Raw genomic sequence first — 72,089 nt, 5'->3', positions numbered from 1 at the left:
AATATATATAATACAAAAAAATAATAAAATATACATTCAAAAACAAATGTGGTCCCTATATTTAGGGCTTGGGATCCGACACTGATGATGGAAGCTATAAACTGAAATCATTATTTCCTAAATAACACAAAACACGTGTCACGAGTTATTGTATGGATAGTAGACACATAGAAATGGTTAACTCTTTTTGGTACTGCGCATCCAAAAAGAGGTGGCTATGATTCTGGTAACCGAGTTTTGATCCAAACATTAGCCACTTTTGCTATGTCGCATATCGATGCTGCACACTTTCTTCGGCTTTTTGCAGGCTCTAGCGCTGCAGACTCGTATCATTTTGACATTACAAGTCAGTTTTTATTACTTCTACGGCGTCACTGTTTCTATTTGATCTAGATTTGATTTTGATTGAATCACACGCACAAAAAAAATGCAACTTTTTGAGCCTCTGCTTTATAATCTTAAGCTGCGAAATACAACCATGAAAGCTTTGATGAGTAGGCCTATAGACGAGTTTTCTGTTGTTGTCTTTGTTGTTATAATGTTGGTCAAACTATCCGAAGGAGCGTCTCACATTTCATTGGTAATGGACCCCGAAAGTATGCAACAATAAACCAACCAAACTTGATTTATTGTCACACAGTAAGTAAAAAGTTATACTGATATACAAACTGCGAAATATTTATATCAAAGGAGCGACGAGGTTGTGACTGTTTTAGAAAATGAAATAAAAGAAATACAGCAATTAAGCAATCCCGCACAATGTAATAAAGTTACTGATATATAATCGAGATCACTTTGAGTACACTGGTTTAAGCTTGGCCCAGAATTGTTCACAATCTATGTAAACTCTATGACTTGACTTGTCTACCTTAATACAGCGTTCATAGATACATTGTATGCTGACAACAGATGCAGTTGGAGTTTGAAACAATTTAAAAAAAAAATCTAAACCATGATCTGGCCCGATTTGCAGATTGGTTATCGTATAATTGATTAGCCATAAATATAAAGAAATGTAAGACTATGATGACAGCATCTAAAAATGTTAAAAGCAAAATGTGAATTTGAATATGACTGTATGTAAAACAATGTCAAATTAATAATGCTTACAATCTCTATATTTCAAATTTATTGAGGTATAAATTGATTGGACACTAGACTGGTGGTATCATTTGGAACATATGTGAAAGTGACTTCGTTTAATTTGAAATGACGCTTTTACATTTTTTTGTATCTAAAGGCAATCATTGAAAGTAACCTTAATTATTTAATTGATATCATAATGGTCAATAATATAGATTGTTCTTGTTTAGCATCTTCAAAATCTCCATAAGACCTCTAAGAACACTTTCAAAATCAGAATGTAACTTAGAGATAATAAATATATACATATATATATATATATATATATATATATATATATATATATATAGATTTGTTATACCTACCATTCGGTACGGAAACACTTTGGATGAGAAGAAATGAACATAATATGGGAACCTGCATCACAAAACCAACCAAACCAATGCCAGATATGACGTTTTAGTGAAGAGAAGATTCTGAAAGAGTAGATTATAAGTTTTAAAACGACATTTAACTCCGTATAAATGGACTTTCTTAAATTATCAAAATGATGGAAAGAATGTACACACTCCGGAGAAGAGTTAACGGAAAAAATAGGCCCTGAAGTTTAACGTCTATTCAATTTTGTGATATCGCATCACGTTGTGCTCTGTGCAGTAACTAGGACAAAATGAAAATTAAGTTAAGCTCTATAGCAACCACAATGAAAGGACTATCAAATGAAGCTGAGATGGTGCACTCTAATATCACATTCTATTTATGACTATCACAGACTCTCAATTCAAGTAATTCCCCATTATTTTATTATCTACGAGTTTTCAGTGAGACGTTGTAAAAACCAAGGTCCGTGCCATTTTTATGAGCTTTATAAAGATTATTCAGATTTTCACTTTACACCACAGTGATTTTCCGCCCTCTCCCTTTTCAAGTGAATTTGATTCTAAAATTGTCTGTTTTTCTGTTAATACAATTTTGTTTTAGATTTTGCATTATATTGTTCCACTTAATTCTATGTTGTATTATGTGTTATTTATACTTCCATGTGCCTGCATTATGTATATGTTTTGTAATACATTTACGTATAAGTCATTTTACCTTGTGATGCACAGATATGAGGAAGAACAGTAGTGTCATTCAAATTTTAAATACCACGATTACCAATTGAACTACTACACAGCATGTTTAAAGACAATTTAGTCATCTTCGCATGGATAAAGAGCATAGATAAAGAGACATAAGAGAGGCGATTGTGTATTGCTCATTTAGAGATATCACTTTGTATTTTTTTTTTAATGGCGGACGGAGACAAATGTCAGATATAAACAGTCACAATGACCTTCTAAACTAGCAGTTGAGGTTTTGGTGGCGTAATCAACAGGAGGGGAACATGATTAAAAATCCCTTCATATTAAAATAAAATAGATGTAATATTCATAGTAGGAGATAAGCATTAACTGCCACAATAAAATAAGCTACATCTGTAAGTATAGGTTTTCCCGGTCAATTTCATACTTTTGTCACTCAAATTCATTAATGTGCATTCAAATTCACGCAGCGCACGCCCGTGAAAATATTGGGGCATTTAAATTCAGAATCCGAGCGATCAATTTCATTTATGAGCGTTCTATTTCGTTTTCGTGAAATCAAATTCACGATTGGGCGTTCAATTTCAAAATGCGAGCAACGACTTTCCTACTCGTGCATTCAAATTCATACGATAGTCACGTGATAGTCTCAATGAGCTTGTTTGGAGCGTTCAAATTCATTTTTAGGCGATCAAGTTCCTACTTCGTGCAATCAATTTAACGAGGAAAATGGAGGCGATTTTTAAGAAAAAAAAGGGCCAACACAACCAATGAATGCTTGCATATAGTGTAATTAGGATTGTTTACATGTTCTACATTGTTCTCTGTTCATGTATTCTTTGTTTTTCATCTCAATGAATTTCAAATTGCAATGTCCAATCAGCACTGCATCCAAACAACACAACGACTAGTAATCATATTTCTTGATGATACTGCATGCTGACAACGCCCCAACACCAACCATATAATGACAATTCATCAATTTAAGACAAACTGACACACAATGATCTCACATAGTCCCGCGAAATTAAATCAATAAGACAGCAATACACAACAGACAACACGTAAAAATGCTATGTATCAGTTTCAATATCGTCGAAATTGTTTTCTTTTTCTCGAAAGTGTCACTCAACCCTCCGTATTATGCTCGTCTGTAGGCCTATACAGTGCCTAATTTTTGTTTGTTTTTTAATTTTCTATCAAAGAAGATGGCTGGATAACCCATATTCAGCTGCAAAAGCTGGTCTTCCATATGGGGTCCAGTTAGATATTTTGCTCTTTGCGATGAATAAATGAAGTGGGATCTTTTACGTGCATGAGTTGTGACTCTTTTACACGTGGGACCTCCATTTTATGTCCAATCCCAGGGAAATGTGCCTGTATATTCCTATTTGCTAAGCGCGAGTTCAAAATTGTCAATGAACAGGTGGACCTCTACTGCAAAATAAATAATCATCATAAATCCCAATATATTCAAAGCCAAGTGAGAAACACATGCATACACAGCCCCGAAGTAACTAAATTCAGGACTTCTTTTAAATTGAATGCAGTTATTTGGAACATGGTTGCCTATTCACGAATTTGAATGACCGACGAGATTCCGTCGCCAGCTTGACATGAATTTGAATGCTCTTTGATGAAATGCGTGCTCCTCTTTTAAATTTGAATGCTCCGATAGTGAATTTGAATGTTCCGTTAGTGAATTTGAATGCTCCGTTAGTGAATTTGAATGCTCCGAGAGTGAATTTGAATGCTCGGATAGTGAATTCGAATGACCGGATTTTGAATTTGATTGCTGATTCAGTGCTCCGAGCGTGGAATGCGTGAAATCGAATGCTCGGAATAGGAACTTGAATGACAAAAGTATGAAATTGACCGGGAAAACCTATATTATAACTTGACGTTACTCAGGAGGCGGTCATTCCCATAACCTTGAGGAACTATGATCTCGATTGCATGAGAACGGGTAACTGTAAGTCACTTTTAAGTCACTTTTGTTACATTTTATATAGTTTGATGAGAATATGTATAATTCTCAAAAATATCTTGTTACCCTGACAACGGAAGAAGAGGTCAAGAAGGACATGGACTGAAATTGCATTTGGAATGAATAATTCAACCTCTAAACATTATTATAGAGTAGATGGTATTATCAGATTGATATTATGTGATTTTATTAATTTTTTAAGTAATTCGTTACCACCGCAATGGAATAAATTTCAGAATTGTAAAGAGATCAATAAATGGAATTACATGTATTTTTCGGAAATATTTCGTTGCCATAGCAATTGGATAAGAAAAAATGTAATGTTTCTTCCATTTTAGTTTGGTATGATATTAGATATACGTTTGCTTTAAGAGAATAAATGAAGATAATATCAGATTTCTGAAAAGCTCAATATCGTTGCCTGTTTCAAGGATGTATTAGATTCCATGTGTGCCGACTGTGGTGCCTTTAGACAAGTTGAAAATATTTTATTAAAGACTTCACTTACTAACTTAATGGTTACGGGTTTGTTTGTTTGTGTTTTTCGATTTCTTTCTTTTGGGATCACAGAAAGTGCGCTTTTCCTGGTGGAAACTCAAAGCAAACCGTATATACTGCTTTTTAAGTAGTCAAAAAAGAAACTACACCTTTAAAGAAAAATTATCTGTCACATTAACAAGGACTGTTCGTTGACTCCTTTGTTCAAAATGAATAAAACGTCAGGAGCTGCGTTTTTCCCCAGGGAAAATTGCATGGATGTTGCTTTTGTCATTACTGGTCAATTGCGATGATTGCAGTTTCAAATAGAAAAGAGACCAGCAACAAGAAAGAAAAACTTAGATTATATTTCATTTCCTGAATCATTCATCAAACTACTTTCTAAAAAATAAAGTTTTTGTTTGCAAGTGGGCATGGAAGATACATAAAAGGAAGTGCTAGTACGTTTTATATATATATGTAAATGTAATAGAAGAGTTAAAAAAAAACAATATTCCCAAAACGCTTACTAGATTTCTTACTTACATTTGCCTTTCTCGTGTCTACTCGAATTTTTCTCCTCCACGACACTTACGCTTCAAGTTGTATCCACTCCTGTAGGCGTGTCTATGTCAGAAATTAAGCGGTGTCAATGGGGGTGTTGATGGGGTACCTTTTTAGGCGTGTTAGTTTGTGTATGTGCGTGAGTGTGTGTGTGTATGTGTGTTTGTGTGTGTTTTTGTTTGTGTCTGTGTATCTTTGTGTTGCATCTGATTTGATACGACGTATAACGTTAAAATGCTCATTGTGATGAATAATACATATTAAGAAGTCTATACTGGACGAAGATCAGCATGACGCAGTACAAAATAATTAAATATTATGGCCGTCTTCAATTTGCTAATGGGAAAGAAATGTTCACGTGTAAGTGCCAAATTCTGAATAAAGGACCTTTTCTACTGGTATTTGACCATCGGTTCGGCGAATTTTTGCATTTTACATGGTTGGAGTGACATAGGAATACGAATACGCTTACAGTTCTGTCGAGGTGTATAATGATATAGAGCAGTCTTACGTAGGACAAAAGAGGAAAAGAATGATTGGGTTTCGCGGAAAATATCCATTTGCACCTTGAGACATACAGGAGAGCAGACATTCAACTGCATGTGACTCATCGGCGACGAAAAGATGTGAAAACATAGTATGATAGTTTTTCTTCGACATCCAGACCTCATCAAATTCTGCATAAACATTAATCTAATTATGCGACTGCCATCAACACCAGATGCTGGACAGGTGTTTGTGTGTGCTGTGTGTGTGTCTGTGTCTGTGTGTGCTTTAATTTCATTTGATTTCAAAAGAGAAGAGCAGCTCAAAACAAAAGCAAATACAGAAGCAATGATGAATAAGCACAAGCTTGTATAATATAGACACCAAATAGTAATCGTACAAATTTTAATGTATTAATAAGTAAAATCGACGATATATACCAGCACACAAAGTATCAATTAATGTAATGAAATTACGTGATGCCCCCAAAATATAAGGGTAATAATGGATATGTTGCGACACGGATTGTCGCCCCTACACGGATTGTCGCCTCCTGCTCGGGGCGACAATCCGTGACGGGCGTTGGCGGCACGGATTGTCGCCCCCGTCACGGATTGTCGCCTGGCGACAATCCGTGACGAGGGCTGGCGGCACGGATTGTCGCCCGCCCTCGAAGCACATTTTGCTGGGTAATATCGTTCTGGACATAATCATTGAAATACTAACACATAACTTACATGGCTACATCCATGCAAACATGCCATGTAAAAAGTCATGGTGAGGTTTCAAGGAAGTGTGTATGTGCGCGTGCACATGATAATTTAGTGTCCGTTTGTGCGTGTGTGTGTGTGTGTGTGTTGTGTGTGTGTGTGATGGAAGAATGTGTTTATTATGTCAGTTTTTTGCGTAAGTGTTTTTTTAGCTGCGCGTGGGGAGGGATACCTAGTAAGCTGTTGCTGGCATAAACGTTGATATTGATTTTATCAGCAGCTTTGAATTTGATGAGTTTGTTTGGCAGATTTGTATTCGGAGTGGAGCTTGCGTGCGGGCGGATGTTGCTTTTCTGCATACGGTTCATTATGTCTTATTTATCAACATTGGGAAATCGTTTCATCAGGAAGGAATGTGGTATCGGTTCGGGTGTGCGTCGGTATGTGGGAAGGGGGTTACATTTCGTTATTGCAAAAGTTTGTTATTCTGAAGGCTCATTCGTCTGAAGGCTCATTCGTCCGAAGGCTCATTATTCCGAAGGTTCGTTATTCCGAATTTCATTTTTGGATCAACGAACCTCTAGGTATAGGGAATTGTGTGTTTCGGATAAATGAAGCCTCGGAAAAAAACGAAACTTCGGAATAACGAACCTTCGGAATAACGAACCTTCGTCTGTGTGTGTGTGTGTGTGTGTGTGTGTGTGTGTGTGTGTATGTATTTGGGTTGGTGAATGTGGGTGTGGGATGATTTAGGTTTTTCATTTAATCAGGGGTTGGTGGGTTGGGGATTGGATTTGAAGAAGGATAGTTATAAATGGTATGACAGATGTTGGTAGGATTAATATTTAGGATAGATGTAGGCCCTAGATTTGTTTCGGTTGGGGAGGGGAGGGGGTGGTCGGGTTTCTTTAATGACTGGTTTCATTCTAGATTTGTGCAATGTATTTGTGTGTTTTTTATGCCTTTAGTTAGAAGGTGTTTCATGATCCAAACCAATATATTCAAGGAATATAGGTTTGGTAGGGCCCTACATGTCAAAACTTTCTCGTGACGAAATTATTAGTAGGGTTGGTCTATAATCGAGTTATCTATGTTGAAGTGAGATTATTTGTGGTATAAATTGACAAATGGATTTGCTTGTGTTTCGAATTGCCATTTGTAACTTCTTTTTTTTTTTCATGTTACACCCAGAATGGGTCGATTTATGAATGATTTGAATGAAATCAATAAATATCAAGGAAAAAAAGTGTTGAGTTGGTTTATTTGCATTATGAGGATTTGTTTAAGTGTTTGTTGGTATTACATATGTACACTGTATTAGCGGTGTGCAATGGCAGTTCGTTTGTGCTACAATCAACTAACGATTGACAAATTTGTTACGGCGTGTGGAAATTATTCGCTCATGCATAAAGCATGCCAAACCTATTCTGGGACAAAGAATAGTGGTATGGACGTTCTAGTTTATAAGACTGATGGAAGAAAATGACTGCAGTGAAAAATGAACAAAGAAAAATAACATTTGGGGAGGGTACCTCCCTCGTATGTATTTTCTCTCGGTCTCTCTCTCGCTTAGCCCGCCTCACCGCTGATATTGGTTGACACACCCATACTATTTTTAGATCAACGCTGGTATGAATTCTTTAAACACGTGCTCATACACTCTGAAGGCGTTTGTATTGCCACAGTAGCGCCACTATATTCCACATACACACGTAAGCATACAGGCACACGTATACACACAGACAAACAAGCCACTACCACTGTACAACCACCACACATGCACAGTTTCTACAAATTGTATTATTATACTCCAAACACACACACATACACACACACACACACACACACAACAAATCATACACATCACATGCAATCATGCAGCTCACAATACACACACACACACACATACGCATAACTTACCAGTCATACCCATCCCACCAAAGCTTAACACCGGAGGAACCACCCCGAGCCCAGGGCGACAATCCGTGACGGGGCGACAATCCGTGTCGCAACAAATTTTTTGCCAACACGGATTGTCGCCTTCGAGGTCAAAAACCGGGAACTGCACAAGCGTCACGGATTGTCGCCAGGCGACAAAAAACTGTTCAATTTGTACGACTTGAGGTCCTCTTACTTAAAGAAAAAAGTGTGTACGGGGGCCCCGAGGTCCCCGGATCTGCTATAAGCAAACGTGAAACTATATTCGTCAATGAACTTGTGTATAAATTATATGCTTATGATATATATCAATAATATATACAATAACATTTTTCGAACAATTTCTAAGACTGGTGTTTTGTAAAAAAGTTCGGTAAAAAAAGAAAAGAAAAAAAGCGTTAACAGATTTTCAAGAAGAAACTGAACATGTGAGAATTCTGTCTCCCCCACCCCCATCCCCGCTGTACTGCAGATCCGCCATAAGCAACCCTGAAATTACATTTATTAGTCTCATATGATATATATGATACTTACCAATATAGCACTGTTAAAATCAACTTTATCACTACGGGTTCTACAGAAAAAGGGGTTTTGTAAAACGTTATTAAGTTAGATAATGGGTTTCGGCACCCTACGACCCCCCCCCCCCCCCCCGTCCCCACATGGGCATGACGCCCATTGAGATCTTGTCACGATAGAGATGCGATCTGCCAAGTTTGTTCAATGTAAACAAATCCGCCCCATCCCACCCTCTCCCCCATCCCCCCCCCCCCCTTTTTCCCGGGCTACGTGCAGATGAACAAGAATACTTCGCCCTATCTCTTCCGGTTCTCTCTTTTCTTTTTCTTTTTTCTACTTCTTCTTCTCCTCCGCCTCTTCTCCCTTCTCCTTGTTCCTCGTCGTGATGTCATGCCATTGTGTTCTTCGTTGCCATAATATTGTGCCTTTTCTTTACGAATAATTATGTACATGTTTCGTTTACCGTTTTTTCTATTTCTTTTTTGCATGACCAACTGTGCGTGTTGTATGAATAATTGTTTCTTTCAACATGGCTCAATGGATATTGTTTTCGCAGCGATATGACATATCTTATTTTACATTCGTACATTTGCTGTGTACAATTGCTATGAACAATGAATATTTGGGGAAAGTACGTCACATGCAAAACAACAACGTTTACAAGGTCTGTTTGTGTGTGTGTGTGTTACGCTTTTCCATCACTGTATTTACTTTTCGATGTCAATTCCGCAAAGCATGCATTGTTTTTCTTATACTTTCATATATCCATTCCCACATAAATTTTGTACTGTACTTAATAGCTTGTACGTCTGTATTTCTTTGCTAGATTTACTTTGCATTATGCACCAGCTTTTGTTCGATGAAAAATAAGTTGTTGAACTGACTTGCAAGGAATTGAATTGGTTTGAATTGGAAGAAGATTAGATTATTAAAAAAAAAACATAGTTTAGAGAATGTGATGCTTAAGTCCACCCCCCAACTCTAGGTGGTTTTTAATTTAAAAAAGATGGGACCTATATGCTGTCACTCCGGTGATGTTGATATTTTTGTTGTTTATGAAAAGATATAAATGGGGCCCTATGGAAAAAAATGATTTGCTGAAGACAATGGTCAGAACAGATCAGGCGATGTTCTAAGCAGCTCAACTATTATCATTATACATGTATACAGTACTACAGTAATTTAATGTCTGCACGAGAGACCCCGTACTACCTATAGAATGTCTCAACAATGTAGAATTATTGTAAACAAAGGTTTACAGTTTGATTCGAGGAAAATATACAAGACATTATATAGCATTGGAGTGCATTGTAGAATTTTTGAGTTGGCTTGAAAGAAACGCTGCTCAGAAGGAGGAGTTTTCATAAAAAACGACAATGGTAAATGATTTTGACACAAACTTTATTATCTATACGTAATATTGTTGCCCCACCAGCATTTTCTTTTTTTTCTTCTTTTTGCATAGTACATAGGAATATATAGGGTCTAACAACTTGGGCACCACCCCCCCCCCCTTTTTTTTTTCCCGGAAGTGGCATCGAGGGAAAAAAATGTGGTTAACCTTTCTGGTTTGCTTCAACAGTTATGAAGTGAACGATTTGAAGATGCGTTAACACATTTCCCATCGAAACCGAACGCTTACGCAATCCAATACATTTACCGTTTATGCAATTTTTGTTGTTTTACACATTTCCTGGAAAGACGCTTGTACATTTTCCGGTTTTTGCACACTTCCGAGCTCTACGCTGGTCTTACTGAAAGTGTTTTGGTGATTCACTTTTTTTTCTTTTTTTTTTACGCACAGCTGTAGCTGAGCAGATCACAAACATGCCTGAAACCACTCTTCCTGCTGAGGACCATGAATGTCTATTCCGTGTGGATACCGTATCTTTCGTTGACTGGCAGAAGGGGGAACGAGGAACTTGGGAAGCAGACGGGTACCTGGTGCTCTGGGATGAACGATATGCTCCTGGCAAGAGAACTTATCAGGGGCGGATCTAGCTGTTTTCCAAGGGGGGGGGGGGGTTTGAGGGGCTGAGCTGGGTATTGCGAGGGAGCGTAGCGACCAAGCCCGAGCGAGCGAAGCGAGCGAGGGGGGGGGGGGAGGGTGTGCGAGGGGGGTATCCCCCCTCCCACAGTAGGGAGATTTTTCATTTTTAGGGTTGCCAGCTTGCAATTTTGAGCATACTTGCATGCTCTATTTTTTATCTTTTTTGCCGACCCTGGCTCCGCGGTCCCTGGATTTGTGATGTCCCAATGGCGATGCAGAGCATCGTCCACAAGGCGATGTCTGTGAGCCGCGTGGAGCCGCTTGGCGTCGCGCCGATTTTTTTTTTTTTTTTTTTTTTTTTTAGCTATTTGAACCCCGTAAGTGATGTTTTCCTGGCATCTACTAACGTAATGGAGAACATAAAAAGCAGTCCATGATATTACGTCTTATTAGAATAAGATCAAATAACAGTTTAAAACAGGCGCGCCGGAAGCAGTTTTGGATTGAGGGGGGGGGGCAAACATTGGAGGGGGCTCAAGATTAGACCATGCAGATGTTACACAATATACACATACACACACACACACGCACACGCACACACATCTATTATATATATATATATATATATATATATATATATATATATATATAATATATAAGTAACAAAGCTGCAACAAAGTTCATGCTGTATTCACCAACGGTTTATTTCTTCACACAAATTTTCGAGCGTCTCGCCGCCCTTTCTCAAGTGTTGATACTGAGAGAACAATAACAAAATTAAGCCATAACAATATATTGCAACCGTGTTACCAAGGATGCGCGCTTTAACGCATCAATGCTAGGCATCCTAACACCCAGCGCGCATCCTGGCAACAGTGTAATGTTACGTCATAATGAAATTACAATGAGTATAAAGCATACATGAAAAAACTTGGCACGACTGATACAGAAGTAATTCCTCTGAATACGCAGCTGCGGTGGTAATGTAAAAGCAGTGCATTATTTCTTTCAAAATTCAACATACACATAAATTAACTTTAATTCTAGTGTATAGATAATCTTTACATAATCTGAAATTATCATGATTAATATAAACATTCGATTTTTTAAAATCAAACTGAATCGTCACGCTGTTGCCAGGATGCGCGCTGGGTGTTAGGATGCCTAGCATTGATGCGTTAAAGCGCGCATCCTTGGTAACACGGTTGCAATATGTTGTTATGGCTTAATTTTGTTATTGTTCTCTCAGTATCAACACTTGAGAAAGGGCGGCGAGACGCTCGAAAATTTGTGTGAAGAAATAAACCGTTGGTGAATACAGCATGAACTTTGTTGCAGCTTTATTACTTATCTTTTTATCTTGCCAACACGTGGACTACCTTATCAACATATATATATATATATATATATATGTGACCGTGCACCTCAAAACGAACATAAAGTCGCACACCCTGATTTTGCGTGAGGACTGAAAATAAGTGAAATGGGTCAACCTAGCCGAACTTGACTTTTTCATATTTTCTGAAAGAGCGGGTCTTCCTTTACATTATGCTAAAATTTGGTATCATAAAACGGGCAGGAAAATGTGTTTTTTAGCAGTTTATCTCGAACATTTTTGGTAGAATAGTATGATTAGGTGTGTCTTTAGAATCCCTTTTTCATTTCTGAAAAACCTTGTCCACACTCTTCACTTTCAACTCTAATAACTTTTGAAAGGATAGTGCTACTGCTTTGAAAGTTGGCATTAATTATGGACAGAATGTGTTAATGAGGCATGCTTAATTTTAGTTTAATCTAATAATCCCTTTATTGTTGTTACTCTGGTGGTTTACTTCCTGTTTTTTGTCCCATTCATAGCACAGCCAGCACGGTTTTGTAAAGATTAAGCGCTTGAATAGACAGTGTACTTCAGAGCCTCTTTTCTTAATTTACACTTTTCATGAGTTTGTGCTTTCTTTCCAATATTTAGATAGGTTAGGGGAGTCCATTTGATTTGAGTTATACGTCATTTTAAAGCTTAAAGTCTGCTCTTTCAGAATATGGTCTTAACTAAAAATTCATGTCTGGCGACTTTTTGTTTGTTTTGAGGTGCACGGTCACATATGTAAAGTGGCGTACGGTGGGTCGAAACATGGGGGGAACCATAAAGTAATTTTGACGGTCTGTATGCTTGTGCGTGTGTGCGTGAGCAATAATGGGACTACAATACATTACGGAATGTGATATATTCAACAACGCAGTCATTGAGGAACATTGTAAGTTTTCCTTACATGGATTATGGAATGACGGTGTGAAACGATCGACAAATTATATACTGTCAGCAACATAAGGTGAATGGCATAACAATAAAATGCGAGCGAGCGAAGCGAGCGAGCTTGAAATTTTTGATATTCTGCAGTTCCAAAACTGGAGTTTTGTAGCTATATATTTCGTTTTGGAAATAAATGGGAGCGCATCGGGCGCAACTGCTGGCAATTATTGGCAGCAACATTAGGAGAATGGCATAACGATTCAATGCGAGCGAGCGAAGCGAACAAGCTTGAAAATTTTGACATTCTACAGTCCCAAAAAGGGGTTTGTAGCTACACTATATCTTTCACTTTGGAAATTAATGGGGCGGCGCATCGGGCGCAACTGCTGGCAATTACTGGCAGCAACATTAGGAGAATGGCATAACGATTCAATGCGAGCGAGCTTGAAAATTTTGACATTCTAGAGTCCAACAACTGCCGTCGTAGCTATGTTTTTCGCTTTAGAAATTAAGGGGGAGGCGCACCGGGCTCAACTGGTGGATGCGAGCGAGCGAAGCGAGCGAGCTTGAAAATTTTGACATTTTACAGTCCAAAAGCTGCCGTTTGTAGCCATATTTTTTCCCTTTTATTCATATATATACATATTTATTTTATTTTCTTTGTTTATTCATTTATTTTTATTATTATTATTTTTTTGGGGGGGGGGCTTTTTTTTTTTGGGGGGGGGGCAAAAATGCGTTTTGCCCCCCCCCCCCCCCCCCCCCCCCCCCCCACTTCCGGCGCCTATGGTTTAAAACACAGTTATATCCAGAGTTATCATGTGTTTGGTTATCAATTACCAGATGAGTTGAATATTATTATATCTTCACACAGTATTTGCACTTGAATTGTTTTCTCTGTAGTGTGCGTTCTTTCTTTTTGGTCTAACTCTAACAACATGAGATACAAATGAAAAGTAACTGGGAAAGACACGTGATAAAAAGGTAGATTTGAGACAGTGTAACATATGTTGAATTGTATAGTACCACAACTCTTAAATTAAAGTAAACTCTGCGATGTTGATTATACTGGAGTTCAGGCCAATGAAGTAGAAATGAAAATTAAGTAGAACTAAATGTTGCTTATTCAGCCAATTTAAGGTTGTGCATAAAATTTGAGACTAAAATAAACAAACTTTTCACAGGTGCCACTTGTTATGCTACAATCATACAATTTATTTCGATCTTCGATCTTCACATAAAATCAAGTAAACTATATGCAAGGATTCTACTGTGAAAAAATTGTGGTCAGATGTGAACTCATTAGGTAAGAATTATCATCAGTATACTTGCGACAGTTGTGTACGTTTTTATGGGATCTCTTTGTGTCATTGAATGACACTTACTCAATGTTGTTGGTACACTGTTGGTCATAAAGGTGGAATATTTTTGTTAGTTCCAATCCTTCCACTTAAATCATTGTAATTTGAATACTTTCAGGGCATTAAAGATGATATTTGGGCACAATGTTATTTAATAGTTTTTTGGGGACGTGAATTTCCATGATTAATCACAAAGTTGATGAGCCGGTTGATGAGCAAGGGTCCCGGGAACATACGCTTGTCGATAGGCGATAGCGCTAGGCCGGCGTGTATAGCCATGTCTACACCTATCCAAAAACTTGTGGTTATACTAACTACGAGCGCAAAAATGCGCTCCCCTAACCACGACAAAACTTCGATGCCGTTCACACCTACATGCAGTTAGCAAAACCTCGAGGTAAAGATAACTACGATAGAAAATAAAGGGCGCCTAGTTTGCACATAGGGTTGCGCACTATTATGCAAAAAACTGAGCGTCGTGGTTAACAAAACTCCGTTCACATCTGTCATAGTTTAAGCGCGCTGCCACAGCGCGCTTAAACTACGCGCTTAAACCACGACAACACCCTAAGAAATCTTGTGGTGTTGTCGTGGTGTCTTCGCCTTAAGGTTTTGTCGTGGTTTTCTAAACTACATGCGTCTACATCTACGCTAACTTGGAGTTTAGTGCCTCGTAGTTTACAAAACCTCGAGGTTTAGAAAACCTTAAAGGTGCATGGTCCCCGTGTTTTAGTCAAATGAGTACGCGGGCGCACGGCGCAAGTTTCCTATAGAGACCTACGCTATCGACTTCTTTTGGCGCTTACGCTTTGGCCCACTTTCCCGAGTCCGAAGAAGTCCGATTCACTGTAGTCAGTGGTCCGATCACAGTTCGGCTCATGATTCGGCTGAGGGGGATGACAGCTTTAGCAAACTTCTGTTGTGATGTCATAATAACAAGCACATATGCACGCACCCTGGCATTACTAGAGACTGCGCGATGCGCAGAGAAGACAACAAAGGCAACGTTACTTAGCAACACCTACGCACTTTACTCTTGATGACAGCTCTACTTCGGTAATCTTCGGCAGTATCATCAACAGCGCCATCTACACTACCGGGACTATGCCCCTTTAAGGTAAAGGGACCTAGGTGTGAACCTCACTTATGTAATGTGCTGAAAGTTGAAAGTTGAAAGTTTATTTACTCACAACCCAAACTCTGGGTATCGGAGTCCAATGAAAAACATATAGCACATTATAATATCAATAAATAATAATTGCAAATAACTCTGAAAAGTGTACAAAACAACTATAACAAACAAAATAAGAATGAAATGCGATTGATGAAAAGAAAAAAATGTACAGAAATATACAATATATACACGATATATAGTGAAAAAAACAAAGAAAGGGAAATATGACGAGAGAGAGAGAGAGAGAGAGGAGAGAGAAAGAAGGGATATATGGAGGTGAAGAGGGAGAGTGAGAAGGACACAAGACTGGTGAATTAACAAAAGATATACGAGTGACTTTTGGTTCAGGAAAAAAAGAAAAAAAAGAAACAGAAAAAAAAGAAAACACACAAAGACATATGGAAATGAATTCATACGCTAAGTGAACAAGAAGGAAGGAAATATGGACGAGAAGAAGAAGTAGAGAGGGGAAGAAAAAAGGAGGAGAGAATGAAAAGACAAATAAGTTACAAATCAATTGTAAAGAAGGCACAGCCTGTAAAAAAGGCATGTAGTATTTGCAAAAAGGATAAAAAATACTAATAATCTAAACATGTGTCATTATATAATTACAAAACTTGGATAAATTGGAAAGGACTGTTTTCTTTTGACAATTAAATAATTGATCCATCTTCATAGTGTTGGGGTATTTCCAGTAATATTTTTTAAGTATTTCTTTCGTTGTTCATTAAAGAGTCTACACTGAAAAAGGTAGTGAAATTCATCACCAATTTTCTCTTCATTACAATGGGTACAAAATCTTTCGTTTCTTGGAATCTGATTGTATCTTCCAGAGACAATTGGCAGTTTATGATTAGCGCAACGGAATTTACATAAAATTTTTGCCTGTGAATCATTAAGGTGTCGAAAATACTTCTCAAAATGAAGATCCTGCTTAAAAATTCGATAATTTAAACATTGAGAATTTTTGTCTACATTACTATGCCACTCTTGTTTATAAATATCATTTAATCTGGTACTAACTAAACTTTTGAAGCCAGCTAAGGTGAGATGTGCTGCTTGGCTGTTCCAAATTGCAGTTAGACCTAAGTTGTTAAATATTTCTTTTATCCTAATTACCCATGTCATCGAATTTTCTTGCCTCGCCGATAAAACATATTGAAAATTATGCAAAATATGCGCTATCTTTGACATATTACTGTTAACAAGTTTAAACCAAAACATTAACATCCGAAGGGTCACTGTTTTTTGTAATCTATCTTTACCTATTTCTCCGTAAACCATACAATTCGGAGTTCGCTTATGTAATCCAAGAAGTTCCTTACAATATCTACAAAAGAAAGTTTCAATTTGGGCGAGGTCTTCAAAACCCCAAATTTCACTGCCGTAAAGCAAAATAGGCATGATCAAACGTTCAAATAGCTCTAGTTTTACGTCGATTGGAAGGAGGAGAGGTAAAATTTTACTTTTCATAGAATACAACGCTCTTTTGGCTTGGGTTACTTGTTTGTTTATAGCTTTCTTAAAATTATTATTATAATTGAACATCGTTCCTAAGTAAACATAATCATCGCAGACACAAATTTTGTCATCTCCGAAAAGAAAGGTAGGAGCTGTTCTAACTTTTCCACGGGAAAAAATAACTATCTTAGTCTTAGCAGTATTAACGGTCAGATGCCACAATTGGCAATACTCAAATAAAGCATCAAGAGCTAACTGGAGTTCCTCAGCATTTTCAGCCAACACAATCGTATCATCTGCATATAGTAATGTGAATAAATCAACAAACATATTCACTTCTTCGGTAGAACACGTTTCATTGATACCTGACGAAAGAAAATCCAGGCCAGGGTATCTCTGAGACAGAAATGACGAAAAATCGTTTAAATACAACGAAAATAATATTGGTGATAAATTCTCACCTTGTTTTACACCTATGTTACTCTTTAAAAATCTGATTTAGAATTGTTATAAAAAACGCAGGATTTTGACTTTCTATAGATATCCTTAACGACCCGGAGTAATTTACCATTAATTCCATGGTCAAACAATTTCAACCACAGTGAAGATCTATCAACCAAATCGAATGCTTTTTTGTAATCAACAAAAGCTGTATACACCCTTTTCCTTCTCTGTAAATAAAAATCAAGAATAGCATGTAATGAAAATACATGGTCCATAGTTGAATATCCGCATCTAAAACCAGCTTGTTCCTCTCCTAACAGGCATTGTGATTCTACAAACAAAGTTACTCTATCATACTGCCGTGAATAGCTTCCCAACACAGCTCAATAATGTAATACCTCTGTAGTTGTCAACACAATCTCGTGAGCCCTTCCCTTTATACAATGGTTTTATCAAACCGTTTACCCAATCTGTTGGGACAATGCCACTGTCGAATATAAGATTAAACAATTTGGTTATCAACTTGACCAGATTTTTTGAACTATTCTTCAGAAGTTCATTCAAAATCAAATCAAGGCCTGGTGCCTTGTTATTCTTAAGTCGTTTCATTTGATTGACAACTTCCGATATTTCAATCTCTCTGTCTAATTCTTCATTTGACATATCATGAAGCAGTGCTTCAATACCAGCGTCATAAGATCGTACGTTACCACTACCCAAACTTTTAAAATGATCATAAAAATCATGCGATGATAGTTCTTGAGATGTTTCACAGGATCTATTCTTCCTATTAATCAGTTTCCAATAATCTTTCGGATTTGAACCCTTTTAAATTTCTTAACGCTGAATTTAATTGCCAGGTATGATTTTGCTTCTTTAAACGGATAACATTTTTGTACAGCTTACTTTTACGTTTCATTTCACTCTCACTGTGATCAGTTTTAATTCGACGGAAGACATTTCTTGCTCGTATAAAATCTTTTCTTGCATCGGAACATTCCTTATCAAACCAAGAATTTGCGTGAAATTTGTTTCGGCGTGCCTTGAAATTCTTTGTTTTAGACTCAATAACCATATTACACGCATCTGCAGCATCTAAATAGATATTACGTAGATTACCAGTGATCTTATCAATTTCACTTTGAGAGATGTTTCCTTTAGCAAGTGTCTCTATGTAATCTATTGATGCAAGTATTTCTGCATCATCAAAATTTTGAACGAATATATTTCTTTTCTTATCCTCCCATTTGATCTTGATTGACTTTTCATCATTACAATTACCTACGTCTGTTCTAAAAACATTATAATTTTCAGTAGATCTTTCTACAGCATGAGCAAATTTATTGACAATTTCGAGTGAAATCGGACAGTGTTTGTCTAATAGAAATTTATCAAAAGTACCGATGGAGAAATTTTCAATTTTTGTGAACACTTCGGGAGATGCCAAAGCATAATCAACAGTACTGGCACTGCCACATGTTAAACGACCAATACCGAAATCATCACCGAATCTGCCATTCACTATATGTATATCCATACTTTTGCAAAGATCTAATAATCTATGACCGTTATTATTAACATGATGATCATTGTTGAACCTTTTAGTACAAATACCAAGCAATTCAAGTTCAGATTGAGAATCAGTTATATTCTCGGATATGAATGACAAACCAATTTCATTTTGAATATCATCTTCCACTGTAAGAAAATCACCAAGTATCCCTGTTCTGGCATTGAAGTCTCCTACCAACAAAAACGGGAGATCGTATTTAGCCCGCAGAGTCGTACAATCATTTAAGATTATGTCAAAAATATCGTCAGTATAGTACTTTGACCCTTCATGCGGAATATACACTGAGCCAATCAAAATAGTGAATCCAGAAAAGTCGAGTTTAATCCACAAAATAGAATCAGACTGAGTCTGATTCAAAATTTCATAACAGCCCTTGAATCTCTCAGAAACAATTATTGCTAACCCATGAGTCCCACTGAGGGGGATAGAGACGTTTCTTTTCTGGGCCGTCACATATTGATACCCAGGAAAATACTCAGAATAATTCAAATCGGTTTTAGTTTCACTGAGACAAATGATATCATGCTTTTTGACAAAATCTTGTAGGAAGCCATAATCACATTTCTTAGAAATACCACAAACATTTAGCCCTGCAATCTTCAGCCTTGAAATCGATGAGCAATGATATTTATGGTCATCGGAGCAGGCATGTGCCGCGAGTTCCTAGATGTCAAGGTAAACCCCCAACTTCTTGATGCGGTCCTCGTCCCATCCGATGTCATGGAGATTGTCCAGTGAATCTAGAACTCTGATGCTCTGCCTCCCATCGGACTTACTAATGTAATGGATCTTTCCATCTATTGTCCAGACACGTAGTATGCCTGTGTCCTTCCTCATCTCTTGGACGACTCTGCTCCTGAGACGGGTGAGGTCGTCGTTGATGTAAACATGTTTCAGATCCTCTCTCTTTCTTAGGCCTTTCTTGGCTCGCATGAAGGTTGCCTTTGCCTCACGCCTGGTGAAACGAGCAATGACGGTACGCGCTTTCTTCCTTTGATGGTCATCCGCCGATGTTGAGCCCAATCGATGGCAGATGCTCAAATCCGTGGCCTTGATGTCTACTCCCATTTGCTTCGCTAGGTCTAGCACCACTCCTGTCGTATTTTCACCCTGCTCCTCCTTCAGACCGTAGATTTTCACGTTCTCCTTCCTTGTGTATTGTTCGAGTCGTTCTACTTCGAAATGACCAATTTGAACAGACCTTTTTATTCTCCCACTAGCCCTTCCTTCCTCATTCTGTTCCTTCCAGGTCTTCTGTTCCTCAAGCAAGGTCTTCATTGCAGCGGTAACAGCGGAAGATACGGCTTGGACAATGATAGGCTGGATAGCAACTATAACCTTGGCGACTATGTTGGCTATCAGCGCATCATCAATTCCAGCCACTGTAGGGCTAGTGGTGTCTCCTCCCTTGGTGTTGGTAGACCTAGATCCTCCACCTGCTGCACCACGTCCTTGACTTCCGGAGCCCTTGCCCACACCTTTCATGGACGCCGCATCTACACCAATGGAAGCTACCACTGCATAGGACACAGCATCATTAATAGCTCGGCTGGGATCCTCCTCCTTGATAGACACCTCATCATCTAGAACGTTGAAGCTGGCCATGACGTCACAAAGGAGTAACAATAGAGCGCGTGAGATGCGTTGCTCGGTGTTGCTATGTGGAGCGCTCCTTCTGGAGATGTGTGATATACGCACTTGTAAGGGGTGCACAGAGTCTTGTCCAGTCTCCTGTCGCTAAGGAGACGGCGTAGTTGCCAAGGTCGAGTCAATGCGTTGTGAGCGCCAATGATGCAGAGTTGCGCAAATAGGCAATCAAAATCAAAATGTTAAAGTACGTAGAATCGCTAAAAAATTGACCAAATCCGCTGTAAACGTTCCCAAAGAATAAGGCAATCTACAAAATTATGAACTGATCGAATTTACCTCGCTGAGCTTTTCAAAATGAAGTACAAATAGCCGTGACCAGACACCAATAGTGAAAATAAAGTCCAATCTGCCGGAGCTCAGCAAATACACGTCCAACCGTCTCAAGTCTCAAGTCTTTCCCTCCGTAAGCCAATCAAAATAGTGAATCCAGAAAAGTCGAGTTTAATCCACAAAATAGAATCAGACTGAGTCTGATTCAAAATTTCATAACAGCCCTTGAATCTCTCAGAAACAATTATTGCTAACCCATGAGTCCCACTGAGGGGGATAGAGACGTTTCTTTCAGTGTACGTATTGATGCAATACGTACACTGCATCAATACAATACGCGCGCGCACTGCATGCATCCGATGCAATACCGCGCACCGTCATCAGTGCTACATGTTTGCGCCGCGCACTGCATCATAAATGGGTCTAGATCACAGATATAAATAGGTAGATTGATCAAGCCCATTCACAACCCATGCGTAGCTTTATAGCCAGTTGCGCGCACATTACATGCCGCCATTTTGTTAGTCTTCTGTTACGTCACGGCTTGCGATGAACAGGGGGAGGTAAAAAAGAAGAAAAAAAAAGTCAGCGTAGGCCTGCGCTATGCTGTAACTCTGCAAACCCTGCTGCGCGCACGCAAGCCGTGACGTAACAAAAGACTAACCAAAATGGCGGAGATCGCGTGCGCTGGCTATGCTTTCAGACCCCACTTGATCATTCTACCTATATAGTTCTGTGGTCTAGATACGTGATGGCGTTTTTCTGTGCGCATCACAGTGATGTGCATAGAAAAATTAACACATGTTCACTTGGTAGTGGGGTGGGGGGGGGGGGGGTTAAAACCTATTGCCCGAGGGCTGAGCCTGAGACAGAGTGCTACAGGAACATATTGTATGCGTCTGGACATTATGGTAGCGTTTTCCTATGCACATTATATTTTTTTACTTGGCAGCCCAAGGGGGGGGGGGGGGGGGGGTTTAAACCCCCTAACCCCCCCCCCCCCCGTAGATCCACCACTGCTTATTTCCTGGACCGTTTCAACATCACAGATGATTACGCGCTGACTATAAACTAGATGATGTTAGCTTGAAGGACGAGGGACGATACTTCTGCACAGTTTCCAGTGATGCCAGCGGAAAGTCTAATGCCAGTATTAAAACAGATGTCCTTATAGAAAGTAAGTGATTTGGCTGTTTAATTACCAGGTAAACAGTGTTTAAGGCTTACTATCATCAAAGGTAACCTAAAATCAGGAGAAATTCGCTATGCGAGTTTCTTGAAAAATAATGCATCAAAATATATGAAACGATCAATTTTATCTATCTTGTATTAAACTTTCAAAATTTTATGGGAGTCATCCTACGGCTTCAGGCCCGAGACCTACGAGTCATACGGCCCAAGACTATTGGGCATCCATAAATATGAATAAATCTTCCAAATAATCTGAAATGTAATTTAGACATTTTTTTTTTCAAAATTGTAACTTTTTTTGATACGCATGTAGTGTCGAGCTCACTCATGGCTCATGGACTGTATGGCCCGAATTCACGAAGGTGGTACAAATAAAACCATGGTTTAAACCATGGACAAAAACCATGGAGCGCCAAGTGTCGCATGGAATATTTCGTTACGAAATCAGTCATTTCGTCAATGAAATTATTATTTTGTAACGAAGTGACAACATTTTGTAACTAAATGAACATTTCGTCCACGACATGATAATTTCGTTAACTAAACGGTCATTTTGTCAACGAAATGACCAATTTCGTAACGAAATATTCCGTGCCACACTTGGCACTCCATGGTTTTTGTCCATGGTTTAAACCATGGTTTAATTTGTACCACCTTCGTGAATTCGGGCCTATGACTCGTGGATGGCGAAATCGTAACGTGCACCAAGTAATCAATTTGCTGTAGATGTAAGATAATGTACATCCGGCGTGTGCATGGATTATCTTGGACTTACCATCTAGTATTTCATGGTATAAGCCCTCCTGTAAAATTGGTGCTCTACACACACACACACACAAAAGTTATGTAAGAACAAAGCACTGAGACACATAATGTTTGGCATGTTGAGTCTGTGCCCCAAAGCCCCGGATCCCAACTTTTTGAACAGACCCATAAACAAAAATTTCAAACTTTGTTGCAATAATGTGCCAGTGTTATGCTGCATCTACACGTAAAGCAGTACAAGCTGTATGTACTGTAGGTCTACAGCCATATTTGATGTCTTGTTTGTGATACGACATGTTTTTTTATTGAATCTGCAAAATCAAGCAGTGATGGTCTGTGTGCCAGTTTATCAAAGATTCCGGTACTGTATTCCGGTACTGGGAAGCTACATTGTACATTGTACACAACTCAATTGTACGGCTGCTGAGCAAACTATTAAAATCAATATGTCTGGAGAATGAAGACTATAGATTTTAATAGGTATGCCTTGTTCATCCCTGTACACACATATATTATACAATGTATAAAACCCACATGTCGCACACACACATCAAGAACTCCAGATGATTTTCAAACTTTGCGATGGAACATTTATAAATTGGTCATACTTGGTACTGAGTTACAGAATTAGTGACTGTGATAGGGCATAAGAATACAGTGGTCACTGCTTTGGGAAGGATCAGGAGACAAATTCCACTCCCGTTAAAATGTTGCTTCCCCTTTTAATTGGTGGCTGGGATTGGCTTCTGCAAACCGCACAACATGAAACCTAGTATATGGGTATTACGTGTACACTACTAGTGTATACACGTAATGCCCACATACTAGATTTCAAAGGTCATGTTTACCTTTGGGAACAGTGATTTAAAAGATGTTAAAGATATCACATTTGATGCATATGTGTAGGTCTGTCGTATCACAAAACATCCTACCATATAAAATTTTTGCAATAAAACCTAAAATATAAGAAGATATCAGTATTTTTCTTAATAAATCATAACTTTAGACGGTTTAGTCGAAACATTTTATTATAATTATTGTTCATATTTTATGTACGGTATTTAGCAATACTTAACATCAATTATACGGATACAAATTTTTACAGTGGTTGTTTCTAATCCCTAACTCACATTTTAAAGCAGCAGTAATGCTGGGTTTTTGTTTCATCTGCAAATGTAAAATTATGCCGTTAAGCACAGTTATTAAAAGCAAATGGGGAAGGGTGTGTTAAATTTGGAGTCCCAGTATATGTAGTGTTTCCAAAATTCCGCTAAGGTACTGTTACGACATACAGTTGTACATAATTACAAGCTGAGGACAGGCTATGTAACAGTATATGTGACACTGCACCTCAAAACAAACAAAAAGTCGCCAGACATGAATTTTTAGATAAGACAATATTCTGAAAGAGCAGACTTTAAGCTTTAAAATGATGTATAACTCAAATCAAATGGACTCTCCTAACCTATCTAAATATTGGAAAGAAAGCACAAACTCAGGAAAAGTGTGAGCTTAGAAAAGAGGCTCTGAAGTACAGTGTCTATTCAAGCGCTTAATCTTTACCAAACCGTGCTGGCTGTGCGATGAATGGGACAAAAAACAGGAAGTAAACCACCAGAGTAACAACAATGAAGGGATTATCAGATTAAACTGAAATTAAGAATGCCTCATTAACACTTTCTGTCCATAATTGATGCCAACTTTCAAAGCAGTAACGCTATCCTCTCAAAAGTTATTAGAGTTGAAAGTGAAGAGTGTGGACAAGGTTTTTCAGAAATGAAAAAGGGATTCTAAAGACACACCTAATCACACTATTCTGCCAAAAATGTTCGAGATAAACTGCTAAAAAAACGCACTTTCCTGCCCGTTTTATGATACCAAATTTCAGCTTAATGTAAAAGAAGACCCGCTCTTTCAGAAAATATGAAAAAGTCAAGTTCGGCTAGGTTGACTCATTTCACTTATTTTCAGTCCTCACGCAAAATCAGTGTGTGCGACTTTATGTTCGTTTTGAGGTGCACGGTCACATATTGTTTGATGCTGTACAGCTGTTCAGTCACTGCAGTTGGTACACATTAATATAGATCTATACATATCATCTGTCAGTCTAACAATGTTTTAAACGGAATAGAAGTTATTTAGATTTAAACTCTACTTTTGTTAAAGTGGAAATTTGTGTGGTGTTGACATTTATAATGCATTTCTGCAACTACGTACGTAGAAACTGGCGAGAAAACACAGAAAGCTTTCAAATATTTGTAATTGTAATCTTTCACCATCTAAAATTGTGATTGTGTGGAGTTCAGAACATGCGGAATGCATTATACTGTACATGTACGTATCCACATGTTCTCAAACCTTTTCGTTTGTTACAAACATCACCGGAAATCTGTGTGATATCGCATGTGGCATTCCAACAAAATTATCAAAAGTGTGTGTACAGGTATCTATACAGGTACAATAAATGATTGTCGTAATCGTTCTGAGGAAATCATAGGAATTTTGATGCGCGATAGCTGATGGGACATCTTTTGTAACTCGATATAAAACGATTTTAGGTTTGTTCACTCTGTTCAAAATTTCAAATTAGATTTACAACATGGAAGTATTTCTTGCACTTTATGAGAAGCATTAAGCCCTGAATACAATATACCTAATGTCACCCATTTAGAATCTACATGTACTTCCGCCCATATTTGTTCTACACCCTTACTCTATAGTTGGGAGGAAGGAAGCATGCTCATAGATTCTGTGCGATGATAACAATTTATACAGGAAATGCCTTGTCCTTGCTGTGCTTCTGAATGATGCATACAATGTGCTTTTATATCACCTTCTTTTACCGTTTTTACTCTATTTTTTTCAAAATTAACCAAATAATTGTTTTGTTTTCATTGAATAGTTTTCTCTCATTTTTCCTTGAAATGTCTATTTTTATCATTGTCCATTGTACAGTTTACCACTGAATCATGGGCCTCTTTGGCAACAATATTGTGGCTTTCAAGGGCCAGAACTATGATCAGCTGCGAAAGACTGCCCAGTCTAACGGGACCTTGTTTGAGGACCCAGAATTCCTTGCTGCTGACTCGTCCCTCTCCCACAAGCAAATGTCACCAGGCCGCATCAAGTGGAAGCGACCTGGGGTAGGAAATCCTATTCTGCAGTGCAAGGCTTAAAATGACAATTAGGCATATCCTTGCTTGCTCATTTATGCAAAGTTGACAATCAGGGGCCCGTTTCATAAAACTTGTCATCTGTGACATGTTGTCATAGATGTGACAAGCTACTGAAATCCTTTCATCTGATTGGCTGAGAGCAAATTTGCCATAGAAATGTGGCAGTTGTCACTGATGACAAGTTTTATGAAACGGGCCCCAGGTCTGTGTTATACAATTCGTATACCTCTCGTTGAGCCATGGAGAATGAACCAAAAAAAAAAAACAGATAGGAAAGTGAAGGGATGTATGTATCACACATGTACATCTGCATGGTATCTTATCTTTCACATTCGTGTGGAAGACTATTGAAAATGAAGACACTGAACATCATGGAAGGATAGTACCCGTTTCATTTGCATGTACCGTTTGTCCCCCCTTCCCCCCCCCCCTCCCCCCCCCCCCCCCACAAAAAAAAAAATACAATGGGACCCTCTGCAATGATAACTTTAAAAATAGGGAATCAATCCAAATACAATTTCAGGGTATGAAACTATAAATCATTACCCACATCTTGCAGAAAACCCCATCCGATTTGCCTCAGCGGTCAAAGGGAAATGAGAAGTTTTGTGAAGCATGTCAGGAATCCCTTCCCTCCAAGTTCTGTCCATTGTGTTCACACATTATGCAGTTCCAAGAGCATCCAAGTACTAAACTTGAAAGAATCATACTCATGACATGGTTTACAACGATCCATATTTATTTTCTGTGTGACCACTTAACCAAATTGAATCCCAGGGTTTTCTGCAAACGTAGCTCAGGTGTTTATATTCTAAGGCCCTGAAGTAGCATTTAGACAGTTAATCACATTGGAAGATATCAATACACGTGAAAATCAGATTGTAATTTTTTGGGGACATATTGTATAGAGACTAGGGTATCTTTAGGTATCTTCCCTAAAATCACTACCCATTGTTAAGAATACGTGTTTCATGAGGACCATTTTCTTCGATCCCCGCCCCACCCCCCCCCCCTTAAAAAGCATACCAAATACGAAGTACCCCTACCAGCATCTGTTTCATTCATCAGATGCCATGAGAAATGATTTCCACAGCAACCATGCTGGCTGTGTCATAATTTTCTCATCTTCTCTTCATGATCATCCCAGTATTAAAAGGAACCCTTTTTTATCAGTATGTCTCCACTGTAGACGAACGTCCAGAATTGTTCTCTGACATATTATAAAGTCTGTCCAAGTCCACACGCTCACTATCAAAGTTTTCCCTTGTGGACCTCAACAGAAAAGATGCATTTCATAGTAAATTATTGACTCAACTACTCTGAAAATGTGCTATGTCTACACAATTCTTGGCAGTATCACAAATGCTACATGTACCATGTATCAATGGGTGCCGGTACTTTTTTTTTCAGAAAACAATTGGTGGCAAAGTAAAGAGAGGGGAAATATGAATTCATTCGGAGGCCATCCATCCATGAGACAGGAAACTCTGTTGTTTGATTTGGTTTTGGTTTGGTTTATTTCTGCATTTTCTTTCTCCAAATACAATTATGAATGAAAACAGAGTGAAACAGAGTATGCAAAAAGAGAGAGAGTTTAACTTACGAATCAATACAAGAAATATCATTTTCGTAACAACATCAGTTTGTAGTAACATATGAATCAAAATAATATAGTAAGGCATATTACTGTATCTATGAACAAAGGAGAAATCAATACCGGGGACCGTCATCATAAGCAGAGCTTGACGTTGACGTGGATGAGGCCCTACACCGTATGTTCCCCCCCCCCCCCCCAAAAAAAAAAAAAAAAATTACAACGGAGCCCTACGCAATGATATCTTTAAAAATATTGCATTAATCTAAATACAAATTCAGGGTGTGAAACTATAACTCATTGCCCACATCTTGCAGAAAACCCCATTCGATTTGCTTCAGTGGTCAAAGAGAAATGAGGAATTTTGTAGAGGATGTTTGGAATCTCTTTTGTCCAAGTTCTGTCTATTGTTCACACACAAAATCATCGAAGTGCAAACTTGGAAGAATCAGACTCATGGCATGCTTTACTACAATCCCCATTTCTCTGTGACCGCTTAACCAAATCGAATGGGGATTTCTGCAAAATAGAGCTAAGATGTTATATTTTAAGACCCTGAAGTAGCATTGGAAAAAAAAAAAAATCATATTGGATGTTATTATTGCGAAAATCTGATTGTAATTTTTGTGGGACATACTGCAGTATGTCCCTCAAAAATTACAATCCAATTTTCGAATTGATAATATCCAAAATGATCGACCTGTCTAAGTGCTACTTCGGGCCCTTAAAATATAACACCTTAGCTCTATTTTTCAGAAAATCTCATTCAATTTGGTTAAGCGGTCACAGAGAAATGTAGATTGTTGTAAAGCATGTCATGAGTCTAATTTATCCATTTTTAGCAATTCAATGCTCTAGCGCGTGAATAATAGACAGAACTTTGACAAAAGAGATTCCCGACATTCTCTACAAAATTGCTCATTTCTCTTTGACCACTGAAGCAAATCGAATGGGGTTTTCTGTAAGATGTGGGCAATGAGTTATAGTTTCCTACCCTGAATTTGTTTTTAGATTGATTCACTATTTTTATGCCTCCGCCACGAAGTGGTGCCGGAGGCATTATGTTTTCGGGTTGTCCGTCCGTCCGTCCTTCCGTCCGTCCGTCCGTCCTTCCGTCCGTCCGTCCTTCCGTCCGTCCGTAATGAATTTTGTGGACAGGGTAACTACCAAAACCTTTTGAGGTATCCTAATGAAACTTGGCATGTATGTGTATTAGGGGGTGAAGTTGTGCCTCTCAACTTTTGGGTGCACATGCTCAAGGTCAAAGGTCAAAAGGTCAAGGTCAAATGCTTAAAATTTTACTATTTCCCCCATATCTATGCAATGCCTGAAGATATTTTCTTGAAACTTAGTGTATACATGTACTACCCAATTAAGATTCTCTGGTGAAAGTTTGGGGTCATGAGGTCAAAAGGTCAAAGGTCAAAAGGTCAAGTAAAATGTTAAAATTTCACTTTTTTCTCTGTATCTTGGAAATTGTTCAAGGTATCTTCATGGAACATAGTGTATATGCATCTACTGACTGGCAGTGGTTATCTAGGGAATTTAGGGTTCATGGGGTCAAAGGTCAAAGGTCAAGGGCAATACTTCAAAATCTTACTATTTTCCTTATATTTATGCAATGCCAGCAGGATATTTTTTTTTAAGACTTGATGTATGCATGTCTAACCCAATAGAGATTCTCTGGGATTTTTTTTTTTGCCAAGAAGGTCAAAGGTCAAAAGGTCAAAGATCAAGTGAAAGTGCTGAACTTACTTTTTTCTCCATATCTCAGAAGTGGCTCAAGTTATCTTGAAACTTAGTACATGCTGAATTTATGTATATTCTGCCTGACAGTGCTTCTCTTATAAATCAAAGGCCAGATGAAAATGATAACAATTTACTGTTCAATACAGAAATTGCGCTTTTTCTCCATACCTTGAAAATTACTCAGTGCATAAACTTATGAAATGGTCAAAGTCAAGTTAAAGTTCTTAAATCCCCAAATACATGCTCTCCTATTCATCCAATTAAACATAAGTCAAGGAAGGTAAACATTCAATACATTTGTGACAAACATGTCATTGTAATATTTTGCCAATTTTGTGAAAATGTAATCACACATTGTCCACATGTACTATAGACCTATTAGGAGAATCATGCATTATGGCGGAGGCATACCAGTCGCCATAGCGACATTTCTAGTTAAAGATATCATCGTGGGGGGTCCCGTTGTAATTCTTTTTGGGGGGACATACTGTATATATAAGAAATACGAATATAATACAACACCAATTATTAATGTACTCATAAAACTCAATCGTGATACACTAACCACATTTTGCTAAAGAAAGAAGAAAATATGATAATATTTTTTTATAATATTGTGTGTATGGAATTATAGTGTATGCACATAGTTATCGCCAGGCGTGATACATATTATCATTATGATGTACATGTACCATCTATTGTTATTTTGCTCATAAATCGGTTTGTTCAAGGCAGATGTCTCTTTTCCTGAATTGTGGATGTCACATCTCATCTCTTGGCTGTGAGAGATTTGTTCGTTGGTTTGTTCTTTCACTTTTTCTTGTAACAACATGTTCACGTTCACATTACAAAATTCTGTCATCTTTAGTATCAGAATATTTGTGCAAGGTTTCATTACCTGGGGCATTTTGGCATTTTACAGCTGTGATATTTCAGATCTTCTTTAAGAAACTACAACACTATTCATCAACAGAAAAAAGAAGAAGAATGAAATAAGAAGATCAGTGTGATGAAATCATGTATACATGGTACATCCCTAGCATGTGCCATGATTTACAGTAATTTCAGTCTAGATTTGCTCATTGAAGCTCGCATCAGTATATGTGTATATGTTTGTTTCAAAAAGGATCAGACACATACATGTACAAGTATAGTACATTCTCGTATAAAACGGTAGGGTACAATGTACTTTTACTTGAGAGTCCTCTATACGTGTACAGTGTACGTGTATGACTGCATTTGCTTCACTTTACATGAGTTTAATAATAACACTTTATGAAGAGTTTTACCGGTAATTAGAAAATTGGCTAAGTGTCGTATAGGCCCTACAGCTAAAGTCTCCCACTTATTTTACCCCGGAAGTGCGTAATTGGCCCTAGAAAGAAATAGAAACCTTGAAGTGTGAGCGCGGTATTAGAAGTTGAACGGAAGTGGCACCAGAAGTTGCGCTGAAGACATTTTTTTTTTAAAATTATTATCATTTTGCTTCTTAGCTCATGAAACCCAGAAGTGCCCCCCGGCCCCCACTTTCGAAAACGTTCCGCCGGCGGTGAGGTGTACTGTACATTGAATGTGTGGCAGAGTTTAACATTTGTTTGTTTTAACAATATTTTGCTTTAACAATGTTTGTTTTAATACCAGATTGACATTTTTATTTTGTAGATCATGTACACTACATTGTAGGTGTTGATTTCACACTTTATTGCTTAGTGTTGTATTCAGAAATGTGTACCCCCTTTTTTTTTGCATACTCGCATCTCATCTTCCTTGCATCTTATCCTGATAAACTGAACTTTCATCTTTGCAGGAATTGTGTGCCAACCCCCATCTCGTGCTGGATGGCACAAAGAGTGGAGATGTAACCCAGGGTCAACTGGGAAACTGCTGGTTTGTTGCCGCAACTGCCAGTCTTGCTCAGGAGAAAGAGTTGTGGGACAAGGTATGTGCACATGGCTTAAAGGGTGTGTGCAGTTCAGGTCGAGGTGAAGATTTAACTTTTAACGGTTTGCAAGATATTCAAAGACCACTCTTTGAGATGTCAAAGAGCATACAGTTCTAAGGGGTATCAAAAGTTTATTCGATGAAAATCGGTTTTGAGATGGCTGAGATATCTAAAAACAAGGTGAAACAAAGAGATCCCAATGAAGTTGTGGCATGTCGCCTATTATTATTAGCCTTTTTTTGGATATCTCAGCCATTTGAAAACTAACTTTCATCAAATAAACGTTGAATCTTTCTTAAAATTACATGCCCTTTCATATTTCATAGGAGGCTTTTCATTATCTCACTTAGGAATGTTCAAAACATGAATCCCTACCTCAACCATTACTGTACAGCCCCTTTAAATATTGCAAAGATCTACTTGTAGGTTTTCTTGTGACTACACTATATATCTCCATGGGCCATTTATAAACCTCTTAGGCAGACCACGGTGAAGAAAATGAATTCAAATATACAGTATGCGTACGCCTACTTGTACAATAACTTTGTGTGCACATGATATTGAAAAAGTATGTAATAATCTAATAAATATTTGTGTTTTCCATAGGGATTATAGCCTTGATGCTGCAACCAAGTTAAAGACTGATCATCATTCTTGCTTTCTTCCTAACATGATGACACATATGATTTGTTAATGCAAATTGCATTGCTTTGAAAATGGGAAATTCTAATTCTACATCAAAGAAGAACAAAAAAAAATGCTCGTGGATTTGAACTGACAAAGAACAGTGCGATAGGGTCCAGAGTCCTTCGATAGCAATTACAGCTACGCGGAGTGGTTCTTAATGTCTCTATGGCTGAAGAATGAGTTTTGATGTGAATGTGCAACTGTTAATAGCCTTGATATCAAAGCTGCACCCTCACTCATTAAGGGTGAACATCCCCTGCCGGCAAGGATGAAAGAAGTGACTTAGACGTGTGCTGAGCGTTTCAGTCTTCTCTAAAAAACTGTTGGTCAGTCGGGCCACTATCATCCGCTAACAAATTACTGTACAAAATCATATTGAGAGTAAATACATTTAACCTATTTATTTACCAAGGACTCTGACCCTCCTTTGCCAAACACTTAGTACTCATAAAGAAAAAAGAAAAACAAGAATGACACATACAACACACACTTTTTTTGGTTTTTCAGTAATCTTTCCTTAGTTTCTATAATTTCACATAGCAACAACATTCATCTCGATGTAAACACAATATGCAATCGGTTTAAATGTTTGGTTGAAGAGAATTTTAAAAATCAAATAAAATACACACACACACACACAAATGAATAAAGATATTGATCAATGAAATATATTGATTATGTAGGCCATAGTAAAAGTGACATACAGCTGTACACACTTTTTTTAGCATATTTCCTTGAAATGCTTTCTTTCAGTTGTTCAGTTAATAGACAGCATTATCAGAATTATATAAAAAAAGAATTATTTCCTGACATCCCCTCCTCTCCTTAAAAGCTGAATAACAAACGTGGATCTATATATCGTGTGGCAAGGTTGTTGTTGTTTTTTCACCCTTTGCATTTTAGTAGATCAGATTGTGTATGGAGGTGACTGTATCAAATGCCTTGAATATTGCAACGTCTCTGCAGTTGGTGTAATAAAATGGCATAGTATATTACAAACAGTGGTATTTATACATAAGTTTTAGTTTTACAGCCTCATAGAGCATTATTATTAGTTATCTGTTATCTGTTAGTGTAAAAAATGTCAACCATTTGAAGTGATATAAGGATTCAAAACGACCAGCGATTCAGGAAAAAGAAAAGAGTCCCTATTCCACAATATGTGACAGTTGCTACAAACTTTAAACCAGCAATCAGTTTGCTGCACTGTGTATTTTCTTTGAGAGTCCAACTGAACCGAAATGTTCATCTCTCTGCGATGCACTGCCATTATGAATTGGAATGATAATAATAAGTCTTTGGATCCTTTCACATACAGTACAACTATACAGTGGATGATTTTTGTTGACTTAACCCAAATTTTACATGACAATATTGTTCCATGTTATGAAGACCAGTGGGCCTAGAGAAGGTATGAAATGTGACCCTGCATCTCAAAATCAACAAAAAGTTGCGAGATATGGATTTTTAGGTAAGGGCAGATTCTGAAAGAGCAGACTCTAAACTTTAAAGTGATGTATAGCTCAATTGAAATAGACTCTCCTAACCTATCTAAATATTGGAAAGAAAAACACACACTCTGGTAAATTGTGAATCAAGAAAAGAGGCTCTGAAGTTCAGGGTCTATTCAAGCACTTAATCTTTACCAAACCGTGTTAGCCTCGCGATGAATGGGACAAAAAAAAAGCAGGATGTAAACCATCGGAGCAACAGCAATGAGGAGATTATCGGATTAGGCTGAAATAAAATATTCTCCATTTACACATTCTGTCCATGATTAATGCCAACTTTCAAAGCAGTAGCGTTATCCCTTGAAAAATTATTAGACTTGAAAATAAAGCTTGTTGAATTAGGGTTATCAAGAAATGAAAAGGGGCCTCTAAGACATACCTGATCTCACTACTCTACAAAAAAACATATATATATATATATATATATATATATATATATATATGATGCCAAACTTGAAAATAATGTAGAAGAAGGGTGCATGTAGCTCTTTCTGAAAATATGAAAAAGTCAGTATTGACTTGGTTGACTCGTTTTACCTTTTTTGAATCCTCACGTAAAATCAAGGGGTGCAACTTTTTGTTTGTTTTGTGGTGTACGGTCACAAATGAACAAAATATCTTTTTTAAGTCTCTCATGAAAGCTGTCTGTGTACATGAAAATAGCATTACGAAGTTGGGGGGAGGTGGGAAGACCAGCAAGGAATAATACAAAGGATCAGTGCTCAAAGTCAAGTTGCCATACCATTAGTGCTCAGTTTGAGAACATTTTCATAAGACCAGTCATTACCACACTCTGGCAATGAGTTGCATTTTAACAGTGTATTGATGACTCAGTGAAAGAACTATACATTGTAAGTGGTTCAGGTGAAATATTCTTTTTTCTTGTTTTTTATAGTGGCTAGCATTGCTTCATTGATTCTTTTTGCAAACAGAGTCTTCTGTATACATTCATGTATTCCAGCCTTCACTTTCTTACTTCCTACTTTTGTTGCATTTGTTGTCATTGTATTATCTTACCTCTTTATGCCTCCGCCCGAAGGGTGTCGGAAGCATTGTTTTCGGGTTGTCCGTCCGTCCGTACGTACGTCCGTCCTCATTCGTTTACGCGATAACTTGAGTAATGTTGAGTGGAATTTTACTAAACTTGGTCCAAATACAAAGTATGAGGGAATAATTAGGCCTACTTGAGTAAATTTTTGGTGAAATTGGCCAGAGGTCAAAGGTCAAGGTCAAATCATGAAATTGTATCCGTTTACGGGATAACTCAAGATGGATCAAGCAAATTTCACCAAACTTTGTCCGAGGATGACGTATGATGGGGCAATTAAGTAAGTAGTTTTTGAGTGAAGTTGGCAAGAGGTCAAAGGTCAAAACCAAATGCTAAAAATGTTGCTATTTCCCCCATATCCACATATGCAATGCCTGAAGGTATTTTCTTGAAACTTATTGTAGATATGTACTACTGAATAAAGATTCTCCAGAGAGAGTTTCAGGTCACGAGGTCAAAGTGCAACAGGTCAAAGGTCATGTGACAATGTTAAAATTTCCTATTTTTCCATGTCAAATGGTTCAAGGTATCTTCATGGAACTCGGTACATCCGTATGTACTGACTGGCAGGAATTATCTAGGGAATTTACTGGTCATGGGTCAAAAGTCAAGGGCAACCCCTCAAAATTTCACTATTTGCCCCATATACATGTTATGATTGCAGGATTTTTCTTGAAACTTAAAAATACATGTATTACCTAATAGAGATTTTCTGGGAAATTTCCTGCCGGAAGGTCAAAGGTCAAAAGGTCAAGGGTTAAGTGTCAAAAGCCACGCTAAAATGCAAATATATATATATACATATTATACTGAAAACACACTTTTTCTTCATATCTTGAAAATTACTCAATGCATAAACTTGTAAAAGGGTCAAAAGTCAAGTAAAATCTTCAAATCCCCAAATACATGTACCTGCACTCTTAGACAATATATAGCAAACCTAGTTCAAGTGAACATTCAACACATTCATGACAAACCTGTCTTTTCAATATTTTGCCAATTATGTGAAACTGTCATCACAAATTGTGAAGACATTGTACTATACACCTTTAGGAAAACCATGCATTATGGCGGAGGCATACCAGTCGCCATAGCTACATTTCTAGTTTATTCAAACTTCATGCTCTCATGGCTTACATGTAGGTTGTCCCCAATGCTAAGGATCAGGACTGGGATGAGGAGAACAAGGAGAAATATGCCGGCATCTTTCACTTCCGGTTTTGGCGCTTCGGGAAGTGGCAGGATGTGGTCATTGATGACCGCCTACCCTGCAACAACAACAACAAACTCATCTACACACATTCCGAGGAGGGAAACGAGTTCTGGAGTGCGCTGCTGGAAAAAGCATATGCAAAGTAAGCCATGAAACGTGAAATTGCGTGTCATATAAATTTATAGATTTTGTTTTTGTTTTTTTTTGTTTTTTCATTCATTCCTACAGGGAGTATGGATCCGCACGCGGGCGTACAGATTCGCACGCAGGCGTTCGGATCTGCGCGCGGGCGTTCAGATCCGCACGTGGGTGCACGACTACGCACGGGCGCGTACGGGGGCGCACGGAGCCACACGCACCCGTGAGAGGTCGCACGAACCTGCACGCAACCGCACGAAGCGGCCCCGTGCGCAATGCGTGCGGGAGGAACATAACTTAATGGTCTGACTGTAGTCAGTAGGTGGGCCCTGACTGAATAGTATTGTGAGCTCTATGTTGTTTGGGCCTCTGTCAGTTTGTAGTGACTGTGTTTCTTTTTGTAGGGGAACAAATGCTCTGCTATACATGTATGTGTCCAGCAGCAAGCTAAACATGTACAGTCTTTTCCTCTATAGGCATGGAGTCGCATGTTCACCCCACATGTGGAAGAGCCCAATACATCGTCATCCCACTTCGTTCCGTAAAAGGTCCCCTGGTATCCATTACATGATCCTTTTTATGACATCATTGCTGGGTCATTGCAGCCTGCATTCAGTTGACATAATATAGATTTATCATTACCATTTTTAGAAAGAAGTTTAGAGAAGGATTTTTGAGATTTGTGATGGCAGTGACACCATAACCTAAATCTGATAGTTGATGCAGTTATGATAAAAATTCTTAAAATGTGTCATGAAAAGCTGCCAAATTCTGATATTCCTTAACTTTCTTAAAAGTCTATGTGAATAAAACTTTCACTGTTCTTTTTGCTTGAGTCAGCGCTGTGTGTGTTGTCTTCTCATAAAGTCAACTATGGTATGAAGTTGTTTTCTATCAAAGGGGTTAAGATATACGTGTATCACATGACTTGTGCAGTGTTTGTCTTCCAGAGATTATGGTGAGCAGACATCAAGACTCTCTACCAGCATGTGCTCGAATAGCTATAGTTGAGACTTGAAATACCTTTGTGGGATGTTCTTTTTCGAAGATATTAAAGCATCTCTGAGTCACATGAACACATGGATGTCTTTGTCAGTTGGTTACATTTTTGACATATTGATGAGATACTTATAACACACATGAAATGAATATCTGCTTCAAGGTGCACTGAGCCCATATTGAATTGGCCACTACGATCCGCATATCATGTGACCGTGCATCTCAAAACCAACAAAAAGTCTCACCCCTTGATTTTACGTGAGGATTCAAAGAAGGTAAAATGCGTCAACCAGGTCAATTTTTAGTTTTCGATATTTTCTGACAAAGCTGTTCTTCTTCTACATTGTTCTTCAGTTTGGGATCATCAAAATGAATGGGAGAGGCAGTGGGATTTTGAGCAGTTTTTGGTAGTGTAGTGTGATCAGGTTAGTCTTGTAGAGGCTCCTTTTCATTTTTTGAAAATCCTTTGCACACTCTTCACTTTCAACTCTCATAACTTTTGAAAAGTCATTGCTACTGCTTCGAATGCTGACGTTAATCATGGACAGAATGTAGTGATGGAGTGTCTTAAATTTCAGCATAATGTGACCATTCCTTCATTATTGTTGCTATGGTGGTTTGCATCCTGTTTTTGTTCCATTCATCGCACAGCTAGCAAAGCTTAGTAAAAATTAAGCGCTTGAATAGATCCTGTACTTCAGAGCCTCTTTTTTTTCAGTTCACACCTTTCCAGAGTGTCTGTTTTCTTTCCAATATTTAGGTAGGTTAGGAGAGTCCATTTGAACTGAATTATACACCATTATTTAAAGTCTGCTCTTAATTAAACACTCATGTCTGGCGACTTTTTGTTGGTTTTGTGGTGCACGGTCACATATGAAGGCTTCGTTCTCATCGTTGTATTTCCATTGATTTTAATGGTTTAGACGTAATCACCATATTTGGTGAATGTTCTCCTCTCATATGCATGTTGCAGGATCTCTGGTTGCTATGAGAACCTCGATGGCGGCAACACGGCCGATGCCCTGGTGGACTTCACAGGGGGCGTGGCCGAGCAGATCAACCTCCAGGAGACGAGCTTTGTGGATAATTTGGAGAAACATAAAGAGCTTCACGAACAAATGAAGAAGTACAGCGATAGAAGGTTTCTCATGAGTGCCTCTATCAAGGTATGTCTTTGTTCCTATTTGATTTGACTGCCATTTTTTTAGGCCTGGTGAGACGATGTGAATTTCTCTCAAATACATAATTATGTGCCAATAAGAATTTTGAAAAATTATTGTCAAAAGAATGTAATAATCTCCCATTGCAGATATATGTTGGAAAAATCATTTTATTATGTCCTTTGCATTTTGAAGTGAAACAAAAGAAAATCTCAAAATAATGTCAGAATTGTACCATGTTATGCAGCAACGAATTTAGGGGGTCTTGTTTCAGACCATACAGTTGAATAAAGCTCATGATAAACTAGACATAGATATGTTGCAAATCTCTCAATGTCCCATAAAATGTTTAATGGGGGAGGAAGGAGGAAATAAAAGTAAAATATAATGCTTTGATATTCCACATGACATATTTTTATGTATCATTGAGCCCACCACATAAAATTATGTGTTATTGTCTGTATGTATTACATGATATATTTTGTATTGCTTTCTATGTTGGATGTATATTTATCACTCATAGGCCTCATTAGGCCGGCCGTCCGTGTGACGAGTGTGATTTTTTAATAAAGAATAAACTAAACTAAACTACTTTCCAAATATAAAGTGAAACTGAAAACTTACCAGAAACTTTGCTGATTTATCATTGTGACAGATTTGTTTGATCTGAGCTGCTTCAAACGTGGAGCAAACGTGTACATAATGTATAAGCTGTTTTTCGCAAATTTCGCGAATCGCAGTTGGACCGCGAATTCAACAACACGCGCTAGGGTAATAGTGCATTTACAATAGCCTCGGTGTCAATTTGCGAAAGCAACATCTCTCGAAAATGTCTGCCACAATGTTCGCGAAAATAACAGCTCAAACAGTAATCATGAATCACCTTTACTGGCATAGGGCAGACTTTCAAACTCTTTCTTAAATATTCACAGAAGGCATCTCAAATATCCAACTACATTATACCTTCTTGCACTGGGCAACCAAAAAGTTGTTATCATGCCGGTAACATGTATAGACATAATTGTATTGTATCCAGCCATTGATGGATTGAATTGAATGATTGATTAATTGATTAATTGATTGATTGATTGATTGATTAATTGATTGATTGATTGATTGAAATGGTTTTGATAATGTCATTGCAGCCAAATGCCAAAGTGGGATAATTTACATCAAATTAATTGAAACAAAATTAAGATAGCTTCAAAAACATCAAAAATACACAAAAACAACAAAATATCAATATATACATGAACAGGAACATTATTGATGAAATGAAGTAGATGATATGAATTCCTTTGTTAAATATGAAATATCGGCTAGGAAATTATGTGTGTTTTTTGTTGTTTTTTGTGTGTACCAGTCTCCAAACATATGCAAGAATTAATAGCAATGAACTGCAGACAAGACAACGCATACATCTGTTCATGACTTATTTTCCCTGCAGACCAAATCTGGGCATGGACTGTCCAGTTTCTCTGTCTTGACACCTTTAAACCGTCTGAAAATGATATTTCTTATCGCAGATTGGGCCAAATATTTGCACATCACTCCAGGTTATCCCAGCAATACAGGATAGTCAACATGATTGTAAACATTGGAAACACTGAATAGTGCAGTTGTCATGCATCACACGAAACATGGAGCAAAAATTGAGCACATGAGGTATAATATGCAAGCAGTATGTGGGGAGTAAAACTCTATGCCCAAGCAAAATTGATAGAAGCAGCAGTTTCATTTCCATGTCTTCGTGGCCAGTACATTGTGAAAGAGAAAATTAATAATGAGTATTCGATAGTGAAAATGCATGTAGTAATAATGTATCAATTTTCAAAACAAATAGGAAAAAAAGTAACATTTTTCAAATATTACGTACAGTCTAAACCTGAATCAAAACCTTTTCAAGGGAAGCAGAAAGAAGTGGCCTCAGTGGGCAGCTTCCTGCTGTAGAAAGTTTGGCAGCAATCGAGTGTGGTGGATGCATGTACACCGTAGTGAATGTGAACAAATACATTGTGTGAATATGTCAGGATGCATTATTAGTTTGCAGATGAACCCATGTATTACAGTTAAAAGACAGCTACAAACACGGTTTTCAGTCAAAGAAAAAGAGGTGATTATGAAACCAAGCAGTTTCTGTTGGTAACATGCATTTTTCTCACTTGACTGGCCCTGAATGAACACGTGTGGCCTCTTTTAATGCTGTTTCAAAATAACAATGGGTTGCAAGTTGTGTGGCTACTGTCCGCTTTAGACCAATGGCTGCCATGTGCAGGACCTTTTATACCATAATGATAATGCAAATGTACTTCTTGGGGGGGGGGGGGAGGATTTTCGGTGACTGCATAAATTAGATGGCAAGTAAGGACCGGTGGCATCTATAAAGACAGGTTTGACGGTACATAGCATGTGAGTTCTTTCAAACTTCTACGTCCAACTTGATTTCATCTATGTGTACCTTGCCTAAATGCATTATTTTTGCAGTATGTTATCAAATCCTCCGTCATGTCTGTCATTTCAACAGGTGACCAGTGCAGAGGAGATGGAGGCCAGAACTGATGTCGGCCTGGTCAAGGGCCATGCCTACAGTGTGACAGCGGTCAAGACTGTCAAGCTGGGTGAGTCCGGCTTGCTGAACCTCTTCAACAAAGAGAAGATGTATCTGGTGAGGCTGAGGAATCCATGGGGCAAAAAGGAGTGGACCGGCCCCTGGAGTGATGAGTAAGTTTAGATAATGCTGGTCCTAGACTGAAAACAGGTGCTACACATTGTACATTCTACTTTAGTCCAGAAACTTGCTTTTGCAATCATTTTGTGCCTTCACATTTAGTAGGCGTCCACACTTTTCTGTAAAGTTGCATACACTTATTGTCGGATGCATAGTGTGGCGAGAGTAGAATTGCATATTTATTGACAGGCATTGCAGTGAAGCTGTGAGAAAGGAATTTTTTGATTGGTCAAGATATTGTTTAGCCTGTATAGGACATCTAGCAGGCATCAGATGAAAACTTTCTAGAGATCTGCATTGGCATCAGTTGATTTGTAACGTATATGTGCATACATAGTTGTGCATGAAGCAGCAGAGAATGAAAAGCTACTTGTATCATCTCATAATTATTTTTTTTCTATATTTGCGATGTTTTGTTTTTTGTTTTGTTTTGTTTTGTTCAGGTCTCCTGAGTGGCAAAAGGTCAGTGAAAATCAGTGCAAGAGTCTTGGCATCGTTAATGAAGACGATGGAGAATTCTGGTAAGCCACTTACTGCATCTAGAATTTGTGTTGCTGTCCTTAATGCGCAAGTCGGTATTTCCAACCTGGCCTTCATAGACTTTTGCTATCTCAGAGAAGAAGATACTTCTCTCCCAATATTTAATCGTAGTTAACTTCAATATTTTCATCATGCTGACATGACCTAATGGAAAAATTGGGATCTACATTAAAGTCAAGGTCATACCATAATTCAGTAGAAAGATATTTGTAACCTTTAAAACCTGTCCTCAGTTTCAATTATAATGATTACTCCTTGTCTTTTGCTGAAGATCATTATTCTTATTGATACCCAGTGACCACACTAGTCCCCACATCATGGAGAAAGTCCCAGGCCACAGAACTTTCCCCTCCAACACTATAGTGTGGATGGTTACCGGGACCTGGAAATTCAGAGGGGAGAGTGACCGTGGGCTGTGATCGATAGCACCCAGTTGTATTCATCAAATATGCGCATGCGCAAAGTCCAGTCTCACGTGACAGGGCCCGCCCCAAGCAGGGAGATAAAGCCATGTTCAGACGCATTTCTAGTCGGAGTAAAATTTATGGCACAGCAATTAAAATTCCAGTTGAAACTTTTCTTACCACGACCCTGTGTCCACACGACTGTAGTGGGAAGAAACTCCGACCAATTTACCACGGCCTTCTTGGGGATCACCGTAAAGGTCGGTGTAACTTCAGGAAGTGGTAGCGCCGCGCACGTCGCGCCCATACGATTTTTTTTTTTTTTTTTTTTTTTTACCAGCGGCATTTGTCTTCTCTATTCTTGTTCATGAGAATTTCTGAGCGCTAGCTCTTTCGTCGCAGTTGATTAGGTTAGAATGTACTGCCTACGCACGTGTACTCGCAAAATGTCAACATTGCAATTGACCCCGGAAGTTTTACCTATTAAAGTCGCAAGGTATGAAAGGTCATAGATACTCCGAGGGATGATCCGCACGGGCAATTTACTTCGACCGGCTAGTCGTGGTAGCGAGATACTCCTGAAAAAACTTAGGAGTATCTTGGTCGGGGGAGGAGGTCTTGGGAAGTTCCCCCGACCGGAGGAAGTTACCACGACCTTGTTCAGACGGGCACTACTCCGACCTTTCCTGCGACCTTCCTCCGACCAAGCCTCCTCCGACCCTTCCTCCTAAGTTACTCCGACCAAAAACTGCCTTCGTCTGAACGCAGCTAGTGTTTCCTACATACATTTCCAACCGCCGTAAAAGAAATAATTGTAAATTAGGTGCTCGAAACAGATGTTAAAAGAAACAACAACAGCCATAGGCCTAATAGTCATAAATCTACATAATGCCACATCAACTAATCACATGATAGAAAATCTGAGTATACTGTTGTAGATGTAGAGAGCCAAAAGTTGCCTATATGCAGTTTAGTCTGTGACTAAAATGGGGTGACGCTACCTGAATCTACAATGTAGGTGCATGTAGCTTGATGTACTATGTAGGATGTATCCTATATTGTATACAATATGATATGAACACAAGAATGAGCTGCTTGTTCTGGCAACCTGGGAAGACGATGCTATGTGTGTGATTTGTAGCTTATACGATATGTTGTGGTCTATGAGGCCAATTCTTATAAGCACCCAGCCATGTGGCAGGAGATTCCAATGATTTCCTGTAGCCGGTGGCGTATCTAGGGGGGGGGGGGGAGGGGGGCACGTGCCCCGGGCGCCACTCCTTAAAGGCGCCAAAAACGGGAAAAAACGGGAAAAAAAAGAAGAAGAAGAAGAAGAAAAAGAAAAAAAGGGGGAAGAAAAAGAAGAAGAAGAAGAAGAAGAGAAAACCCTCGCCCGGACCGGTAAGGGGGGGGGGGAAGAAGGGGCGGCGGGGAGGGGGGGGGGGCAGAAAACCAAATCAAACAAGATAAAAACAAAACATGATGATGATGCGGACAAAATGACAATGTATTGTGTTCACATGTCATTTGCAATTTCTTTCGTTCTGAAGCGATCGTCGATTGGATCAAAGGAGGGCGCCAACGGTTTCGAACATGGGGGGGGGCGAAAAAATATCAAACAAGATAAGAACAAAACGTAATGATGACGCGCAAATATACAAATTTCGGCTCACTCGCTCGCACTAATTTAGAGTATTTTTTCAAGTCCTCTGTTTGTTGGTATAAATCATTATCTATAAGGCCGTCACTATATCATGATTATAATTGTAAGATTTGATAAGCAAAAAAAATGACAAGAATTCCATGTTTTGTAAGCTAAATACAAAATTTTCGGCTCGCTCGCTGCGTTCGCCCGCCAAAATGTATCAAAAAAAGAAAGATAAGAACAAAATGTGATGATGACGCGGAAATATACACATTTCGGCTCACTCGCGCGTACTAAGATGGAGTATTTTTTCAAGTCCTCAGTTTGTTGGTATAAATCGTATCTATAAGGCCGTCACTATATCTTGATTTTTTTAGCTCGCTCGCTGCGCTCGCTCGCCCAAATCTATCAAAAAAAAAAGAAGAAGATAAGAACAAAACATGATGATGACGCGGAAATATACAAATTTCGGCTCACTCGCGCGTAGTAATTTAGAGTATTTTTTCAAGTTCTCGGTTTGTTGGTATAAATCGTTAGGTTATTTATTAGGCCGTCACTATATCTTGATTAGAATTGTAAGATTTAATAAGCAAAAAATGCCAAGAATTCCATGTTTTGTAAGCTGAAATACAACAAATTTTCGGCTCGCTCGCCAAAATTTGTCACAAAAAAGAAGATAAGAACAGAACGTGATGATGACGCGGAAATATACAAATTTCGGCTCCCTCGCGCGTACTAAGTTGGAGTATTTTAGTTTGTAGGTATAAATCATTATCTATAAGGCCGTCATAATATCTTGATTAGAATTGTAAGATTTAGTAAGCAAAAAATGACAAGAATTCCATGTTTTGTAAGCTGAAATACAAAAATATTCCGCTCGCTCGTTGCGCTCGCTCGCTAAAATTTATCACACTTTATTACATTTTATTTTAAATCACTTTCAAAAAAGCCCTTTTAAGAGCTTGAAAAAGCATATATTATGAAAAAGCATGAAGTCCCTGCCGGGATGGGGTTGGGGTTTAACACTTTTGCAGAAATTAGGGGCGTAGATTTATGCGCTTGCCCCGGGCGCCGTTTTCCCTAGATACGCCCCTGTAACGGTCGTAAAAGTGTGCAATGCCCTGAACGGAGTTACACTGTGTTTCCTGTTACCAAGAAGCTACAATATGTGAGCAATCCATGAATTGATACAGCACTATTGAAACAGTGACAACAAAAACAACTAGAGGAGCACTTGGAGAGTGTAGACCTCCGCCAAGCAGCTTATTTCCACCCATGTATATACACACATGCTTATTTGATTTCCCAATGATCCTAAGTCTACCCAAAAAGATTTAAAATGTCTTTGAGTCTACATTATCTTAACCCTAACTAGGCCGGGCTATTTAGGTAGATGATAGAGCTGGGGGGGGGGGGGGGGAGGGGGCTCCAGATCTCGACCGTCGACCCAGCAATCACGATGAAAATTGGCACACACATTGCCTGTGACGTAGTCTAAAATACTATGAAGTTTATTTTTCCAAAAGAAATTATAATTTATGCTATTGTGCTAATTTATGAATAGTACGATGCATGAAATCAGACTATTTGGTATAAATCACTAAATAAAGCTCAAAACAGGCACATTTTTTATTTAAATATTCTTTTTAGTGTCCTTAGCAAATGTAAGAGAAACAAAATTGTGCCATCAGAAAAAAATTCTTAAGTATTTTATTGTTTTTTTAATTTCTTATGAAAATATGTTATTAATTGATTTTAATTAATAAAACCCCCAAAATAATCATGCTTTTATGAAAATTGCCTGAAAGCACAGTTTGCATTGAATTTGTACATGAATTCACGGTTTTTAGCAATTTTGGGTCTGACATGAATGTTCATATTTATGCGTAACTTCAGAACCGCGTGCCTGGGCGTTGCAAATTAGGTGTCACTGTCAAGAGATGCGGGAGCCTAAAAAAAAAAAGTCATGAAACATCGCGGCGATAGCTTCTTGCAATGGCGATATATCGCACGGAACGTGCCTAGTTAGGGTTAATAGGCCTGCCTGGCATACCTTAAGCTCACACAAAGTGCATGCATGCATACCTCAAATATGCATACCTTGAACTCCCTTATAAGTTGGCCCTATTTGCCAATGATCATCTTTAAAAAAAGGAGGAAAAATCCTCGTTCTGGGCAGTGATCCCAATAACTACCACAATCTGTTTCTTGTGTCATCGACAGCAGCTGCTTTTCCTATAAGTTTCATCCAAATCCGTTCACAACATATTTGAGTTATTTTGCAAACAGACTACCTAACAAGCCAATGCTAGCAAAAGCATAACCTCCTCGACAGAAGCAATAATGGCACCAAGAACAAAAACAACAACAGATAAAATAGTAGTGCCCTGCAGCAACGGAAACAAAGCTACATGTACAGCTTCTTTCAGTTATCACAACTACCAGCTATACATAATATCATGGAAAACTTTGTGGATAGATTTATAGTATTTGTTACATTGTAAATATTTTTGCCTCCCTTCAGATATGTGATATCCTGGAGACTAGTAATTGTTATTATTATTATCATTACTATTTAATCATTCATTTGGCATTTCAGTTTCACTAGTTGTTGACAATTTTTGCTGTGGCTAAGTAAGATGAACCAGGAAGGATTATGATGTATTTGAAATGCCTTTTTCTGCATCCAAGATGAAACAGTTGCATAAACAACTAGGTGTAGATGTACTCTCTGTTTTGTTCTCCAGTTGTAAAGTGTAGCATTTCTCCATTTTTATGTTTCGATCATTTTCTTTTTCTCGCATAGATGAAATCCGATAACCATGTGTCAAGGCTGGACCCCACAATAATGTCTTTCTGTAAAATATTATTTGAGTTTGCAGTTTCATCAGTGCAGATTTTCATTTTTTATTTGTTGCCATTTATTAAGAAATACTATTCTGTCTTCCTTACGGTTTAATATTATATGTGATTTACAACATTCAGTGTGTTTCTTGTCTTGTATCAACACTGTGAAAACATCGGTGTTAGATTTAACACCATGGGTGATAAATCTAACTCCGATCAAGCTTCAACAGAGGACCACACCCATAGGTGTAGAAAATGTATTGTGAAGGTGTTAAAAAGTGTTCACCTGGCACTTCGTGGTGTTAATTTGACACTGTGGCTGGTGATATTTGTGACACTGCGCTAGAGTTAAAACAATAATGACACCGCATGGTGTTGATTTGATATTGGTGGTGTTAAGTTCAATGGTATAACACCCGTCAATCTTCAATAGGAGACCACACCAACTGGTGTTACAGTGGTGTAAGAATGTGTTGACACATTTTTTTTCAAAAATCAAGTACTTTATCGGAAAATTCTTTATCGTCTTGTTGAAGTTCAAAATTAACAAGAAGTGCAGTAACTAAGAAACTATTCAAAAAACAATTTTATATTTTGAAATGACACCCGGGGGTGTTAATCTAACACCATGAATGAGCACCGGATATTTAACACCAGCTCGGTGTTTCATATTTAAAGGACAAGTTCACCTTCATTAACATAAGGATTGAGAGAATGTAGCAATATCAGTAGAACACATCATTGAAAGTTTGACGAAAATCGGACAATCCGTTCAAAAGTTATGAATTTTTGAAGTTTTTGTGCAGTAACCGCTGGATGAGAAGACTACTGCAGTGTGTGAATAACTGAGATGTCACATGCGTACAACAATGTAAGGAAAATATAAAGAGAATTTCACAAAATTTCATCTTTTGAAAAAAGTACACATTCCCCCGACTCGTTACCGACAAATGTTATGGGTAATATTATTCCCCCTGCCTTTAGAAAGAGGCAAGTCAAGTGCTCTTTTATTATGCGAAAAAAGTGAAAATATGTTGAATTTTCTTTACATTTTCTTTATACTGTTGTACGCATATGACTCACAAGCTGTAGTAGTCTCCTCATCCAGCGGTTCCAACACAAAAATTTTAAAAATTCATAACTTTTGCATCGATTGTCCAATTTTCCTCAAACTTTCACTGATGTGTTCTACTAATATTGCTGCATTCTCTCAATCCTTATGTTTATGAAGGTGAACTTGTCCTTTAACACCGGACTTTTTGCAGTGAAGGGATTCAGTGACAGTGACATTAATTGTGATAGATTTTTTGACAGTATGATGCATGCACTGAGAGAACTTTTGTAAGAAACGACTAAAGCATTCAAGAGAAAGGGTTGATACAACTCATAAGTGCTATCGAATTCTTACCCAAGTATATACGTAGATTTCTTTATCAAAGTGAAGTTTGACCTGGCGGTTAGTTTTGATCCCCTTGTAAATGTGCTTTAGGAAATGTGCTTTAGTGCAAGAAACATTTCAGATGAACCAGATATGACCCTTGTATTGAAGATTGCTTTGTACTATGTTTGTTTTTTGTGTATGTATGTGCATGTGCGTATTTCTAATTCTCTGCAAAACAGTGTTTTCATTGAAAGGACATGTACACTATAGTGTAGGTCATCCTTCAAGATACAGTGGACTCCCGTTATAACGAAGTCCTCGGAACCGGCACTTTTCTTCATAACCAAACAAATAAACAATAAAAAAAAAAACGTAGAGCTGATAATATTACGGTCTTAATTCTTACTTCGTTGTAACCGAATTTTGTTATAACCGTGTTCGTTATAACAGGAGAGCACTGTATAAGAGAGATAACAATCAACTAAAGATCTCCAGGTCAAATTGGGTGGAAATTATCAATAGGAACAAGCAACAGCAAACCTTGACAGTGTGATGCTCCACCTTGCTCTGCTCACTCCAGGATGCCCTTTGATTAGTTCTGCTCCCACTTCACAACTCTGGTCATCTGCCGTATGCCCAACCAAGCTTTTTTCAGCCTCGACCGCACCTGGCACGAGACGCTGCTCCTCAGCCAGTGGAAGTTCAATTCCAACGCTGTGCAGAACCGTGCTGGTGGCTGCATCAAGAACAAGGACACTTTCCTGCAGAACCCACAGGTATGCTCTCATCTCCATCCCTCTGATTTTATTTCCCCTTCTTCTTCATTATTTCTAATGATGCTCAATCTCTTCATTGTGTTTTACAGTTTGTGTCAACAGCTCAAATTTCTGTCTTCTATAATACGCTACAGGATCATATTGATACACCCAGGGCTGTCAACTAGGTTGTTTTGGTAGTCATTATTTAAAATATTGTTTTTCTTTATCAAAATGGAATCCCATTTTCTTTGCTCATTTTTCCACTAATAAAGGATATTAATAGGATTTTTTTTTTCTGAAGGAAAAATATCCTTTTTTCAAGTCTTTTGTAGTGTGCTCATTATGTACATGTTTCCTCTTCATTATTTTTCACCAAGTATCTCAGTTTTCCAAGTTTGTTTTTGTCTGTGCAACAGTGTTTTTTTTTCTTTTTTTTTAACCTGCAGAGGTTGACAGTACTGTGCATCATAAACAAATCTGTGTTACTTTTTCCATAAATTTGATTATTCTGGTAATTGTGATTCTAGAGAGTGTACTCTTTTGCATCATGGTTATGAAGGAAATTACAATAAAAGTCTGAGTAGATAGAAATAATAGGAATAAGTGGATCTCTTAGTGCAGACTGTGACATGATAGGACCACCTGTAAAATGTCTAGGGAAGTTAAATGCAAATGGCATTGTACAATTATAGAGACGTTAGGGAAAAAGCAACAAAGAACTATATGTGGCCTTGCATCACAAAACCAACAAAAAGTTGCACCCTTGATTTTACGTGAGGACTCAAAAAAAGGTGAAATGGGTCAACCAAGTCAATCTTGAGTTTTTCATATTTTCTGAAAGAGCTATTCTTCTATATTATCCCTGAGTTTGGGATCATAAAATTAATGGGAACGAGTGTTTTCAACAGTTTTTCTACAACTTTTTTTTTTTGTAGAGTAGTGTGATCAAGTATGTCATAGAGGCCTCTTTTCATTTCTTGAAAATCCTTTGCACACCCTTCACTTTCAACTCTAATAACTTTTGAACAGATAATGCAACTGCCTTGAACGTTGGCATTAGATATGGCCAGAACGTACTAACGGAGCATGCTTGATTTCGGCTTAATCTGATAATTCCTCCATTGCTGTTGCTCAGGTGGTTTATATCCTGTTTTTTCTGTCCTATTCGTCGTACAGCTAGCACGGCTTAGTATAAATGATAAAATGCTGGAATGACCATGTACTTCAGAGCCTGTTTCTCAGTTCACACTTTTCCAGAGTGTGTGCTTTCTTTCCAATATCTATTTAGGTAAGGAGAGTCCATTTCAATTGAGTAGTACATCATTTTAAAGCTCAGAGTCTGCTCTTTTAGAATCTGAAACTGAAAGTCCATGTCTGGTGGCTTTTGTTGGTTTTGTGATCCAAAGTCACATGCAGTTACAGATAATTTTAATAGGCAGATACAAGAAAGATGATTTGACACACTTAACATTGCAAACTTTGTAAATGAGGTAATTGTAGGAGTTTGAAATAGCCCCCCCCCCCCCCTCCTCCTCCCTTTCAACCCCTGATTGTAGATCCCGTCTTCCCCCCTTAAAGTTTCTCCTGAGTATGGGTACGGACAAAGATGACATCATTGTGTCACTGTCACAACCGGACACCAGAGCTGACCAGAACGAACAGGCAAAGACCATCGGCTTCTATGTCATTGAGGTGAGTCAGGGATTGTGTTCATCTGAATGGGTACAGCTTGTCTGATCTTACGACCACCAGCTTTAGAACTTATGTTTGTCAACTGATTTGCTAGAAACAAAGTGATACTGCATGAAAGAGACAATGAAAAGAGAAGCAAATTCTTAGAGCTACAGAGAACGTATACAATTCATGCAGATGCCTATCAAACAGTACTATAGTCTGGCTTCTGCAGTGCTGGATGTTCATTCTGTAATAATACCTTCGTATATGTATGCAGGGCCAAATTGGTGAACCACTTTCAATATCTATACTTCAGCTGTTGAAGACCAGTCACGAGTATACTCGGGCAGGTGTCTATGGGAAACAAATGTTATAAGAAAATCAGCCCGTCCTCAACGGGTTCAGTGGGGAAATTGAAGTCATTATGTCTTGTCACTGAGTTGAGCCAAATGACGTAGACATGAGGACGCTCCAGCAAACACAGTTGTAATGAAACTTTGTTACTATGAAGTATAAATTCAGACCCCAAATTTGGTAGCACAAACTTCTATGGTGCAAAATTCCCTTTCAGTTATTAAAAAAAAATGTATTGTTATAACACTGCTGGTCCCAAGGATGTCATTATAACTTGAGTTGCCTGTATTATTTTACGTTTCGATTGAGAATTTGGACTTTGCTGAAGGAAAAGTCCAATTTTTCTCCTGGGTTAAGTTCTTCTGTAGACTGTTATTCCAATACAAACATTGTGAAAGACATTTCTCTTGTGTAAAGCATCTTATGTAAAGCAAACTAGTACAATGCTTACATCTGAAAGATAATTTCAGGGTCATCTTCATAGTTACACTGTAAGATTTTGATGTGACAAAAATAACAGAATAAAGTTCTTAGAAAAAAAAAAATATTTTCTTGTTTTATGGCATGAGCTTGGGAATGGGATGGTCCAGAATTCAATGGATTTGACGCGGAAAACCAAATCTGTAAACGAATAAAGAGACAAACAAACGGATAGATGTAAACAAATTGGGAAATATGTACAATTAACATACAATATATACTTGTGTTCAGCAACAATGCATGATGTTTGAGTTCTCATAATTTTATGAAAGAATAAAGTAGGCTTCTCTATTCTATCCTGTCTGGAGAAGAGAATGTTTTCCTTATCTTTATGTGTGCTAAACATTTGGTCGTATTGTTGTTGTTTTTTTCTTGGCAGGTTGAGAGCAATAGAAAGTACAGGGTACACTCGATCAAGCAAGAGCCCTTCGAGTCTACATACATCAATTCTTGAAGTGTGTTTGCCGAGCAGACCCTCCTGAGAGGGCGCTACATCATTGTGCCAACGACCTATGAACCCCAGATCGAATCACCTCTACTGCTGAGGGTCTTCTCAGACAATGGGGCCGGAGTCAGGTAAGTGTAGCACTTTCTTCATTCCAGCTAGCTCGCTCCTGTTTAGTGTTCATTGTTTCTGTTTTACTCTGATGTGATGTTTACATTTCACCGTTAGTGCTTTGTAAGTTTTACGAACTCCGAGTCTGTATTAGGTGGCACTTGAAGACACCCAGCAAGCAGCATCAGTACTGTAATCATCGTATTATTATTTTTATCATGCATATTTTTCATTATCTCTATTAACATTATAATCATCATCATCCTCATAGCCATCACTTTAATTGTCATTTTACTTTCATTGTAATTTCAAATAGTGGGAATGTTTGTGGTAATGTGTACAGTACCATTTTGTCCCCATTGTAGCATTTTCATAGTCTCTTGGCAGTTTTCATAACACTGTTGTTGTTTATATTCATATACTTGTCATAACTTGTATTTATCTGCAAATGTATTTTGCTGTGTTTTCATATGAATTATGACTGTATTTCTTGCCCTTTATTGTTTTTGTTTCAGAGAACTGAAAGAAGACTACCCTTCCCCCGGAGCAATGGAATGTGGGCGTGGTGGAAACATCCAAGTTGTGTCACAAGTCACTGTTCTTGGGGCAACCAACCTTCCCAGGCAGGACCATAGAGGAGGTATAGAGGGGGAGGACTATAGGAAGAGACACGAGAAAGATAGATACGTACATAGATAGATAGATAGATAGATAGATAGATACATCCATCCATACATACATACATGCATACATACGTACATACATACATACATACATAATACATACAGCATAGATACATACAAGTACATATGATACACTGTACATGCATACATACATACATACATACATACATAAATACATACATATACCACACAGAGATCGATAAACAAATAGATGTATATACAAGCAGATAGAGAGATTGTACCATTTCTTTATTCAAGAAAATGTTTATACACAACCAGGTCAATTATCCCTTCAGATAATTGCAGGTATAGGTAGATAAACATGTGGATTAATAGATAGATAGATACAACCTGTAGAAAGATACACGTAGGTAGGTATTTGAACAGGGAGATATCTTGTAAGTTTTGTTTATGCTGAGAGATACAGGGAAAGGGTGGGGGAAGAGAATGCAGTAGGTGCATCAAAGTAGATATTTCATGTACACACATATAGTACATACAGAGTTATCAATCTATGTATAAATGTAATATCTCTATATGTTGAATTGAATTGAAAGGGTATTTTATTGATTAATATCCATTGCAGCCCGCAGGCTGAATTGCAGACATTTTACAGAAATAAGCATGATTACTATAAAATATGTACAAGATTGTATAAATACATAGAATGAAAGATAAAAAAGATATCAAACATATTCATTATACAATATCAACATTTACTGCAAAGCAAACACATGTTATACATTTACAATTTATAACATTACTATTCTCATTATCATAAATAATCACAATTACCTTAAATATACCCTGTAAATTCAACTTCTTTTTCATCTTTCTCTTTTCCCTTCTTCATTTTCTCTCCTTTTCCTTTTTCTTTTTTAAACTTTACATTCTTCATCTTCCACTTATTCTACTTCAACCTCATTTCATTCACTGACAATATCCAAATCAAAACCACACATTTGATATTATTACAACAAAACCACCGTTTACACTATTACTATAACAACAATCAGTATTGCATTCACCAAAAAAAAAAAGCATATATATTATCATTCTTACTTAAAACATTAAGTTTACATATCAAAATAATTGTTCAAACATAAAAAAGGAAAAAAAAACCTTCGTATATCACATTACACAGAACATAAGAAGACGAGCTTTGCACTATTATGTATGCAGTATTGCACTGACTGAATCAGAAAGTTTTCCCGAGACTAAAAAAAAAAAAAAATGGCATATGAGAAAAAAAAGAGAGACTAAGAATTGGAGATAAAATCATTAATGCACATAAAGGAAAAAACATATTCTGTACTTAAGTTGTATATCCTGGTTACTTGCACTTGTTAATGTAGATGGTGTTATAAACATTTCTCAATTACTATATGGCAACAATAAATATTGTTTTCATTTCATTCACCAGAAAAAAAAAATATTACATTTATATCAATAGACTTAATCAAACATAAAGCAGAAAAAATACCACAAGAATACAAAACTTCAAGTATCGCATACCTCAAAGCATTAAAAAACAAGAAACAAACAAACATGCATTGCAATCAGATTAGAATGAAAATTTAAAAAAAAAAAAAACTTGCTCAACACTGTAAAGAAAAAGAAACGGCAGATGAGAGAGAAAGATCATCCAAACAAACCATATGTTTGGAGATCAGAAAGTATTGGTACATGAGATTCTGATAGATACATGAAGAGGTAATAGGCCAGTAGGAAGAAAGATTGATCAATAGATAGCTAGATGTGAAGAAAATAAATAATTAGGATTGAAAAACAATTTGGGTAAAGTAAGAACTAGATCTTGAATTTCCTTCTGCATTGCAAAGGCAAAGCTAATGTGCTATTATGTCCCGAGTAATCCATGAATTGTTGTTGTTGTTGTTGTTTTGTTTAAGTGTATGGTAAACACAAAAATACATGTACATGAAATTTCTAATGAAGCTCTGAAATCCTTATGAATTAGTACGTCAAGACCAATGCACCAAAAAGGTTTTGACAGAATTACAAAAAGAAACCAAATTCTAATATTTAAATGTTTATTGCGGGCAATGACGTGTCAAATTGGATTTCCTAGTTGTAGTAATAATACAGTATGTCCCCCCCCCCCCCCCGCAAAAAAAGAAGAAGAATACAATCGGATTTATCAATGCGAAAGCATATATTATTAAACTATCTAAATGCTGCTTCAGGGTCTTAAGATACAACATCTTAGCTTTATTTTGCAGAAAACCCCATTCAATTTGGTCAAGTGGTCACACAGACATATGAATTAATGTAAAACATGTCATGAGTCTTGTTCTTTGGATTTTCTTAACGTGTGAACACAATGGCCAGAACTTGGAGGGAAGGGATTCCTGACATGCTCTACAAAACTCCTCATTTCTCTTTGACCACTGAAGCAAATCGGATGGGGCTTCCTGTAAGATGTGGGCAATGAGTTAAAGTTTCATACCCTGAGATTTGGATTGATTCATTATTTTTAAAGTTATCATGGCGGAGGGTCCCGTTATAATTTTGGGGGGACATATGGTATTGTTAGTTCAAGCAATACAAACCCAAAAAAGACGAGAGATTAGAGATTGAATTCTCAATGTCATCCATACCTGTCTTCCATGCAGGAGCTGACCCTTATGTGTACATCAAGTGTGAGGGGAAGACGGCCAAATCACGCGTGCAAGAGAACACTCGCAACACAGAGTTCAAGCACAGCGCCATCTTCTACCGGCGAAAACCACAGCAGCCCATCATCATTGAGGTGAGTGGTCTGCTTCGGCACTTGTCCTCTTTGTTCAACCTTTGCAGCAGGTTTTTGGTAAGGCTGCCACATCACTTGGAACAGGATCAGTGTGTTCAAATAAAAGAAAAATAATAATCATAATGGATGATGATTTAGCATCACATACCTCTGTTATTCTCGCACAGATTCTAGCTGCATTAAAGGAATGGTTTAGTTTTGGCAGAGATGGGGATTCAGGTGTAAACAGTTTGCAAAATAATTTTAACCACTTTGAAAAAAAAAATTAAAGAGCATACGATTCAAGGAGGAATTAAAAGTTTATTTGATGAAAGTTCTTTTTAAAATAAATGGCTGAGATGTCAAAACACAAAGTAAAGCAGAGTGATCCTAATAAAAGGTGGGACCTGCAAAATAAAAAGATGTGAAGGTAACTGTTGGGGAATAGCATCTAACCAGCTGTATAGCTGTGTTGCAACAATAATAACTGTTATTTGCGAGAGAAGAGAGGAAACCTGACATTCAGTCAGTGCTGAGCTGTGTACATGTAACGTGATCAGAGTAGCAGTTCTGTAGCATATATAGTCAGTAGTGATCCCTACACTTTCAGGGGCATCGTATCGGTTGTGACTGTATGATGACTGAAGTTAGGACAGTGATCACTAACAGCGTATGCCTGCCTTCGTCCATCTCTACTTGTAGGTGTGGAACCATAACGTTGTCAAGGACACCTTCATGGGCCAGGCCATCTTCATGGCTCAGAACAAGGGACAGCCCGAGAACATCGTGGAGGTCCTCAAGAAGAGAGGCTGCGACTCGGAGGAGGCCGCAGGAGGCAACATTTCTGTTGTCATAACAACCACAGATGACCTGAGAGCTCTGTAGAGGGTATCCAAAGTTTTTGGAGAAGAAAACTGCGGTAACAGAAAGAGGACTCTTTTGGCCAAATAGCTTTCTCATGATGGAGATTAAACATTCAGGAATCAGAATACTTGCCTTGGTTAAGAGGGAGAGAGAGAGAGAGAGAGAGAGAGAGGAGGGATCGACATGATATGAGTGATTTTGATAAATATTTTGTTCATTCGAAGGTTTATGTTATGTGCAATGAAACTTGGATTTTGTAACAATTTAAAAAAAAGGCAAAACAAAACGGATATTCATCAATTATTGTGTGCAAATACTTTTAAACCGCTATCCCTTGCAAAAGATCCATGTGTTGTATGTACATGTAAAACTCGATACAGGTTTTTGAAAGTTGATATTGAGGGATTTGGCCAACAGGGACCAACAAGTGGCAGTTTTGAAATAAATCCCTTTTTTGTAGTCATCATCTGGTGCACCGTCACATGACTCAATGTAGTACAATTAACTTGTTGTGCAAACCATACCATGAAAGATTATAGCATAGAACTAAATGCCTCTTTGATAAATGAGTGTCATGTATCTGTAGGTACCATGATGCATCGTAATTCAAACATCATATAAAAATGACCAAAATGGTTTTAATACAAACCTTTTCTATGTGTGTATGTTGCTGTTGTTTTGTTGTTGCTGTTGTCGTTTTTTTTTTTATGCAAGAAAAAAAGTGGGAGCCAGTAAGATATCTTTGTGCTTTGGAGTAAAATGCATGTTTTGTTAATTTCTATTTTTCCCTGACTTTTTCAAATTATGATATTTCATGTGTAGGCTTTGTAAATGCATTAAATATATTTATCAAATGCATTTACAATGTATTTTGCAGGTCAGGGTTTAATGAAAGCTAACATTTTTTTTTTTTTCGTTTTGTGTTCTTTCTTCTTAATAGGTAGGAATTTGATTACATTACTCAATTCAGCATCATTTTCTTAACTTTGTCACCTGAAGTATATATATTTTTCACATTGTGCATACTCTTCATTCCAGAGAACTGCTTACCTCCTTTCTCCCTCTCTCTCTCTCTCTCTCTCCCTTTACCTTTGTGCAGCTAAATATCTTTTTTATCTGTGAAATAATAGACTTCAACATTTATACATAGAGCAGTTATTTTCAGAATTTACTGTAAATACAGTAGTAGATATTTGCCAAGGAAACCTCATGGTACAATGTATAGATGTATAATTGTTATTTTAGTCGAGCCATGTGCAAGCTGTACTGAAAAAAAAAAAAATCTGTTATGGAAGTTTCTTTTACAGAATTAATTTGAGAGAATGAGGATTACTATCATGGTTGTGAGCACAGGTATGATTCAGTTTATATCGTGTAGGGTTTTAGGTCTTGGCATTTGGTTTTATTTGTGACCGTGCATCACAAAACCAACAAAAAGTCGCACCCCACGATTTTGCATGATGATTCAACAAAGTTGACACGGGTCAACCACGTCAATCTCATATTTTCTAAAGAAATATTCTTCCTCTACATTATTTCTAAATTTGGAATTGTAAAATGAATGGGAAAGTCTGTTTTCTGCAGTTTTTCTACAACCCTTTTTTTGGTAGAGTAGTGAGATCAGGTATGTCGTAGAGGCCCCATTTAATTTCCTTAAAAGCCTTTGCACACTCTTCATTTTCAACTCTAATAACTTTTGAAGGAATAACACTACTGCTTTGAACGTTGACGTTTATCATGAACAGAATGTGTTAATGGGGCATGCTTAATTTTAGCTTAATTTGATAGTCCCTTCATTGTTATTGCTCTGGTTGTTTACATCTTGTTTTTTGTTCCATTCATCGTACAGCTAGCACAGTTTGGTAAAGATTAAGCCCTGTACTTCAGAGCCTCTTTTCTCTGTTCATACTTTTCCAGAGTGTGTGTTTCTTTCCCAAATTTAGATAGGAGAGTCCATTTGATTGGGTTTTACATCATTTTAAAGCTTAGACTCTGCTCTTTCAGGATCTGCCCTTAACTAAAAATCCATGTCTGGCGATTTTTTGTTGGTTTTGTGATGCAGGGTCATATTTAAAAAAAAAACAAGAATGATAATCCCGAAACATAAAAAGAAAAGGTTCAGGCAGTGTGCCAGTGCCTGTTCACTGGTGGAGGAAATGAAAGAGCACTGGATTATACATATCGGTGTTGATTTCGGCTTCGTACTTTGCATATCAATTTTGGGCCAAACCTTTTCTTACAACCTGTATGCTCATAGGGTGTGGTTTTAGAACTGTATGAGTGTGATTAATATACAACTGATATTCATAGATGCATTTACATGAAGTTCTGGTTCTAGAGTGTTGCTGTCCCCACACTCGATAGAGAATGATGTGAGTCTGGGAAGTGAGGCAGAAATTAAACTCAGTGACACTTCAACTGGATTTCCATGAATTTCACTTGAACAGTTTCGCAAGTCACTTTCACAGCTGCTTCCTCAGCTCTACGGACTAATCGCCACCGTCGGATGGCATGATGGTGTGGGAGCCAGTCTTGTTGGAATGTGTAGATTGCAAGGGAGTTTCTAGACGACCTGATTTCTTGTCTTTGTTTTTCTTCTCTTTTTCAGGGATAATTGTTAAGATTAGTTTGTTGACAAGATCAAAGACTGTTCTCGCAGTAGATGTATATGTAAACTTCTTTAAACGTATAGATATTGACTAATAGTGGTACATTACACTTTTTATATTGGGTGATTTATATGTAATTATAGTGTGCACATTATTTCATAGCTATAACTGACTGTGCATGAAGCCGTGACAAATACAACTGAAGTCTTTGTATGTTTGCTCTATGCTGAATACAGTGCTAACTAATTTTTTCTCTTTAGCTTGATGCAGCTTAATCTTTGTAAGATTATTATGAGAAAAAGGTGTACTTCCCTACAATTTCAAACTGAAGCATGTCTCCGTGGCATCTTGTTATATTAAGATGCCACTCATGGTAATAGTAATTTCTCGCTCAGTGAGCTTGACTGCCTTATCTCTTGTTCAAGTTCAAAGTTCAAGTTCAAATTTATTTCATATTTCCATTTTCTCAATGATGACATTACAAAATTATTGACAACAAAACAAGAATACAAAATATATACAATCATGTCTTTTGATTGTAGAAGAAAAGAAAAAGAACATATACTTGTTGAGGATGCATCCCGAGTATACTCGAACAGGTGTCTCTGGGAAATTCGTGTTGTAGCAAAATCAGCCCGTCATCAAAGGGTTAAAGGTTATGAAATTCCAGAACGCCATGGTAAATGTGTATCATGATAAAGTAGCACTCATATCAAAGTTCCTTTGCTTACATATAGGTTTTTGGTTTGCTTCATCTACTAGTAGTTTGTTTTTTGTTTAAATTATTCTTATGGTCAGTGGGGCGTATCTTTGGTGAGGTGTGGCTGTGATGTACTCTATTTGTGACCGTGCACCTCAAAACGAACATAAAGTCGCACACACTGATTTTGCGTGAGGACTGAAAATAAGTGAAATGGGTCAACCAAGCCGAACTTGACTTTTTCATATTTTCTGAAAGAGCGGGTCATCTTTTACATTATGCTAAAATTTGGTATCATAAAACGTTCAGGAAAGTGTGTGTTTTTATAGCAGTTTCTCTCGAACATTTTTTGGTAGAATAGTGTGATTAGGTGTGTCTTCAGAATCCCTTTTTCATTTCTGAAAAAACCTTGTCCACACTCTTCACTTTCAACTCTAATAACTTTTGAAAGGATAGTGCTACTGCTTTGAAAGTTGGCATTAATTATGGACAGAATGTGTTAATGAGGCATGCATAATTTCAGTTTAATCTGATAATCCCTTCATTGTTGTTACTCTGGTGGTTTACTTTCTGTTTTTTGTCCCATTCATCGCACAGCCAGCAAGGTTTGGTAAAGATTAAGCGCTTGAATAGACACTGTACTTCAGAGCCTCTTTTCTCAGTTCACACTTTTCCTGAGTTTGTGCTTTATTTCCAATATTTAGATTTTTCTAGGAGAGTCCATTTGATTTGAGTTATACATCATTTTAAAGCTTAAAGTCTGCTCTTTCAGAATATGGTCTTAACTAAAAATTCATGTCTGGCGACTTCTTGTTTGTTTTGAGGTGCAGGGTCACATTTAGATTCAGTACCTAGAACTCTCCTACGCAAGTATAGCAATGATGTGAATGAATTGATAAGTTTACAATTTACGTTTTTTTTTAATATTCTTTCTTTGTGTGTCTGTAGGTGAGAAAATGAAATTTTGAGCACAGAATTATGTATTCCCTAAATTGCATTGAGTTATGTTATGTATGATCATCATTACAAATGTTTAGGTTCCATGGATGGAATAGGGACCGTGTGTGTATGTGTGTGTGTGTGTATGTGTGTGTGTGTGTGTGTGTGTTGATTTGTTGTGCATTGGTATTTGTGTGGAATGCTGGCAAGAAATTGTAAAGTATTGCCTTGCACTTTATCAGTTCTGTCATTCAGGTACTCATGAAGAGTGGCTATGTGTAGGTATCCTTTCCAGACAAGGGCAACTGCCCTGTTTATGTTTATACTACATACCGTGTAGGCCTATCATGAATGTGTTCTTTCTGTTAAAAGTCGGCAGAACATTTAATTTTGCCTAGATCTGAGGTATGGCACAGTCCATTCTTTCTACATGATGAGTTTGCATTACAGCATTAGTCGTTGTGTTTTTTTCTATAGTCAATGCCAACATGTTTCAACACATCTCAGTTTACGATTTTTCTCACAGAGCGCAGGCCAATCTATCTACAGTCACATCATCAGCTTTGCAACGTCACACGTGGTATCTGTGAATATTAGAAAGTATGGGGTAATTATTTTAATGCATATTAAAGTGTGAATAAATATTGGAAAATTCACAGGTATTAACCCTATAAAGCCCAAATTTTCATTTGCCACTCCTTCGCCCTTAATTCGATTTCAACCAAATTTGGTGACTTTTCCTAAAATCTTATTGCGAATATTTTGATATATAATTTAGCTATATTTGATGTTGCTGGTTGCCATGGCAACCATAAACTGACAACGATGTCAGTCAGATTTTGCATCTTTTTTTCTGTTCCCATTTCATTTAATAGCATTACAGTGTATGAAATGGGTGTCTCTTGGCTGAAATTTGCTGAAGGAGCAAAATTTGAAGTAATTATGGTCCTGGAAAGTTTTTTTAATTATTTTCTTCGTTTTTATGTGACAAAGGCATAAAACAATACATATAATAGAGATAATTGAAAACAAAAATATTTTCTAAAGATTGCCCTTTTATTTTGAGTTATTTTGATTCCTTCACCTAAGTTATGCCTCTAATAGCATTAGTTTATTATATCATATATTTGCAATCTCAAAATTCCACTATTATGCAAATATGAAATGTCATAACTATACGTGTTCCCATCCCAAATATTTCATCTCGGGTCTCATAATGTATCACTATGTTGATATGAATAGCGCCCCCATGTGGTGACCTTAATAAGATTCCACTTGCTTATCATTTGTGGCAAATATGACAACGATTGGTCTATAATAAGACATGATACAGAAATTATACAGAAAAATCATGTTTTTAGCATATTTCCTATGTATTTCTTTATATTTTGGTTAATAGCGCCCTTCATGGGTGACCTTAAGAAAATGCAAATGTACGGTTATGTAGAATATGAGTTACTCTACCCATGTGCCAAATATGACGATGATACATCAAATAATAAAAAAGTTATATAGGGGGGCCTGCAAGGGGTCAAAATAGCTTGGGCTTAATAGGGTTAACATCAATATGGTAAATGTAAGTACCTCTGGTGAGTATCTTCGTCATAATGACCAAAATATTCAGAGGGTATAATTTTACATTCCAGGTTTTTTAAAGAAAGTTTTTTTATGGCTCTCTCCCAGATTCCAGTACACGGTTTTAATGGGAAATGGAAAAAAACAATGCAAGTTAACATTGAGAATCGGCGAAACTAATATCCGTGTCAAACTGTTTATCGTGTCTGTGAATATTGCTAAGTAAGCGTAGTGGACAAAAAGGTATTGAATGTTGTGAATAAGTAATACGAAAATATATGCTTGTTTGTTTGATTGATTGTTTGTTTGTTTTTTGTCTGGCACACTTTGTAGCTATAGCGGTAGATAAAGTGACTGCAGATGAAGCACCGACCATAAATGAAGTCCATGTTTCATAGGGGGTACTTTTTGTAAGGCTTACTATGTGGATTGACTCTTGGTATTATGTTTTGTCATCTTAAGCACTTACAGAGCAAGTGTACGATACATTGCATTTTTTTTCTTTTGTGCGTTTTTTTATTTAAAGAGAATGTCTTGATTAAATTGATATCTCGCATCTATGACTTGTGCCATTGTGGGTGTCTTGTATCTTATTTTATCACACATCCAACATAGAGTGAGTGTCAATATCTGCTTGATAATAGACAAGCTGCAATTTGAATGTATTACAGAGACTTTAATAGGTTTTAACCGTAACATTAATTTCCTCAGCCACTATAATGAATAGGCCTACATGAAATTATAAGTTCGTGACGTGATGTCATTAATACAACAACATTCTGCAGAGGTTTGTGTCAAATTCGAATGTTAATGTATTTTCCGAGAGTGTCATTTCGCCATCAGAGTAGTGCGTCATCATAATTATTAACTTGTTGATACCCAACCATTTATATATTTGAGATACTTTTAATGGAAGCATTTTAATTCGATCGTTATTAAGTTTTTTTTGTGAGATATCAAGAAACCATTTATGAAATAGTACATACCATACCATTCTTAGAGGAATTCAAAGTTTATTTGATGAAAATCGGTTTTGGAATGGCTGAGACATCCAAAAAACAAAATAAAACAAAGCGATCGTAATAAAAGGGGGTCCCATCTTTTAGTAGTATCGGTCTGTTTTGGATATCTCAGACATTTCAAGACAAATTTTCATCAAATAAATGTTGAATTCCTCTTGTAATTACATGTCTTTCATATTTCAAAAAAGATTTCTCATTATCTCACCAAAATGTTCCTCAAGTTAGGTCTCAACCAAAACTATACGATCCCTTCAAAGGGGAATTCCACCCAAACATTAGGATAGAGAGAATGCAACAATAGCAAAATACAGTTATAAAGTTTGAAGAAAATCGGATAGTCTGTTCAAATGTTATGACGATTTAAAGTTTTTGGTACTGCCATCGCTTGATAAGAAGCCTCTAACAGTTCGTAACGTACCTGCTAGCGTACCTGCTGAACAACAGTAAAAGGAAATATAAAGATATTTTAACTTACTTTCATTATTAGATAATGCATGTCTAATGAAAGAGCGTAATGACTTAGCCATTTCAAAAAGCAGGGGGAATAACTACGTGTATGTATTAAGTAACAAGTCAAGGAAAATCCGTGAAGGAGCATGCGCTTTCGTTGATTTTTCAGAAGGCGAGGGGAATTATTTCCTTTAACATGAAAGACATGTCGGTTACGAGTAGAAGGAATGTGTGCTTTTTCACAAAAAAGACAAAAACAAAAAAAGTGAGATTATGTTTATAATCTTTTTTTTATTAATAAGTTTTATTCTGCAGTGATCTCATGAACTGTTGTAGTCATATACCAGTGAAGGTGGCACTGAAACTTTCAAAATTCACGACTTTGATCTTACTGATGTGTTCTACTAATATTGCCGCATTCACTCGATACACATAATTATACGATTATAATTAATTGGTATTATTCCCCTCAACCCAGGGCTGACAACGAGGACGACAGGCAAGTCGCATCACTTTGCAATCTGCACCCAGATTTCATAAAAAGATGTTAGGATAGCAACTCTTACTTGAATGGCAACTTTCAATAGCAGCAGCCAATCAGGAATCTGGATTCTTCTCGTTACCATGACAATTGCGATTCCAGCAAGACTTGCTATCGTATCGACTTTTTTAATGAAATGGGGCCCTGAAGTTTTGCTCTAGGGGTTATGATCCACAGTGACTTTTCTCTGGTGTCAAATTAATCTCATTGTCTTGGGTTTCAGTGCGCAGTGAGCAATGGTTATCGGGCGATGAACAAGTGTATTTTAAGACGTGGTTAGGTTTGATTTCCCAATGTGAGACTTTGATGTAGAATAAAACATGTCCTCATCCTTCATTTTAAACAAGAAGAAAACTGTTATCCAATGCAATAATTTATGCAGATATGCTAATCAGATTATGTACTGCACAGACCATACTTGAAATTTCTCCCTCCCATACATTCTGCGTACCAACAGTATTGATTGAAGTAAATTCAAGATTTAATAAAGAAAAATCGGTTGATACTAAAGAAAGAAATTAAGGTATAACCCTTTGAACGAGTGCTTATAAATTCAAACACTTTGTGACTATTTCATTTCATTTTCATTTCAATTTATTTTCATATTTCTCACATATTTCCCTTTAACAGCCATAGTTGTTAAAATGGGTTTACAGACGGCAGCTAACCTTTTACTTCACAGGAGCCGCCGGTAGGTGGCCAACCTTGGTGAGGCGTGGAAACGCGCACATACATTGTATTATAATGTTGTTAATTTCAAACAGACCGCTTTGCGGTTATGATCAAAAATAGATTCGGGGTGGCGCGCACTCGAGTTAAGCGTAGCGGTTGGGAAGGGAAATGCATACCCCCTTCATTATGCACTTGGTTTTAATGGAGATCGGTTCATTGTAGCTCTTGGTTCTACATGATTTCATTCACCTATATTATTAAACCCCCTTTTCGGGTTGTAACTGTTATTTGACCAGGACTTGGTATTAGGAATTACCTTCAAGTTGAAATGGCATATAACGGTAGGCCTACCTTTGCGGTGATTTCGAGTTCGGCCTAAGTTGTTTTAATCGCTATTTGTTCAATTTGTTCGGGAAGGAACAATCACTGATTTCGTTTGCAGCGGAAGCTCAAGCAGAGGGAGTAGCGTGCGAGTTCCGAGTCTAAGGCAGGGCGAGCCGTGGGCCCAGCCAATAGAGCCCGGCCGCCGTCAGGTCGGGCTGGCTACTAACGTTAGGAGGCCGGCATCGAGGGCAGAAGGTCATTCCAAGCTGAATGCAGGTGATGAGATGCAGTCCGGGGGCCCTGCAGTGGCCGGGCCTTCCGGGGAAGCTGTCGGTGACGGTATTTGGACAAGCTCAGCTAGAAGGATGTCTACATCAACTTTAGCCTGACCAGACACTGTGCTGCGCACAGGGTCTGACATGTGTTAGTGTTCAACGTTGTAAACGACCGTCACTATTGACGGCAAAATCACATAAAATACCTTTTATTTTGTATGATTTTAAGAGTAATATAATTTGCAACACTTTCCTACAGCGTATTTTCCTGATGGTTGAGTTGAATTCGGCGTTTTGTTGGTATCCAGACCTTATTGTTGAATTTTTCGGAGTAGATCGTGCGGTGGCATCTTTTCCTTCGAGAGCTTCACAAAAGCAACAAACTACCACGCATGCGCATTCAGAAGTGGTTGCTTTTTACGTACGCCCGTGCGCCCGTGCGTTTCATGTGTTACGTAAAGCTTGTAGTAGATCCGCGCGTGCTGCACCGGCAATGATTTGAACTTTTTTAGTCGGGGTCATCCGACTATCTCATCACTTCCGCCCCGACTACCTACGTTGTAGTATACGAGAGTGAATGCCATTCATATAACACGCAGATGAGGAGTGAAGCAGTAAGGACGTTTACAGACCTGATTTCAGCCATAGATTTCGGTAAGTTTTAGACGTAATTAAACAAAAAATCGCATACCGGTTATTGAATGATGGTCATAGATTACGATAATTCCTTATATTTTAGTTTTCCACGATTAATAAAGATATTCATGAAGGAAACAGTGAACGATAACAACGTCCGCGAAGGAATAGAGGTGCAGCGCTGTCGCTTCGCGACAGCGCTGCGTGTAGTTAGGACCAACCCCAAAGCCTGAACACCAAAATTATGAAATGGCGGAGTTTTGAAAGGCCCTACGATGCGGCCCAATACAATTTCTTTTACAGTTTATTATACCATACACTTTATACAACCATACCAGGATTTCAAGTTCCTCGACAAAACTATAACTCTTTGTTCTTTTTAAGGGGCCTAGGCCTAGCCTAACTACACGCAGCGCTGTCGCGAAGCGACAGCGCTGCACCTCTATTCCTTCGCGGACGTTGTTATCGTTCACTGTTTCCTTCATGAATATCTTTATTAATAATGGAAAACTAAAATATAAGGAATTATCGTAATCTATGACCATCATTCAATAACCGGTATGCGATTTTTTGTTTAATTACGTCTAAAACTTACCGAAATCTATGGCTGAAATCAGGTCTGTAAACGTCCTTACTGCTTCACTCCTCATCTGCGTGTTATATGAATGGCATTCACTCTCGTATACTACAACGTAGGTAGTCGGGGCGGAAGTGATGAGATAGTCGGATGACCCCGACTAAAAAAGTTCAAATCATTGCCGGTGCAGCACGCGCGGATCTACTACAAGCTTTACGTAACACATGAAACGCACGGGCGCACGGGCGTACGTAAAAAGCAACCACTTCTGAATGCGCATGCGTGGTAGTTTGTTGCTTTTGTGAAGCTCTCGAAGGTAAAGATGCCACCGCACGATCTACTCCGAAAAATTCAACAATAAGGTCTGGATACCAACAAAACGCCGAATTCAACTCAACCATCAGGAAAATACGCTGTAGGTAAGTGTTGCAAATTATATTACTCTTAAAATCATACAAAATAAAAGGTATTTTATGTGATTTTGCCGTCAATAGTGACGGTCGTTTACAACGTTGAAACACTAACACATGTCAGACCCTGTGCGCAGCACAGTGTCTGGTCAGGCTAGGCACGCTAGGGTTGGTCCCAAAGAAGACCCCGGGCGAGTATTGAATGATTCATGGTTTAGTCATTGGGTAGTCATTGGTGTATGTATGTTAAGTGTTGAGGTGAAATCAGCCTTTCGTCTGTTGCCAGTCCATTTTGGGGATTTTGAATTGTTAGGGATGTGCATTGTTAGCAAGTTTTTATTATGACAGGTACATGCCCATGGGCTGTTCGATCGTTTGTTTAACCTTTGGAAAGTTCAACACGTTTCTTGAACTGAAGGAGGTCGCAGGTTCGGAGACGTGTTGCATTGACTGGACGGCGTCTTTTTCGTGGGGACGTCTGCCGTTGAATATGGGCACCTAATGTATATTTTTTAGTCCACGTGCGAACGCCTTGGAAGTCTCCCTAGATGTAGCTCAGAGCTATCTATTTCCCAGGTGAAGATGGAAGGGTCGGTAACAACTATCAATTTATTTAATAGGCTTTGAGATAGATTTTGTAATAGGTCAGGTGAGAGTGCCTCAAGATTAAGGGGTCCTTTTTATTAGAATTGATCGGAGTCATTTTAAGTGAAATGGTTCAATCAAGTCAATCTTAAGTTTTGTATATTTTTTGAAAGACCTATCCTTTTATATTATTCTTCAGTTTGGTATCTTAATATGAATGTGAAAGTGTATTTTTGGTAGTTTTTCTAAAACCCCCTTTTTTGGGGGGACGGGTATTATGATTAGGTAGGTTTTAGAGGCTGGTTTTTATGTCCTGAAATCTTTTGTACACTCTTCACTTTCAAGTCTAATAACTTTTGGAAGGATGAGGCCTCTGCTTTGAAAGTCAGCAGTAATCATGGTCAGAATGCGTTAATAGAAAATGGTCAATTTCAACTTAATCTGAGAATCGTTTCATTGTTGTTGCTCTGGTGGTTTATGTACCTGTGTTTTGCCTCTTTCATGGCACATCTAGCACGGCTCGAAAAGATTAAACGCTGGAATAGACCGTGGACTTCACAGCCTCTTTTTTCAGTTCACATTTTTCCAGAGCGTGGCTTTCTTTTTAATATTTTGGTGGGTTAGGGGCGTCCAAGTGAATTGAATTATACATTATTTTAAAGCTTAGAGTCTGTTTTTTTAGAATCTGTCCTTAACTAAAGATTCGTGTCTGCCCCCCCCCCCCCCTTTTTGTTCGTTTTGTGGTGCAGGATCGCATCTGGAGCGCAAAGTATTCCATTTTCCCATTGGCCTAGACACATTTTGGGGCATTGGATTAGGTGCCTATGTCTACGGCTTGTGGTCGCTGGGCAGATGGCTGGAAGGTGTCGGCATTCCGAGATATTCCATTGCCCCCTTTTAAAATTTTCCCCCATTTTTGTTGGAATACATTTTTATGGGTATCTCACTTGGCTAATAAGTGAGTGTGTTTCGTCGGATAATCAGACCATGGTTGCAGTGATATTATTCACAGGCATCCAAATGTCCCTGGCCTTCGTTTAAATATGCAATTGTTGAGGGAGCTGGTGTAGTCATTTGTTTTTGTTATAACATACAATCTAGGGCGTGTTATTTTCTAGGCGTGCAAAAAATAAGAGCGCTGAGGCTCTTTTTTGTTTTTAGAGCGAGTGTTTCTGGCAAATTGAAACGGATTCAGATATGTACCCAACGCCTCCCCCGAGCCATTTATGGACGAATTTCAGCTAGAGTCGTTGGACTTAATGGGGAATTTAGGTTTTAAACACACATGCGATGTATTGGTCAGCACACGAATCATTTAGTAAGTTTTTTGTAATTAATTTTCCAGGAGAATATGCATCATTTTTATTTGAATAGGTTCCATTAATCATTCTTATTTGTTGTTATTCCATTTGCGGTCTTCTGGGCCCCGTGTCATGAAAGTTGTCAGCGCTAGCGCTGACGAGTTGTTAGTCACTGAAAATTACCATAGTAACAGTCGGTGACAAGAGCGTCTCAACCAATCAAAACCAAATATTGAGATAGTCAGCGCTGGCTATATTTATGAAACATCCCACTGGGCGCCCAGATATGAATAGGCACTTTGGAGTAGTCTGTCGGTTATTGGAGGGTGCCGTAAGCGGCGTTCTGGGACTGAGATGATGTTATTCTGTTATGTTCTTATATTATGGGAAGTTGCTTCCTTGTTCTACAAGGGTGCACGTTCTATGAAGCAGTGCTTTTCATAGTTTTCTTAACAGTTGCTTTTTCGGGTTATGAGGTTTGGCGAATTAGCCAGTATCTTACGGTCAGCAACACTAACAGGAGCCAGCCTTAGCATGAACTAAAATGTATAAATTGAGTCTAAACCAAAGGTTAAAGGTTAAACGTTGCGTTCGATATTGTTTCATACAATCGGTGAATGAGGGATCAAGACAGTAATGAGGAGCATTATTTCTAAATTTGTAAGAATATATGTGCTGCCGGAAGTTTTGTTTTTGCTTTTCACTTTAGATCGGGCGGTACCAGTTGTGTTGATCGTTGGTGACTCCATGGTGTTTAGGGCCGAAGACAGGCAGCATCGGAGGGGAGCCGGACATGGGCCTTGGAGCCAGCGTGGCCTGGGAAGGCTGTAGAGGGCTCAACCTGCGTTACGTGCCGGACGTAGTTCGTGGCCTCCTCCGAAGAGACAAGACCCTTCACCCAGCTTTTATTCTTAACCACCTGGGAACCAATAATATCGGTCGAGCCACGAAGTATGAGTTGCGCAAGCTAGTAGAGGACATTTTTCAACAGATTCATGCATTATCCTCCCCACACCCAGTTAATGTGGTTAGAAATATTACCAAGGAGGGAGCATTGGGGCTTTATGACCGAAGAACAGCCAAAGCTAGAACGAGGGCGGCTTTAATACTATGAACAAATGGGCGCAGGCGGTGTGCGACCGCACCGGAGATTCTATAGTACTTCACTCCATAATGTAGTACGAGAAGAAACATCTGTCTAGAGTCAATGGGGCAGGCCTACACTTTTCGGCAATAGGTATTGAAGTATTCCTGCGCAGCCTCAAGCAAGCCTTGTAGGGTAGTCTTGTATTCGGGGGGAAGTGGGGTCTGTCCATTTCTAGTGGGTTATTGAGTAGGCTCTTAGTAGAGCACCGGAGCATCGCCTTCGATTTAATATCATGTGTGTTTATGATGCTGTGGATATGTATGTCATTTGAAGTCATCTGATGTCACACTCACATTGTTTTAGAGGGACTATCAGTTTGAGTGTTAACCCTTGATTTTAACGCATTATAAAGCAACGTCCACAGGTAACATGAATGGAATATTTCAATAGGCCAGTGAGTATAATATAGTAGTTGTTAGTTTGGTATAATGTACAGTACCTGGTTCGTAGCAGTTAATAGCCCATTGTTAGGTGGCCTAAGCTGCACAGTGTGACATGAATGAGATAATTTTGGCAGGTTATGGGCATGGTTTGTTGTTGTGTGTATGCATAGTATTGCTTGAAGTACTTGGTAATGTGGCTCGTTTGAGTTGGTTATAATTAGTTTGGTCATTGGCAGATTTTAGTACGTATGGAGGATTTCCTCGCGAACGGCTTCATTATTTGAATGTTTGTCGGGGTATGAATGGTGGATAAAGTTACCTGTGAAGAGGGATATGCATGTATGAACTTTGCGACTATTGAAGATAACATGGCGCATGTAGTTATCAGTTTGGTATAATGAGAAACAAATGTAAAGTACATATACCTTATTTGTATTCAATTATGATTGATATGTCGTAACGCTTTCTCTGGAAGAATTACGCAGGTTTGAACTTTATGACCATCGAGCAGAATATAGTACTTGTTGGGAACAATGTGTACAGTACCTATAGCTTACATTTAGTATAAGAAGGATATGCCATATGCATATGGAAATCGATTTCGAATACTAGTAGTACTATAAGCTGTCCCCAAAGACGGATCATGAGGAAATTTTCGTTCCACGTTACGCGCGTGGTCCACCTGCACAGTGGCGGCGGGCGGTGCCCGTGTGGCGGCAATTGATAATTGTAGGAGCCGCTGTGCCTATGTACCCCGTTAACAATTTGTGATTTAATGTACTGCTTTAGCGGAGCTCATGGGAAGGTTTCATGTTTGGAACTTGTTTGAATAAATTTGAAATGAAATATTGGCCAGATTTTGCATCTTGCACTATTGTGAATCATTATGTATAGCGGGAAGGGTCACGTACGCGTCCCGCCTGTGAATGGCGCCGCGCGTCATTGGATGCAGGGGGCTTATTGGGATCCCTTCCTTCGCTTGGGGGGTGTCGTTGGGGGCTCGCCTGTTCTATGCAGTGGGGTCTTCATATACACCCTTAGCAGGCAAGGGGGATTCGGAGGGTGCTTGTCTGTAGGTGGCCCTTATGCAGAAAGCATCGGTGAGTTGGCATGGATGGCCATGCTCAGTGCGGATGGATGCATGTATATGATGAGAAAGAATGAATGTGACACGAAAAGCCCGGGTCCTTCCAGAAGTGATGCTAAGGCAGAACGTGTACAGTACCATCATGACATGAGTTGTGATCAAAACACATATCCAATTTTGAAATAATTCTACCAATGACAAGAGTATTGCCGTGGTATTTGTAATATGATGTATTTGCTGATATGTCTATTACTATGGTATTATGCAACCTGGTAATGTGTTGCAGTGATATGTCTATGACTATGGTATATGTAACCTTACAATGGGTGGTACTGATTTGTTTATTGCTATGGTATATGTTACCTGATTTGTTGCATTGATATGGCTATGGTTATGGTACAATGTATATGTGAACTAATGACGTGTTGTACTGTCTATAACGGCATTCGAAATTATCTCCATTAAACCTTGTTTGCAAGCTACAAACCAAATCTAAAGTCTTGAGGTGTCGTTAGTGGTGTCTGTAATTCCCTTTAACAGCCATAGTTGTTAAAATGGGTTTACAGACGGCAGCTAACCTTTTACTTCACAGGAGCCGCCGGTAGGTGGCCAACCTTGGTGAGGCGTGGGAACGCGCACATACAATGTATTATAATGTTGTTAATTTCAAACAGACCGCTTTGCGGTTATGATCAAAAATAGATTCGGGGTGGCGCGCACTCGAGTTAAGCGTAGCGGTTGGGAAGGGAAATGCATACCCCCTTCATTATGCACTTGGTTTTAATGGAGATCGGTTCATTGTAGCTCTTGGTTCTACATGATTTCATTCCTCACCCCTGTTTTCTTCCCTCCCAATAATTTACTTTTGACGTTATGATTCGATGCTTTCAATTGTATAATATATATGTGGATCGAAGTATCAAGGGGTGATATAGCGATTTAAGTAATCATTGGATCACATATTTAGCATGAGAGTGGTCAGCTAAGACGGATTGTT

The 72,089-nt window shown here is 38.1% G+C and overlaps 1 pseudogene; it reads left to right on the top strand.

Moving 5' to 3' along the window:
* The first annotated feature begins 25,948 nt into the window (after positions 1-25,948).
* On the top strand, positions 25,949-55,969 carry LOC139724464 (calpain-5-like; annotated as a pseudogene).
* Positions 55,970-72,089: the final 16,120 nt, after the last annotated feature.

The sequence above is a fragment of the Diadema antillarum genome, unplaced genomic scaffold (genome assembly GCF_040938485.1).
Source record: "Diadema antillarum isolate AM-2024a unplaced genomic scaffold, OU_Dant_1.0 scf00000215, whole genome shotgun sequence".
Lineage (NCBI taxonomy): Eukaryota > Metazoa > Echinodermata > Echinoidea > Diadematoida > Diadematidae > Diadema > Diadema antillarum.
The sequence above is the reverse complement of the archived record's forward strand: the minus strand, read 5'-3'. Positions and strand labels throughout refer to the sequence as shown.